The 72,089-nt window shown below is 40.5% G+C and overlaps 1 protein-coding gene across 1 annotated transcript; it reads left to right on the forward strand.

Annotated features, from left to right (window-relative positions):
- The first annotated feature begins 31,738 nt into the window (after positions 1-31,738).
- On the forward strand, positions 31,739-49,236 carry LOC101487558 (neurexophilin-1). Its single transcript, XM_004552417.5, has 2 exons — positions 31,739-32,258; positions 44,847-49,236. Exons 1-2 carry the CDS (start codon positions 32,202-32,204, stop codon positions 45,618-45,620), a joined length of 831 nt encoding a protein of 276 aa, XP_004552474.3. The 5' UTR covers positions 31,739-32,201; the 3' UTR covers positions 45,621-49,236.
- Positions 49,237-72,089: the final 22,853 nt, after the last annotated feature.

Below are 72,089 nucleotides of genomic sequence, written 5' to 3' on the forward strand. Positions count from 1 at the left end.
AAAGCAGAAGGTGTGTGCTTCAACAGCTGAACCAAAATCTCTGATGAAATGCAACAGTTTTACATACAAAAAAAAATAAAAAATCACCAGAACACCGTAAATGATCTGCAAAGGTTAAAGCTAATCTTTAAAATGACCACCTCCCCAACGCTTTTTGCAGCTGCTAATTCAGGATGCTTATAATCATAAAAATGACATATAAAATCAGGCCAAAGGTCAGCATTACATCACCACAGTAATTCACGGATTCATTGGCTATTTGGCCTTTCCCCATAAATATTGCCCTGTCACACAAAAAAAGAAAAAAGAAAGAAAGAAATGGAAACATTATTTCCACATAACACATTTTTTCTTTCACTCTTGCAGTTGTTGAATCGTAATAAATAACAGTAGTAGGTTGCAAATTATCCTGCATCCAAATTCAGTTTCCTGTTAGTTCATGCATGACCTTCTGCACATCAGTGCTGGAGAGATGAGGGAATAGTGTGTTGCGGATGTGTGTTTACAAGCATTCCTGAAGATATTGCTGAAACCCTTGTAATAATATCATTGGAGAGAGTGGGAGCAGCAGGGAGGCTGATTGGCTAAAGTGTTTGAGAGAATTGAAGTGAGCTGTTTCTATAGGGATCAATTCTTTCCCTCCTAGTCCCCAACCACACATGAAACACATGGAACTGATAAAAACCTGGTAGTCATACGGTAATGCTGAACCAAATACATGCACTACAAGCAGAGAGATGAGAGCGATCATGGGAAAAGGGAAAGAAACCCACTAGACTGTGCTCAGAATAGGGGGCTTTCCTTGATATCTCACTTTTCTTCATAAAACGAAGAAATTTGTGTGGGTCAGTGACAGCGTGAGCTTCCAGTAAGTCGGGCAGTAATCTGTCACCATTTACACACATGCCAGGCAATGAAATGTGAAATGTAACCTGTAAGAAGAACATTGAATTTAAGAGGGGGAAAAAAGTAACCGATTAGATGGTGCCATAATAAAACTAAAAGCACCATGTACTTCAAGCGTTATATAGGATTTTGCAAGCAAAACACGCAACCAATAAAAGTTCTGTAGGGGAATTGGGCATATTACTTACAAAAAAGCTGCGATGCATTTCCCCTGGTGTCTCTCGCCCTTACAACTGTGGTGGAACGTATAAATATTAAAGCCTTTCATTGGTCCATATGGCAAATAGCTCAACCAAAGTGTGCTTGCTCACTTTCGTTGAGTCTAATCAGGCTGACGTATGGTTCAGCTTACTCTGCTTAGACAAATCTTGTTTGTCAAAAAACGTGTCCAAATGCTGCGAGACAAAGAACAGACATGAAGTTTATTTTATAAGGAGTGGTTTGCACCACCCGTCTGACAAGATGGGGCATCCATCAAATCCAACTCCTACACTAATTTGCAACACTGTTCTCAGCTTTTCCAGAATCGTACAGCTGTAATACTTATCCATGACTGATGTAAACCTCCTCCGTGGTGCAGACAGAGCTACTGGCCGGAGCTGACAGATGGTAGTTAACACAGGTATCATCTCTCAAACACCGAGCTAAGATCAAACACAACCAAACTGAAGAGTGAGCACGTCTCTGCATGAACATTGTACTGTATGGCTGTCGGAGGCCACATTTAAACTCACTCCTGAAATCTTTAGAGAAACAAAGGCCTCAAGGTCATAGCCATCACATAATTTTTACTCAGCTGGAAAAACGACCAAAATTAAAAGATGTATAGGTATATCTTTCACATTAAAAAAGGGTCAGTTAATGTAATCGATGCTAAAGCAAGAAGAAGAAATCATATATTTAGTGGTACCTAACCATCCACATATTTGGTTTAATGTTCCAAAGCTTTGAGTTGTCTGATTGATAATACAGTAGAATTTTGTATAACATATATGTCATGTATACACGTACACATGACATATATGACACTGTGCTACACAAATGAAATTCCATTCACGCCCACTTTTGTGGGCGGGTGACAGAAGACTCAGAGATGGATATCTTAAAGTGGGCAAACAAAACCAAAAACCATCTGCATGGCTAGAAACCATTACTGCTAAGTAGAAAAATATGTTTTTATGTGAGCTCACTGTTACTTTACATAAGTTGTTTTCACATATTAACTTCAGTCAAAGTTGGGAGAATCATGTTGGGATATTGTCCACAGTATGTACTGTAATACACAGCAGAGATAGTTCTTTTCAGACACGCTCTCATGGAAGTACTTACTACTTGTTTTTGGCAGGGATGGTGCCTGGGTAGAGAGTGTAGGAGACAGGACATAAAATACAGACTTCCGCTATTCTTGCATAGGTACAATCAAATATCACACAGACTTTGTTCTTGTTGGCAGGTTAAAGACCATTTAATGTCTGGCCTGACTGAGTCAGACACTTGCATTCTCACATGAGCATGTGATGTCTAGGAAGGAAGTACATATGCAAAAACAGCTGCTGCATATTCTGCAATATTTTGTTATAGAGCAATTGTACTTAGTAGCATCCTAGACTGTTTGTTGTTTTTAGGGAATTCTGGGCTTTTTGCAATTTCTAAAACGATGTGTGCATTCAGTACATTATTTGCATGACAGATAGAACAAAACAAAATATGACAAAGCTCATTTACAATCCTATTTGTGAGGGCACGATTACCATGAGGACAAAAAGGTGGTACGTGCTTTAATCTACTGCCCAGCTGCAGGTTGACTGCTATTACAGAGGGTGATCTCAATCGATGGCAGCACTCTGGATTAAATTACAAATTAAGTTTAGCAGGGCTGCTTTTTCCCCTCTTTATTTCTACAGTGTCCCCCAATGAAACTCCACTGCAGGCTATTTCCAGTGCCCTCATCCCGGTTAAGTTAATAATGTGAACCCAGCCTGGATGCAGCTTGACACACAGACCTACCACTGAATCACTGGACCTGGAATTGCTCAGACACACCCAATCAATCTTGAAGTGGAAAGGGGTCATCCCCAGAGCACCCCACCCATGCACCTCATGGCCTCTCACACCAGTCAATACGGGGCATTATTTTGATAATAATTGCATTAGATTTTTCACAGAGCGCAGCAAAACAGCATCCCCTTGGACCCACTTACTGGCAAGAGCTCTAATACGCTATTGTTGATTCATGTATTTGGCTAAATTGCCTTATTGACCATGCTCATTGACTTTTTATTAATGGATTCAGTGTGTTGCACTTATGGTCAAAGGCACTGACTCCTCACAGTCAAAATGCCAAGTGATTATGAAAATGAAGGATAGTGAACCTGCACGGGCTCTGAACAAAGCTGGTTTTCAAGAAAACCCACCGACTCAGCCTGCAGGTCACATGGCACAAGCTGCTCGAATCTTGAGTAAACAAGCCATGCATCAGCATCACTAGGTAAACACAAGCATGGATTTTTGTAGTGCATCTCCATTGTTTTCTGTCAGTAGCATTTGTGGAAAATAGTATGTGCATATAGAAGCACAAATTCCTATGCAGTATTTTTACTGTTGGTAAAAACGATCCAGATTTTACTGATTTGAGACTGGAGGTTGTGTTAGTCACTGGTGGGAAAGACAAAGTGCTTACTGTCATACTGTCGGGAGTATTAGATGCACATGATTCACTACCTACTAAAAATCTATCATTAAAGCATGATATGTTGTTTTTGCAAAACTGCCTTCATGACTGGATTTTAGTAGGTTTGGCTGATTGCTATGTGGTGTGTATTTAGGTTATGCGTGGGTGAGGTCCAGAGTGAATACTGTGGAACTCTGGGGGCTACATACTGCAGCTGTTTATAGGCTCCACCGCAGGAGTCTAATGAGGGAGATGCAGTCAGGGTAATTACACAAAAGTTATGTTTCCCCATCATTAGAGTTAAAGGTAGCGAGAGAGAGAGAGGGAGCACCAGGGAGAGTGGAGGTCAGGCATGAATTGGTGGTGTTTTGAGTACACGTGTGAAAAAAGATAGCTGAAGCAGCCAATTTAACAGCCTTTCTTCACAATGCCTAAACCACAGCTGACACACAGGTTGCATGCCTTAGCCTAGTTGGACCCTTTCCTCTGCCAACGCCCACATTGCCTCCAGACAGGCCAGGAAATCACATGACAAGAGAAGGCCTTCAGCCTCTGGGACTCTCAGGGGGCTGAAACCACATCGGCCTGCCACAGAGTGGTGGTGATCGCAAACACAAAGTGATGAAAAGGCGCCATGACAGCGTGAGAGAGAGGAGGTACAGCATGAAGAGATCGGTTTGTCTAAGAAAAACTGGACTGCGGCTCTTCTGTGCGGAAAACAGAAATGCAAAATTGTGCAGAGTGGCCTCTCTGAGTGTTGTGGTAATCCTTTATAGATTACAGAGATGTCACTGAGTTACTTTGTTGAAGACATAGAAATGTTTACAGACCTTTTTTCTCTTTTTTTAACCACAGATGTCAAAACGTGGCACTTTCAGACCGCATGTCTCAACTCATCAAATATATATAAACATAAATAGCATAGAGTATATTTCTATAATTATCTGTCACATTCAAAGCACAGCCCAGTCTCATAACAAACTGTGAAAGAGTCATGAAGAAGAAAACCTTTTTATGTTCATGGAAAAAAGGTCACCTTTTTAGTGTCTGTGAGGACAAATTTGTAAGAAATGTATCTTAATAATGTGTATATTTAATGTCCGAAGCAAGATTTTTGTTTAGAGAAAGTAAAGAGGTGTCTTCACTGGTAAGATATATGCAAAAGACATGGCAGTCATTGTATTTTAACTCAAAACATGACTGTTTTTCAGCTGCAACCACACAGGATGTGATTCACTCCAACGTGGCGACCAGAGACCAAACAAACTCAGTGATATTCAATGACTTCAAGTGACTACTGAAGAAAAAATGCTGGCTACACGAAGCTGGTGTGTCTGTTACATGCTTTGATGTCTAGCTGATAAACTTTTCTCGGCTGTCATTGAAGAGACTGCCAGTGAGAACACAGGACGCCGCTGATTGACATGCGACCTGGTATTCAATAGATTAGAGGGTTACCTAGGGCCTGGAACGTCTACTATCAGTGACGTCAGGCGTTGTTAATGCCTAAACATAACCAAGCGATGGATGTTTGATTGAAAATGATTAAAAAAAGATAATAATTGAGTAAGAAAATATGTGACATATTTAAGATGAGTAGAAGTTCTCTTAATGTGGACTTTTGATTTTATATACACAGACACATCATCAAAGAACTACTAAATAAAGATTAGGTACAGGGACACAAAAATGATGTTTTGTATCAAGAATGACAAATCACTGGATTAAAGGTCATGACTGACACACAAACAAACTACCATGAGTAGCACAGCAATATGCATGACCAAAAGTCAGGCTTAGTCTGAAGAAGAAGAAGAAGCAGCTGTAATTTTCTGTCACACTGTGAGACAAGGTGGTGGCAGTTCTGGTGTTACTGGTTTGGTTGCAAGTTATATGTGACATCTGACAGACTAGGCCAAGAGACCCTTGCAGCGCCCTTGCTTAAAAAGTAAAGTAAATTGTGTATAACATGTTATATATCAAACTGTATGCAGAAGCAGAGCTGACAAATATCAACCGCTAAACTTTCACAGTATTTTAAATGTGTAAACATTGGTGAACAAAACAAGAATTCCAATGCTGGAACTTAAATTATTTTCTGAACCTTTACAAATCTTACAAACCTTTAAAATGAGTGCACAGAGCTTCTGAAATCATTCACGATTCAATCAAAATTGAAGGATTTTTAAATAAATTTTGTCAGCAGCAAAGCTGTTTGGAAATGTCGACAGCTTTGCAGTCCACAGCTAGTCCTGTTTCGGTGTGTGCAACTTGTCAAACCTGCAGCATCACCAGCTGGCTGAAAGACAAATGATGAATCATGGAGAATCTATTCTAGGCCTAACCATAGCATAGTCAGACTTGACTGATACGGTGTAATCAAACCTATTTGAACAAACAAACAGAAAAAAACAAGGGTAAATAGTGAAATTGATCAGTTTCATTGTAAACGTTCATCTCAATTTACAGAGCAACTTCTTGATTTGACCCACTGTGGTTTCTGTAGTTTAAGTAAGTTTTCCTGTGCACTGACTGTGTTTATCAGCCAAATTTTAAGAGTGCTCACTTTCAAGCTGTATAAAGTGATCTAGATAAACTGTTTACAGCCACCCTGACATCTGACTACTCCTGTTTCTAGATCTGTCAAGATTTAAGCAATGCTGCCAAATATCTGCAGTTACTTTGATAAGTGTGCTATAAGAAGTGACAGAACTTATAGGTAAATATTTAAAACCAGACCCCAGATGAAATAAATATGTTTTAATTGTGGAAAAAACATTATTTTTATGTTCTATCTAAATAAATAAAATTGTACACACATACAGTTAGTGATTAAAGCAAAATTGTTATGGACTCAGACCTGCATTTGATTAGGCAATATATTCTGAATCAGCGAAAATAAAGTATGAGTTGTGCTGTGATCATCTAACTATAAATCTTTCAACCTCCACTGTGAATTTTCAAACATTTCCTACAATCTACTCCTCATGTGAAAAGAAATGTGTATTTCATCACCACAAATGCAAACTGGAACTGCTTAAAAACCTGGACGTATTTCACGTCTGTGAGATTCGAAGCCGTATGAGACCCGAGTGAAGTGAGGGGGTGGAAGGATGACAGGATCATCTGTGAGCAGTGGGGGAAGACCCACAGTCGCCTCAGTTCAACGAAAATCTGCCGTGTTGTCAAAGAACATAAAGACAAGTCAAAGGTCAAATGTGGACACATTATGAGAGCAACCCTGAAATCTCCTGAATCAATAAGCCACTCTCCTATCACATACTTTGATGTTTATCTTAGAGACTCACCATGGAAACCAATAACACACTGCTCTGCCTAATTGCATGAGAAAACAGAGAAACTCTGCTGATGGCAGATTATTGAGAATAGGGGGAGTGTAGGTGATAGGGGAGGTGGAGGCAGACAAATTGAGCAGCAATTACAGTAATCATCATTAGAGATTTCTGTGTTTCATTTGACTATAAATGACAAGTCTGTGCTATTACACAGACTGGGACCGGGTGAAATGGACATGTTTGTCAGCCCCCGGGAAAAAAGATATTTTTAAAGAAATGATTGCATCATCACATTTTTGTTTTCATTTTAATCTATCATAGAGCATCAGAAAAGCACAATCAAGACATGATCACAGCTGATTCACAGCTGTGGTCGTCTCTGTGTGCGCTTCGTGAGTGGCGATCGTGGTTGAGGCAGGGATGACTCACAGCTTGCAGTATCTTGCAGAATGAAAGTAACTGAAGAAAAAGCTGCAGAAGGGAGCTGGGCTTTCCATCTTTTATATTTTCACGTAAATTAAGGTACACTGAATTTGCTGAGTAGAACCAGAAAACTAAAAATAACCTTGTACGCACGAAAAAGAAAAAAAAAAGTAGATGACGTAGAAGCCTTTTTTTTACTTTTGAAAAACTGTGTTAATAATGTATAATGAAGGTTCGGGAAAAGAAACGGCTTTGTCGATTGAAATCAGTTGAAAAATTGCCTGGCTTTGAACCAATAACAATTTTCATGCAATCTGTAAACTATCAGTATATAGTGACCTGCAGAAATTGTGTATGTGGTATTGCTGTAGTTAAAATTATTCAGCCCATCAGAAGTACAAAACTTGCCTCACAGTATTGGATCATAACTGTAATTGCAGTACTAGAAAGCAGGGAAAGCAAAAAAAATGTACTACAACATGCAGATTAAATTAATTTGCCTCAATAAAACTATCAGTCATAGCCCGACAGCAACATCTAAATGTTGCACTCAATTGAGTGAGTCCAGAGTTTAGGTTTTAAAACACACATAATGTTTCACACGTATAATCTAGCTGTGGTTGTACTCAATGATTTAAAGGACAAGATAACAAATTTACCCAGTACAGATGTGTCTTTTTGAGCCCTAAAACTATTTTTATTCATCGTCTTATTCATACATCTAAAAGACAGAACATTTTTTTAATGATGACGGGTACAAATAGTCCTTGTACAACGTGAAAATACATTCTAGCTTTCACAAACTCTGTGAACTGAGCAGAGTTCCTATTTACCAGAGTTACCATCTTTATCAGAAAGAATTTCCCTGTTTATTAAAATGCAAAGGTGCAGTCAAACAGGAAGAGACTGGCAGCGGCTTTGCAACTAGAAACCATTCAATGTCAATGAAACTGTAGCAATGACAGGCAAAATAACAGGTAGCGTCACAAAGATTATAGGTTCTGAGTTAAACATACCTCGGCTTTGAAGCAAGCAACTTGACTGACTACTACAGAGTTTGATATACACAGTTAGGTATGGAATTACCACCAGCGAAGTAAAATGAGGCAACTGAGTTGCTTTACATTTAGAAAGGGCTTAAGCGTAGGGCCTTTTTACACAGTAATGTCAAAAAGAACATTTTCACATGACTCTGTGAAAACTAAGTACACCCCATGCTTCAAAGACCAATCTCTAAGGTTGTTGTGAATGCCTTTTGGCCCACTCTTCCTCATAGTCTTGTTTCATTGAGGTTGCTGGGCATTTATTTAAGCAGAGTTTATGCAGGCCTCACATTTGACTCTAGAATACTTTGGTATAAAAAATGGTCAACTCAATGACGGCAGAGTGCTCGGGTCTTCTGTCTGCAAAACAAGTCCAAGTCATCATACCTCCACCTCTGCACTAGTTATGATGTAACATCACCTCTTCTGCCTCATCTGTCCAAAGCATATTATTCCAGAAGACTTGCTGCTGTCATCTTATTCCATGCAATATTAGGGGACACAGCTGAGCTGGCTGTCCAGTAACTCAAGTCACTGATGCTGACTGAGCTTCTCAACTGTGTTTGCAGTGCTGCCGCCTTTTGGAACATTTGCAATTATCTAACAAAAGTAATCCAGTAATCCAGTAACTGGATTACTGGAGAACCATCCACGAAGTCTATGCTCCAGTGTTAGGATGCTGTAGTATTCTGCTATACGGTATTTGTATATTGATTTACATGTACCTGTGTCCGTGCAATGCACCAGTCCATGGCTGTGGCCTGCTAGCCAAGCTGTTAGCCTTTTAGGCTTAGGCCAACTAATGTGTGATGTTAAAGTGGAACTTCTTTCAGATACAGTCTGTGTTTTTTTTTTTTTCTTTTTTCTGATGTTCTGGTGTTTAGAGATAATACAATTAACTTTTTTTTTACTTTAAAGCTCTGGTTTTGAAGGATATTCACTTGATTTGGCTGATTCATACAACTAACTCATCATACCAGATTTACATGAACTTTTAAATGGACTATTGCTCTGAATGATGGATATGGATTTTCACTCAACAAGTCACTTAAGAAAGCAGCCAGTATAAACTCAGGGAATGTTTATGCCGAGTAAAAGCAGGTTCAATGTTCATTTAGGTACCCGACTTTTGTTTTAAGATAGACTCCAAAAATGTTGAACTGCAATTTAAACAGACTGAGAGCACTGATGGAAGTCTACACAGGCATTAAACTTAAGGCTGCCCTCAGTGTACTCAGTGGTTCCTCACATATTAGTGACTATGAGGTTGTAATTGGACCTCAGATGTTACAGTAAACACGCACTGAGCACACACCTTAATAAGGTCTTATGCACTTACTCACACTCACACACACACACACACACACACACACACACACACACACACACACACACACACACACACACACACACACACACACACAAATGTAAGTGTACATTTTCACTGCAATGTACAGACGCACACACCTAAGAGCTAATTCTGCTGGGAATTAATACTGTATAATATTACAGTAATGCATTACATTGATATGTTAATATGATATATGATGGATGATGTTTACATTTTTACATGATGTGATCTAGGAGACTAGTGCTACACTGTCTAAATGGCTTTGGATTTCTGAATCGAGTCTCTTGAAATCAACATTTTTGGAGAAATGATTAACTGTGTAACAAATTCAAGTAAAAGAATCACTATTTTCAAGTGCTAAATTCTACTGAATCTACCTGCATACACACAGCATAGAAACAAAAGTAATAGTGTAGTATGATCACGAAATTAATGCCACCCAACACCAGAAACTGCAGAAGTGTGTACACCTAATGTGATTTTAAAAGTACAGTGGCGCCCAGCAGTCAGTGGGCTAAGCATTCGATGTATGAACATGTGTACGTGTATCTCCACCAGGTTGCCCTGATAGATTTTTCTAGTCGCCATAGATTAACACACAAAGTTGAAATATCAGCCGAGCCTCAGGAGAACACCTCCCAGCACTGCCAACTGTGCAGAGCTGCTAGCTGCAGAGCTCCAGCAGAGGAGATCTGCAGGCTGCAGTATAACATTTCACTCTCATGCAGCAGTGGTCTGGATTGCGGTCATACCCCTTAAACCCACCGGTGACAACCGTTTACATACCAGCCGAATCGACTGCATTATCAATCACACATGTTAAAACTGGATCGCCCGCTGTTGTGACAAGCAGCAGATGTATTGTATCTACAAAATGGCTGCGGGTAACAATGCAAAACTCTGGAAGTTGAAATAGAATCCAGAGTTTAACTTTAGTGAACTGCCTTTGCATTTTTGACCTGGTTTATTTATTTATTTTTTATGCAGACAAGGTCGATCCTACTGGTTGTTTTCCGACAACAGCTTATACTCACAAAGAGACACATTCAGAGCTGAGTGCTTCTCAGTGCAACTACGGACCTCAGTGAATCATTTAGCTGCTCTGCTGGAGCTGTTTAGTTTGGAGGTGTTTTCACACTTGAACTGATTAGCATGTTGTGCACTTAAGATCACTTGAGAGGTGTTTTCACCCTCAGAAAATTGCTTCCATACACAAGAAAATAACTGTAAATCACATCACGTTTGTGTGTATCTCTCCATGTCATCAAAAGCACTTTTTGTAATTTCACATCGCAATCACTGAAGAAAAAGATGATAGATGCTATTTTTTCACACGAGATTTTATTACAGTCAATTTAAAATCATGTTACAGTTATTGTATGTGCTTGGCTCTCTATGCATGAAGGTGTGCCTCCAGAGCCCAAAAGTGAAGTCAACACAGACGTGCCAAACGTTAGGGTTCCCAGAATGATTAGTTGAGGCCTAAAAAGTAAGTCAGCCCTCCTGACCTCTCATGTTAAAGCTGACAGCTGAAACAAACAAGTTTATAGCTTGAAATAAAATAAGGATTTGGTTGTTGCAGCTAATTTCTTGAGTAGACATGATGGGTTTTTTATACTATTGCAATTTTTTAAGTTAGGGAAGTTGTTGCTCAGACTGACAGCTTAGCTTACATAGGCCATGCATTAGCTGGCTGTCTGCAAGACTTAACATCTGCTAAATAAACTAATTGAATTGGATTTCTCATGTCTGTTTATCAACCTATCAACCTGCATTCAACTCCAGGCTGCAGCGTTTCTGTGTAAACTTGGTCTCCCCATGCTTGTGTGGGTCTTCTCCAGGTACTCCAGCTTTCTCTCACAGTGAAAAACATACGGAGGTTAGGTGACTATAATCTGGCCATAAGTATGAATGTGAGAGTGAATGGTTGTCTGTCCCTCTGTATCAGCTTTGCAACAGACTGCTTACCTGTCCAGAGTGTAACACGCCTTTTGTCCCATGACAGCCAGAATGCGCTCCTGCAACCCTGAACTGGATAATAAGAGGAGATATATCGAAGTTTATGTGTTTATGTTAATGTGGCTTTCAGGGTGATCAATCGTACTAACAGCTGTCACATAAATCTGTACTCCATTTTTGGTGAATGAAGTTAAAGTCTCATTTGAATGTTACTTAGAAATAATTACCTAGTATGTGTGTGTTAAGCAAGCTTGCTCATGACTTAGTCCACATAATCATCCTAATACAGTATGCCCACATCTGGTTCCAAAAAATCTAGGCTTCAAGATGGAAATCCACAATTCCACAAACAACATTGTGACTACATCCATAGTTTCAACACTGTAATCTTTTACAGTTTCATCCTCTAATGCGTACGCACACTGCAAAACTTTGCAGTACCTAAAAATATTACGCACAGCTGCTTTCATCCATGCATGTGGAAACGGCGTTAAAAAGACGCTGGCTACACCACAGCACCCTTGTTTTTTTGTATGAGTTTTGAGACCAACATACACACAGACTCATATGCAAAAAGCACCCTACAGAACTTTGCTCAAAGACACCGGAAGGACAATTCAATTAATTTTTGCCCACCTACCTTTAGTCCAGAGATTCAGACACAAAACCATCTAGTTACAAGCACTCAATTAAAATAAATCAAATTCTCTAATGCATAATGCAGCAAAGCACTCACTTGATTAGTATTACACTTCAGTAAGACCAGTGCTATGCATTAAAACTGTCCCTTTTGCATAATTAATGAGACACTTGGTTCCAAGTACCAATTACGAGGGGTACAACGGCAGAGTCCAACTGAACACTGCAGCCATCTGGTCCAGAGCTCGCCTGCCTAACCAGGAGAGAGGCATAAATAAAGCTGGAGCAGCCGGCCCACATGCAGACCCACACCAGCTGTGTCTTTGTCAATATGCAGCCATGAACAGGATGTTTCCGGCTTGGATGCAGGGACAGGAGGGAAGATGAGAAAGAAGGGGAAAACATGTTGAGACAAATAAATGGAGAGAGGATAGCAGACAAAAATTAGATAGAGTTACAGTAAGGACACAGGAAATGCAGTGGGGGGGAATTACTAACAGAAAAGAGAAGTTTTACCCACTTTGAACAATTATCAAAGAGAATGCCATAACACTGTGGTGTGCCGCCAGCATCAAACAGAGGATTTCTTTGACACTGCTGTTTAGACACAAAGAGAAAAATATGCATAAAGTGCCACACTTAAGCCAAAAATATGCATTTAAAAATGATGAGTGTTCATGAAATGCAGGTTTTCTCAACATCCAATCAGAGCAGTTCATGTGGGAACAAAAAAAAAAAAACTAAACAAAAGCACCGACATACAATCAGCCGAAGCATGTGGACAAACAAGCGATGGAAAACCAAATAGTCCTGAGGGCCACAGAAAGGCCAGACCGTATAAAAGTACCCTTGATTACAGACACGCTGATGAAGAGTGGCTCACAAAACACAAAGGTCGACGCTGTGGCAGAAGAAGAAAGAAGGTAAGAAAGAGGGGAAAATACAAATACGCGGCTCTGTTGGGATACATCAGTGTGTGTTTTGGGGGTGGGTGCTGGAATGTGTTTGACAGTAAATCACTTCCTGTGAAGGAAAAATGAAAGCATTAGAGGATCGGAGGAGAGAGGAGACAGCTGGCAGGGAGTGCTGAGTAAATCAGGACCATCTTTTTATCATGTCACTCAACGACTGTCTAAGATACCTTGTAAAGCAAGCAGAACTGCAGTGTGTACATACACTGAAACACGACAGTGGTGCTTTGTGTAAATGGAGAGAATTAGATGAGTTTAAATTGAGATAATCAACTACAATCAGTGTTCAGCAGCAATCTTCTTTGTCCATCAAACAGCAACCTAAGTCATAACACTGCAAATCCATACACAGCCTCAGCATGTTCCAATCAAAGAGGAGGCTTGGGAATTAAGCTACACAATAGTCATGAAACCCATTAATCTGTAATAAACTTAGACCACCTACAACTGAGATGCATGCTGAGGGCCACTGCAGTAAACAGACAATTACAACAATCACAAGCAGAACTGTACTATTGTGCAGCATCAGGTATTTAGATCAAAAGTAGTCTAATATATGGAGAACTAACTGGACTGGGTGATTTTTCACAAAACAAACAACTACAATAGATGTTGCTGCCAGCTAAGGGTTTTCTATCCTTTTTTTCTCCACCCTCTTTTTTTTTCTTGGATGGCTGCCTAGCTCGGTTTAAACAGAAACTGAAGCCTGTAATGAGAACTGACTGCCTTTTACTAAACAAAAGCATGAAATGAAAATAGTCTAATGTCCCTTATTCACTTTGGTTTTTTATCATTTGAAATCTAACGCTGACAGAAAAATTTTACACTGAGATGTGAAAAATCGTGCGTATGCATGTGCGCTTTCACGTGATTCTTTTCTTTTCCCACAATTCCTGTGTGTGTTAGTTTCTGTGATGGTGTTTTGAGCATGACATTTAAATGTGTGTGGAAGATGGAGAGCACCATTAGGTGCTCTGATGCACATCCTAAACCTATTGTCTAAGCCTGATCATCGTTCACTCTGATCGCCCTCTACAGCAGAACCTTGTGAGCCTTTAAAAACAGATTAATAAAAATAATTTTCTCCTCCTTCTGACAGCAGCCTGGAAGGCATTACAGCAGGCAGACCCCGGACGATCTCCAGGAGCAGGATTAGCAGCATTAACCAGACAAATTAGGGTCTCAGTGCCTTCACAAAGCCGAAAGAGAAACTCTCCCTGATGTTCATAAACAAATCTCCCCAAGTTGTTAATCTAACTGCTATTCCACTTTGAGGCCACCCGTGCTCAGCATGCCCTTGCCACCTCTGCATATCGACTAGCTGGCTGAGCGTGGCAGAGTCAAGGTTGTGTTAACCTATTGGAAGTGATGGAAAAACAAACAGGGGAGCACAAGTGTATAGAACAAAAATGGATGTGAAAATAAACAACAACAGTGCTTCAGTTTTAGCACTAATTGCACTTTCCTGGTCTTATTTGCTTTATGAGCCAAAGTTTAAAAAACTCTCCAAAACACCACAGATGTGACACTGAAAGATTTTAAGCTCAGAGCCATTTACATTTGCAGTGAAAGGCCTGCGCGAGTACCAAGAGGTTGTATTACGCCACGTATCAAAGAACATAGGTCATACCACATCTCCTGGTGTTGCTGCTGCAGATTATGTGGCTCCAAAAGAGCAGGAGGTTTGTTTTTAGCAAGGTTGAGTTTCTGTGGATCACAGTCAGCGCACCTAAGCTCTATCCATCATGCCACAGGGCAACACTGCTGCTAGAGCAGGGCAGAGGCCTCGACCCAAATAACACCAGATAACAAAGTATAGGAAGCCTTGCTTGTGATGAATAACCCTGGTGAAAACCTCCCCTCTACCAGGTGGTGGCTTGTAAATAAAACTTCACCCTTCGGCTTGTTTCGCTCCGTCCAACATACCTCCTTCATTCAGCTTATTTGTCACATTTTCACTCTTAGTGCTAACAGAGTAACTAAAGTTCAGTGAGTGGCTTACATAAGCGGAGAAACTTTGCTGATCCATTAGATGCTATGAAGCATATTTTCTTTGCATACTTTATACTTTAATGTAATCAAAATGCAAGCAAAAACAAAATGTAGATAAAAGTTGTCGTACATGTATATATACCTAAATTAAATCTTATGAAAGCAAAACTGTTGGCAGCGAAGATTTGAGATGGTGTTTGGAAACTAAAATCTACAACAAGCAGGTACATAAACTGGAGTGACATGCACATGTTATAGGTCATGACCCCGTGCTAGCAGGATTCTTACATGATGGGCTTAAAGCAACGCAAATTACAGCCCTCAATACCTGCTGTGATAAAAACATATATTTCATAAATGTTTTCCAGTTAATACTTCTCCCCATATATGCTGTTTTTCATTTCCTCCAACTCCCTCAAGCTGCTGCTTCTACACTGAAAACGGGACAATTGTCTGAAGACGAAAGTTGCGTTTTGCAAAATCTTATGACAGTTCTGACAAATTCCAATTTGAACACTGACAAGCATGCAAGTGGGATGCAGACTTTGGGAACCAATCTTGTATCTTAATCCCCTATGGTCCAGATGAAAATATAAAATTAGCATATAATCTTGAATGTCACTTTTCTCCCATTAGAAAAGAAAAGCTCTGTCTCAATTTGACAGACGTTAACAACTTCTCTACAGTGTGTCAGAAATAGGAAGTTGCTTCTTGTCTAACATTATGAAACTATCTCATTTGGCATTTTGGTGCCAGTTTAGCCTTTTATACTAATAACCATAAGCCGTGTACATTATTGCATTATTGTACATATTGCACCCCGTTATTATTTATTTAACAAAAACTAAGTGAAAATGCAGAAACATTTGCATTTTCAAAATGCAAAGGTCACCCCGTGATTTAACAGTACAAGCAACTATAGCAGTAATGACTTGAAGGTTTTCTGTATGACTTTATCAGTCTCTCAATCGTTGTGGAGGATTTTGGCCTGCTTGTCTTTACAGCATTGTTTCATTTCACTGAGGTTTTTGGGCATTTGTTTATGTACAGCTCTCATAAGGTCCACCCACAGCATTTCAAATGGGTTGAGGTCTGTAATGTGACTTGGCTGTTGCAGTGCCTTTCTGTCATTCTGTTGTAGATTTGCTGGTATACTTGGGATCATTACCTTGTTGCATGACCCAATTTTGGTCATGCAGCAGGACAGGCATCCCAAACAGATGACCTCACATTTTGACTCCAGAATACGTTGGTGTACAGAGGAGTTCTTGGTCAAATCACTGATTGCAAGGTCATGTGATTGCATAACAAGAATCGAAGTCGTGCTGCCATGTTCCTTTTTGAGAGAAGAGGTTTTCTCCTTGCAACTCTTCCAAACAAGCCACACTTGCGTAGTGCTTTTCTAATTGTACTGTCATGAACTTTAACATTTAGCATGCTGAGAGTCTGGGGTGTTCTTTGAGTATTGCACAGGCTGACCTTGAAGTGAGTTTTCTGAAACATTCCCTTCTGGGAAGGTTGGCATTTGTCTTGAATGCTTTTTTACTTGGAAAAAAAAATCATTTTTAGTGTAGAATAATAGATATCAAATTGTTCGGAAAGCTCTTATTAACGCTTCTCAGATTGACAGTGAGCAACATTTGCTCTGCTACGACCACTGCTGATTTCCTCCTTGGCATTGTGTCAACACACACATGAATGCTCCAGATCAGCGAACTACCAAAACTGCTGCATTTATAGAGGTGGTCATACTCACTGATGATCATTTAATCAAGTGGATTTGATTAATTGGCTGCTACTGATCCTTTTTATGGAAACAGTAGAGGTGCACTTGGTTTTTCACAAACTCTTTCTGCATTTTGATTTGTGTTAAATAAATAACTGTGCAATATGTCATGTTTTGCAGTTCAGCTGAGCTTATATTTACCCAATTTTAGGACCTGCCAAGACTCAGATAACTTAATTTGTCCTGATAAAATCTTATAATTTAAAAAACCACGTCCTTTATTTTTTATCATAACAGCAAACACGAGTGGATTTAAAGGATGTGAACATGGAGCTGAATGAAGAAAGCAGAAATAACATTTAGTGGACAATAAATTTCACAAATTTGTTGGAGAGTAAGGTATAAACTGCAGACTTTAAGAAAGACTCAGTGATGAATAGAGAACAAAGTAACTGTGACAAGAAGAAGGTCATAGGAGAAGATGGTATACTAGGGTCTATGTGATGCATATCCTGCCAAAGCAGAAGAATTACATTGATAAGACTGGTCTGCGGCAATAAACCACCCCCATGCCCTAAATGCAATCAAATGACTCTAAAGCCACTTTGTATTCTTTAAACACAGCCACACTGCAGTTGATTTTTGCTGTAGGATTAATCAATCACACTTGTGAGTCACCGTCAGCATCATAAGCACCTAATGAGTCTCACAGTGACAAAGTGCCTAGATAACATAACTCCCATAAGACAGCTAGTCACGTACAACTTTTTCATTCATCACCACGTGGAAATTGTTTAAAAGCCACACCAGAGGCCTATGTTTAGCATCTGTATGCACACAAACAATATGTACACAAAGTTAGAAAGTCAAGGGCCAAAACTCCACTCATCAGATTCTCTTCCATCACTGCTGCTCATGAAGAATCACTGTTTCTGAGCAATTTTATACTACGAGAGTGAAACATTTCATATCCTCTTATGTTGCTCACCAGGTAATCCACCTGTAATCTAGGCCTGAGAGCCAGCAAGAGGGCATCTCTGCGGGATCTGGATGCTGTCGTCATGCTTGACTTTATCACTCGAGCCACTTTCATGCCTGACATAGTGTGGAATGCAGTGCAGATTGCTTTTACTACCATGCATGAGACAAACCCATTTTTGTGACCACAGAAAATAAGATATATATGATGATGAGATATAACTATAAAAAGCAAATTATATAAGAGGATAATATGTGAACTTTGCTGCACTGATTCTTTGTCCTTTGTTGGAGTAGCTGTGTTTACCCTGGAATCATCTGTGTGCAGTTCAAGGGCAAAGGTTTGAAGTATAAAATAGCTGCCAGATATACACATGGTCAAGATTAGCACTCTGGGAGAAGTGTGTGTGTTAATGATAACAAGGATGTTGGGATAGAGTAAGACTTTTCTTCATTTGTTTTTTGATGTGGCTATATTGGCGAGGCACTTTGTGAAAAGAGTGAAAATATGTATATGCATAAACCCACTCGCAGAAGTGAAGAAAGGCTGATGATCCAGTGCTGACAGTAAAATCAACAGCTTGGCATTTTAAATTGTACTGGGCAGCTTTTCAGTTGAAACTTTCACAAAAACAGCTCCACTAAAAATTGTGTAACTTGTCAGTAAACTGTAGATCACAAGTGGGTGTACGTAAAGGAAGCATTTACTGCGGACAATCATCTGAGGAGACCAACTCTTCTGATGTGGAAACTAAAATTTTGCAAACAGAGGATTCCCATTTTGTCACACATGCACTTGCAAAATAAGACTAAAGTGAGCAACAGAACATACAAACAGTCTCAAGGTTAGTATCTTAGCTGTTTACCTTCTTCAAAACCAATACCACATTTTAAAAATAAAGTAAGGACTGGCATAAGGGGGACATATGTAGGTTAGTTTTGCAGCATGGATTTTGGGAAGAGTTTCTGCTTCTTGGCACTTTCAGCAAATTGTAAAACCGCTAATAACAACATTTATATTTTAATGTTCTCACTGCAGTCAGTCCAGAATCGTTTGCACCCAAGTAAAGAATCCAGTTAAATAAATGGTCGCTTAGACATAATCTTCAGCTGTTATATAAACCACTGTGACCTCACAAGCCTCTCACTTAACCACTTTTACACATATAAAAACAAAAAACAAAATAAGATTTTAAGAAACAGCTTAGCTACAATTATTTATCCCGTAGTTTTCACTGATGCTATGATGAGCAATTTGCTGTTTATTCCACTTTATAGAAGGATACAGTCTTTTCCTTTTAGTGTTACCATTGCCAAAAATTCAGCTTTATAGATTTCGGTAGTTGTTAGTCCAAACAAATATTCTTTTATCTTGTTCTTTAGAAAGCCAAATTAATCTTCACAGTGTCGTGAGCATTTTTGATTAAGCCTGGGAATGTGCAAAGTGTTCAGCCAGGCTGAGTGGTTGAAGAACGATCCAAATCAGACACAGCATGTGCATTTGTGGATGCTTTGAACACAGCTCACAGCCTATACTATGCAGTCCTGTGAAAAACTAAGTGACTAAGCATGACCGAGACTATGAAGGCAGATGTTTTGACATTTTGATGGTCTGGAGCATTCAGGTTACCAGGAGAAAGACTCTTTTCTCTAAAAAGAATATGACAGCATGGTTTAAGTTTGCAAAGTTGCAACTGAACAAACAGGAACACTTCATAGATTGGGATTAAAGTGGAGCTGATTGGCTAGAGTGCACAGTACGACATCTGGAGAAAACCAAATGCTTTAACCAAATACTCATACGCAGTATACATGATGTTTTTAACTTCTGTAAAGAGAAACCAACTCTGAAGTGCTTTAAACCAAGAAAGTGAAACATTCATCTCAAGGACTCAAAACTGGACTTGAGAAACCAATGGGTGACATTAGAGTAGCTTTGTTCAACTTTTATAATGTCAATGTTAATAATGTATACATGTTATTTACCAGAAAAAAAGGAAACCACAATAGCTCTACTTTTGATCCAAAAAGTCATTGCCAGCATGGTGAAAGAGAGCGATGAATTAAGTTAATAATTCAATTTTATGACAGTCTTCCCCCGTTGAACATTTGAAAGGTCACTGGTTGTGATTGTGCATTGAACTAAAGACTAAACTCACAGAACTCATCTCAACATCGGTTAGATGCCAGCGTCGTGTTTTGGTCCAGGGAGCTGCACAGGCAGATGGAGGACATGTCCTCCCCACCGACCACAACTCCACAGGACTCAGTGCACAGCAAGCTGGGACAAAACATAAAGATCTGACCCTTTGAAAAACTTGGCAAACTATTTCTTTTTCTCCCCAGCCTTGTTCAGTAAGGCTGTTTTGTCTGCAGAATAAATAAATACACTTCAGTACTATCGGTTTTCCATACAGCACAACTCCCCTGGTCAACAGAAACATGTCAAACCAGGCAAATAAATAGCTCCCCTGTAACCCAAATAAGGTAATTGCTCGAATCCTGTACCCCTGCCTGCTCTTTTCCTGAACATGAGAATCAGTGTAAAAACACCCAATCCCCCACCTGGGCCTGAGGACAGGAGACTCAGTCTGCCCTAAGCACTTTAACACCTCCACCTTTATCCACTCGCTTATCCCTTTCCCATTTATGGAGCAAGACAGGCTACTCCAGTCGCCCCACAAAATTCATGCCAAATACTGTGCAACATTAGTTTAAATGAATGCTTAATAGATATCCACAGGGAATTATGGTCATTCAAGGAGCAGATAATAGGACACAGTAAAACAAACAAACAAAAAAAACATACACACACACACACACTCACAAAAAAACCCCTTATAATAGCATTGCAGTAAGTAGGATTAAACATACAAAACCCGCAATTTAAAGTGAAGCAAATTACAGTATATAAAGGGCACAAATTAAAACTATGTGTGGTTTAAAATATGATGTGCTAATTGGCAGCTTGCAATGCTGCATGATTACACAAGCAATGAGGTCAAGACGTTTTTTAAACTTGAAATCTCAAGCGCAGACATAAAAACACATTATTACATGCTGCATGCCAAAAAAAAAAAAAAATCCACATTTGTACTTTTAAACAAAAAAAAAGCAAACGTCAAAGCTCAGCTGCCCAAACAGCATAAAGCCTGACTGCATTCACAAGCTTGTCACTTGTAGTTGAATGTAAATAAAATGTTAGGATGGATAATGAGCGTGGAGGTAGAGGTTGTCCAATGCACACACCTTTAACCTCAACCTTTCTTTAACACTGACCCTTGCCTGAACCCAAAGCTCACACCTTCTCCCCCCTAAGTCGCTGCACCAACCAGTAAGCAGATGATTCCCCCACCCCCACTTCTCCCTGGCGGATATTCAATAGGTTCAGTGGAGATAAACTGTGGTGCACAGTAGTTGTACACACTGGGCTCAGAGCTGTTTGACTCTCTGACCTCCTCTATATGACCCCAGAGGCCACAATAACGTAGGTCTGCTCCACTGGACTGCTGCGAAAGAGTGGAATCATTTACCTTCATACAGGGACAAGTGTGAGAGAGTGACGACTGGGGTGCTCTTCATTTCGGGGCCTGAGGAAATGAAAAGTGTTTTCAAATGTTTTCACAACCTAGGAGGAGGGGAATGTGGTGATGCTGGGTGGGGAGGATGGTCACAGTGGCGGTGGTGGTAGCGAGGGGTCACCAACACACTCTACTACAGTATAGTCTCAGCTGTACGTATGCCAGTGCCAAACTCTTAAACACAAATCTGTTTTTGATCAAATAACCCAAATCAGCTAACTTTAATTTTGTGTACTGGAGCCACTGTGTAATATAATTCAATCTTCTGTTTTGCAAGTCCAAAATCTCATTTATACTATCCTCTAATTCAGCCTCTCCCCTGGCTCTAATGAATATTTATGCATTCTAGTGTGTTTAGATTCGAATTTTACACGGTTATCACTTGGGGCATGTCCGAGTCTTGTAATTGTTTCCATCCACATACAAGTGTTTACGTTACAGAGCTTTCCCAGCAAAGTAAATGTTTTCTATGCACATAAACAGAGCCTCTAATGGCATCAAGGATGGTTCAGTAGTGTTATGGTCAGGCCAGGTATACAGTAGTGTGCCACTTTAGATAATTAGTGCAAAATTGTGAAAACTGTTGTAAAGTTTTGTCTGAATCATGGACATGCTGGTGAGCAGTGACCTACAAGCTACATGCCCTCAAGTTAAAATCTTCTAAATACACTTTTTCCTCTTTCTTCTTGTATTCCACTATATACAAAACCTGATTATAAACTGAACCATTTACTCTTATTTATTTACTCTTATTTTTTGAGTATAGTAATTTAATTTTTGCTCAATAACAATTCCTGTTTTTTTCTTCTCTCCAGAAGCCTATACATCCTGGTCTTTTTTGTTGTCTGAAGAAATTTTGTTAAGGCTTTTCATAGCCTTGCTACCTTCTAAGAATTCAGATTTCTGTGACTTTAAAGTACAACCCTGTTCACCAGTGTTAAGGATTGTCCGTAGCGATAAATGGTTGTTCTACAGAACTTTCTAATTCTGACCATTTCAGCTGCCTGTTACAAAATTTTACTGTTTTTTGTTCACTCTTACAAGTCTAACAGCATTATTTTTGACTGCAGCAAATTGGCTGTTTTCGGGGAAAAAACCACACTGCATGCTATCTGCTCACCACCGAAAAAGCATTCAGACACAGTTAAGAACTTTCAGTTCATCACAGTGACTCATTAAATAGCTAAAGTGACGTTTTCTCCAAGAGAAATAGATAGAGACCAGTAATGGAGGTTAAAAAAATGACTGTTGGACTCGCTTTATCCGATACCCAGAAATTATAATTTTGTTCTGCAACAGCCAGCTGAGAAACACAGTCGGCGTACAAAGCTTTCACTGCCCTAATGTGACCTAAAAAGGTTTATAGCATACATCACTTTCAGTTTAGTCTTGATATTTTAATATGCATTTTCAGAATAACAAGCTATTCAGCAAGGAGAGGCTCATCATGTTCCAAATAACTGTTTGAAAAGTAGGCATACAGTCAGAGGGCATCACATTTTCTGTCATTTTTCCAGCATGCCCATGCAAGATGAGCTCTTTTTTCAGCAATCAGTAGCACTGATTAGTCTGATACTCGCACCAGCCCAACATCACCCCCACTGTGGTCCCTTCAGTGGCACGCCCTTCTTTAAAAGCTTTTTTAATTATGGCAGCCATTAAAGCAGGCTGGCTCTGGGCTCTAACTGATGGTAGTGCATGCACCACTGCTCCTCTGAGCCAGCCACATGCTTACTAGCACTTACACGACCATACACACATACATGTATAGTGCACACAATGACTTGCACACATGCATACAAAATGCACTTATGGGGACAAAATGGTTTGACCAGACAACCAAACTGGCTCCAATGGCATTAAATCTGTCAAGTCATCTTTTTTTTTAAGGCTGCAAGAGTGATGGTGGCATGGCCTTATCTACTCAAGAGATGCGGAAAGGAAAGCAAGAAAAGAGCTGCTCCCTTGAGCCAGACACATGCTTACAAGCACTTATATGGTCATACACACAGACATGTATCGTACATACATCAGACTTGCAAATGCACTTATGGGCACGAAATGCTTCGACTGGACAATCAAACTGAATTATGACAAACCGATAAGGTAACTAAAAAGCAGCAAGGAGCAGTGACATAAAGCACTGATGTCGAGGTGCGTTTCTGCTACTATTCTAGCTGTTCCACATCAGAAAGTAAAATAGAGAGGGTAAAGCCAGGTGTACTGGATGTCTCATCCACTTAAAACACAGCACACTTTCAAATATTGATCTCCTATCATGAAATAAAATTGAAGAGCCTGACATCATGTTCTTGATGAGTTGTAGTGCTATTGCCAGAATATCACAGGGAACCCCAAAGTAGGCTTGAGTGCCTCAGAGCCAAGCAAATAAAAAAACATGAGCAGTTCTTGCTTGACCATGTAGAAGTGCAAGTGTAAGTGCTCCCAGGCCAGTTCAACCTATGTAAATGCGTCTGAATGTGTCTGGGTTTATAGGATCCCATGACTGTCTGGTCTACATAAGTAACTAATTCAATTGTCACTGTTCTAAGAGACATATTTGACCCTGGGGCTTCAAGGGGTCACGCTTGCTTCCTGTTTGGACCAATGGGAAGTCTCTAACAGCGGTCTGACAGGCTGCTACAACCACTCTCAGGTTACACCGCCATGGTCTGTGAGCCACGGTGCTCCCGAAGGGTAGTTTTTCGGAGGCGTCCATATGTGATGTGCAGAAGAAGGGTGGGGTTCTGAGAGGGTTGCACAGAGCTGCAACCCTACCCACTTCAAAGGGTCACTGTCATTCACGTCCCTGAGGGCATCCTGCTGTTCTCTCTCTGTCGCTGCTCTACCGATCTGCCAAATACATAAAGGCGTTTACACAGGTCCAGCACAAAGGCCTTGAAGTTGGACACCTTCCCACTATTCCCTCTTGATGGCCTTCCCTCTGTGTCCCTGATTCTCAGAGCATTTCAGCTGATGGTGGCTCCACTTTGATCAACCCTAAAAAAGCGGTGTAACTTGAGGACACCACATTAAGATCTATGTTAGCCCTTCAGATAAAGCTACATAGAACATATGGAGCAACCTGCAGGGGCTATACTCTGTGTAAAAGTGCACTCATTTTATATATAGGTTGAGACATATTGCAGGCTTGTCTGTAATAAGGGTGGATAAAAGAAAAGAAGATGGTCACAACAAAGCCTCTCTTGTTCGTGGTATTATAGTTTAGCACGTGAAAGAGCATGCTGACTGATAAGACTTTAAGAGGTTAGACTGACGATTTTCATGCAGACAACATTCAGAATTTAACACTTTAGGTCAACTGTGTGACTTCAGATGGAACTATAACCTTGACAGAAAATGATATTGATTCAATGGAAAATAGAATCCTGATTTTACCACTTAAAAGTCTGATTTATTGCTGTTTCAGTGTGTCAGTGACAGCACCATAGGATGTAACATAGAACAGACGTACAAGTTAATTGGCCATAACTCTTAATCCTGCTCAAATGCTCTTTTAATCTCACGGTTTCCAGGTGATGGATGTGTTAAGCAAGACAAACCACTTAAAGACACCTTCATTTGGAACACTGGGGGATGACCTTGTGACACAGCTTCCATTTTTCTCTGTTGGTTAACCGATTCTGATTGCCATCACTCGTGCTGATTAAGTAAACCTCAGTGTTAATAGAAGCAGTTCTGACAAAGGTTCAAATGTATTCAAGCTGGGCCCTGGAGGCACTCAGGCATAATACATTGCTCTAGTAATGATCCAGGAAATGTTTGTGAGTGGACCAACTGGCTTGTTTAAGGTCAAGGGTTATATAAAAGTTGGATTGGTTTAAAATTTGTAATATGATGGACACAGGAGAGTTTCAGTGAATGTCATGCCTCTCAGTGGGTAATCCTAAGCCGGCCCTCTGGGCTCCCTGAGATGTTTATTTTTAGTATTCAAGGGAGGTTTATCATTATAACTAAAGGGAAAGTGCCAGAACTGAAAACCAGCGGTGTTAAAGTTTAGCCACTCTCACCTCCCATGTTGTGAAAACCCAAGCAAACCGATACACAACCCTGAGCCACTAACATCTTTAGACATGCTTGCCCCCAAACACATGCTGCGAACGGGTCAGGTGGCGCTCTGTCACCAGTGATCAGGAGCATATGAGCAGATCACAACGTATCCTGACTAAAACCATGAAAATGGTTCATGGATTTTTCCAGAGATCAGGTGTCATCCAGTCCAAGCATAACACTGTACTACCTGCTTTCATTTAAACTACATCCCTGACAGTTTGGTTTTATGTTGGAACACTTTAAGAGTTGCCACAAAATATTTGTAAGTTGTCATGTAGTTATGGTGCTGCTGTTTGGTGTATAACAGCTTGGTTTTAATCTTGATGACAAGGCATTTTTGACAATTTCCAGAGGATTTCAAGAGAGTTTTATGGAATAGAAAGTTTAAGGAGTTTCCACAGCCTTCAGAGAAAAAATATAGCTCTTAACACTCTCTTGGCGGTCATAGAAAAAGACACTTATAATTCACCCTAACAATCTGAAAACATTGTAGGAAATAAAGAGTAATGACAAGAAAATTTCTGTAACGCATTAATAAACTCTGACAAAACAGTGAAGTAAACCATACAAAATGACACAATCTAAAAATCGCTATGGACCTATGAAACTTAGACTGTAAGTGAGGCAAAAAATAAAAAGCTCTACCAGCTGGTGGTGACAGACCACGCCATGCTGTCTGCTTTGTATCCATTTTAAGAAATGTCAGTCTCGCCTTGTTAGGATCAGCTCTGTGATGCTTTAGCAGATGTTACATCAGTAATTTTTTCTTTTGTCTTTTTTGGTATTTAATCCTCTCAGTCAGTTCTCCTTCTTACATGCCTTGTATTTAAAAAATAATATTAGTGTATCTGACTGATGATGTTCCTTTCTTTGAGTCTTAAGAATATTTTAATGGCTTCGCTCAGAGTTTCCCCTGTTGCTTTACCTTTCTACCAACAGCAACATCATTTGTACTGAATTCAAGCATTGATGTGTAGCGTAAAAATGGCCTCATAATCTTTTAAACAGTCAAACTTCAGCACTCTGCATACAGCTGCACAATTTTTCAAGTAAACTGTTATTTAACCACAAAACTGCAGCAAACGTTACACACTGCTTTTATACTGAGTGTATCATTTCAGTATCAAAAGGCATAAATTAGTCTCTATGTGGTTTTGTCACACGAAGATTTAAAATAATGAAACAGAAAATGTAATCAGGGATTTCCCTGCCTCAGCCTGGTACTGACAGAGATTTCTTCCTGTTAAAAGGGAGTTTTTCTTTCCCACTGTTGCACAGTTCTTGCTCATAGGGGGCTGATTGTTGGACTTCTCCAATACTTTAGGTTTGATGTTAAAATATTTATTTACACAGCGCCAACAGAAAACCACAACAATCATATGACCTTCTATGAGCAAGCGCTTTGGCGACAATAGGAAGGAAAAACTCCCTTTTAACAGGAAGAAACCTTCAGCAGAACCAGGCTCAGGGAGGGGCGGGGCCATCTGCCGTGACTGACTCGGGTGAGTTACAAGGTCTTCACCTTATAATATAAAGCGCCATGATCTGACTGTTGTTGTGAAGGTTCCTAGTTTTCATTCATGGTAGAAGCCTTTACATAATATGATCATAATCACTAATAGATTTTGGGGTTTTGTTTTTTTATTTAAAACATCTTTTTATAAACTGAAGTTCTCAACAAGTGGAAACGTTGGCATGTTTGTAAGACTAAATGAAGTGCACAGTGGGAAAAAAATAATTCTCTGGGGATCATGTGTTGTACCAAAGTTCATTAACATACTGTATCAGTGTGGACTGAAATGTTGCACCGAAACACCGGGCAACAAACCACACCGCAGTGTGGCTAAAAGATTTGAAACATTTGTACTGAACCAGCCTCTGTGTCTGGGCCTCCTTGTCATCATCTGGAAACAATCAAGTAATCCTCTTCAATAAGGAGAAAAAAATGAAAGAAAATTATAAATCTGACAAGTCCCAAATGTGTCTCACTTCCCTTCAGCAACTCAATTAACCCTCTGTGGTGCATTTAAAGTTTACGTCGGATCTCAAGACAATCCTGGAAGGAAAAAGGTCATCTTGTGAAAATATTTTGGTGAAAATGAGAAAGAGAATTCAGAAGCATATTTAATACTGTACGATCAAATGGGGGATAAAAGATTGGTATATGGGGAAATATCCAATAAATTTAAGAATGGAAAGGAGGAAATGAAACATAAAGAACAAGGGATTTATGTGGGATTAATGGGTCCTGAGAGTGTAGACCTCCCCAGAGGTAAGAATTTAATTCCTTTTCATCAATCCAGACCTCCACATCTAAAACTCTCTTTATCTGGCAATTTCATATTTTTCTACTTCCAGCATCTGTCATCACTCTTACTCTGACCTGTTCTCTTATTGTGACCTAGCTTCTTCTCAGTAAAGGCAATGATTAGCATGAGATGGAATGACTTACTGCACTGTCACAGAGCAGATCAGGAGGCTCAATCAGCCGGATGTTAGCTTGAAGTCCCTCATATATTTATGTATCCAAAAATTTAAGATTAACACTGGAGAAGAGAGTGGTGATGTTGATGGGAGGGGCTGAGAGTAAGAAGATAAACAGAAAAATAAATCTTTGTGTTGACCTGCCATTTCCTTATAGGACATTTTGCTCCTCTTAATGATACCACTGTGTTATCTTCTTTCAACGAACGGAACATCCAGTTGAGTCAGACTGATACAAGATAGAGACTCAAATATACGTCAGACTTGAAGCCTGATGTTATCTGTTTCCTCTAAACCGCCAACAGCAGCCAGAAAAAGACTCCCAGCAAAAGTGTTTCACGCAATAGAGCAAATTGTCACAGTGAACAAACACTGACACAGCACCGTGTTCATGATGCCTCCACTGGTGGATTGATGGATACTGATATCAATGCAAGTGGAGTCCGGACAGAGCCTTAAAGTGTAACCTTTGGTAACAGCACCCCATAGTGGCAGCTGGTGTTGCTCATTCCTAAATCACAGCTGGGCCATTGTAATATGTGCATTTTATCAAGCACATCTGTATTAAATCAGAGAGAGGACAATTAACAAATATAAATATGTTAATGCAACCTGTGTAGTTTGGGTTTTATTTAAGCAGTTTCTGCCATACTAACATAAAGACCTAAATGTGAATGACATGAAAATTCAAGTCCCCAAACGTTATGATAGTGCTTTTTTTAAAAATCCATGTTTATTTTTTTATTTTTTTATTATTTATTTTGATGCCCACAATTCAAAAAGGTGTTTTCACAGTCATTTTGTGAACCTTCACAGAGAGCTCAGTTCTTTTTTCGGGACCCTAGTCTCTATAACATCTCTGCTAGAAATGTGAAATGTGTTAGAAATGTGGTCAGAAGACTCGGATAGTAATTCATGCATCCTTTGCTTTCTTAAAAATCTCTTATTCATCATTGGCACCTGGGAAAAACAGACACAGAGATGAGCAAAAACAACAAAGAGATCCAAAGAAGATGAGGACAGGGGTAGGAAGCCATATATGTTAGCACAGCCATGTCTCTCCATATTCATGATTTGCGTTTTGCCCAAATTACATTATTTTTGTTATTCATAAAACTTGCATTTAAAGTTTAATCATGGATGACAGCTCAGCTGTCAGCCTTGTTCAGAAATAGATATAAGTGACCTTCGAGGATAAATGTGAACAACCTACACAAAAACTGATCAAACTAAAAGTCTTAGTTTGATCTGTAATAGGAAGACACATTACGATCACCATGTCTCCATGTGTGAATGAACAGGACAGAGTGCTGGGCTGCTCTGACAGCTGATATCTGCTTCTGTCTTCTTGTTTAAAAAACAACAACAAAACAGACTTAGATCAGGTTTTGTGTAGGTGTTTCATATTTATCAGAACACATGGAATGTGAATATTTGCAATGCCTTTAAATTTTCTTTACATGTGTGGTTACATTCTCTTCTTTTCACCGGCATCAGTAGCAGTAGTATAACCTCAACTGTGTGGGAACCTCATGAACTAAGAAAATATGACTCCACTCATTAAAGAAAAAAACACAAAAGGAAAATGGGAAAAAAGGAAAAATGTTTAAATATGCATTCAGGTGAACTGACCCTTTAATGACCTCTCCTGCTTAATGAAGCTTTGTCTCCATTCTGAAGGTCCAGAACTGATGAAAGACACTAGAGGGCAGCCAATACTCATCTATAAACCTTTCAGCCTCGGTCTGGACTGTCTGTCGCCTGCAGCTCCACATTCAAGCTGAATTATACTGTGAAATAGGATTACGTGTCAAGCAATGCAATGATTGAGCACAATTGTTGGAGTTTGCCAGGAGAGAGGAATAAAAAGGAAAATACACAAACACAAATTCCTATTTGTCATGCTGATGTGAGTCATGTGTGAAACAACATTAAGATAAGTCGATCCTGGATGTCAAATGATGGGTATCTTAGCATCCACAATGCTTCTTCTTTTTTTTCATATGAGTAAAAAATAGCAGCAGCTCTCCCCAGAGAGTATACAGGTTGAGTTATGGCTCCATAATTATGTGCAGGAGTGAAAGTGTGCGTATAAATGAACGTGCTGCGTTTTAAAAAGGAGTTTTATTATGGTTGCTGTTTCTTCAGATTGTGGGCTGGGGAGCAGATCTCCCTTTATAGGTTATGTTTCCTCTCCCAAAGACCCCGCTCGTACCTAGGGTAACTGAAGAGGCTTGCTTGAATTATACAGAGGCACGTTTAGTGTTTGAAATAATCCAATAAAAAAGGGAGACAGATCAAGAAACCTCCTCAGTTGATGAGCTCATTCCCACCTTCCATCAGCATTTCCTGCATCATAATGAGCAGCAAATCTGTATATGTGCACACAGGCAGATGGCTGGACTAGAGCGGCTGTCTTAAAGAATTTATTTTTGCCCTAACTCTTTGAAGTTTCAGTCACACTAGATTGACAGGGCTTCCTCTCCTCCAGTGACCCCCCAGGTGTTACCTAGCTCCTTTAGGGGTCAGGTCCCACAGAATGCATCCAGTTGAGCCAATTAACCCCATGAAATGAGATCAATAAACCCACGACACCATATGCATTATTAGCAGGTAGTAAAATAACATTAACAAAGGGTTTAAATGGCTAAATCTGAGATAAAACAACACAGATATAAAAAGTTCTGACCTAGTGACAAAAAGATATAGAGCAGGTCTTCCTCTGGTGCTGCAGTGTGTGTAAAGATACAGGGAGGACAGCTCACGTAAAGCTCATCTATAAGTGCAATTAAGCAGAAATCGAGCCGCTGGGAGCCAGGGGACCTGTGTAGTGATATCACGCATTTCAGTCCATTAACCTGCTTCTAATGAACTGAGTGTTATTGGGGAAAACTCTTTATTAATCACACCGGACTGAGGTGACGGTCACTGGTTCATCGTGTACGTCAATACCCTTCAGCAGGGCTCCAGTTCGGTGTCCTTTGGGGAGGACAAACAATCTGACGATACCGTGTATGATGTGACAACGTGTGTGAGGATCAAATGCATTCTAGGAGATCCACAGCTCAGCATTAACCTCCTCAGTTACCATATGACAAGAGTTGTTTTTGTTGTGACAAGTGCAGTGTGAAAAAAGATCCAGTCTTTCCCAATCAATGATTTTCACCCACCCACAGTGATGATTATATTTAATGACAGGGTTGCTGGTGAGAAGTACCCACAGAGTTGTGGTGGATTAGTAATGCTGTAGGCTAAAAAACTCATGTCAGAAATACTCACAAGGGAATGGAAAACACTCAAGCCCTCACACAAGTGGGACAGATGCTTATTGTTGTGTAACTACTGGATATTTAGGTTTATTGTAACTTATTTAATTATATGTTGGATCAACTGAGTAAAGAGAAGGTAACTGAAAGAGGGAGATGCTAGAGAGGTGGGAAGAAAGTGAGATAAGGGAGGGGGTAAGAGAGGGAAACAGAGATTGGAGACTGGAGAAAGAGGGGGACAGGCACAAACACATGGGTAGGGGAAGGGAGTGAGGTAGAGGCAGAGTGTGTGTGAGAGAGAGAGAGAGAGAGAGAGAGAGAGAGAGAGAGAGAACTGTTAAAACGTCTGTTTGCTCTTGCCAGTCTCAGCATCGCTCAGTTTCTGCAGGAGGCTGCAGCTCCATCCCTCCAGGATCTCCACTGGCACCAGTGACCAGATATGATCTACCCACCACCCTGTGTACCCGTTTAACTCTGAGCCGGAATCGCTTCATTTTTGCATGGATGATAACAGCCTTCCGCATGTTCATGGATTTCTCACACCATATGTAATCTGACTCAAACACTGGATTGGTGAGAAAAAAAGAAAAGACAGTAGAGTATCACTCCAAGTGGTTTCCTACGTTTTTTAGGTCTGTGGAAACAGCACTTTAGTCAGGCATGGGCATGGGACCGTGCGCCAGCCGAATGGGACCGGGTGCAGTAGGAAGAGCATCTTCCTGAAGGAGGAAAAGCCCGTCTTCGGGAGTTTGTTCTTCTTACCATTAACAATTTATATTCTTTTTTTTTCTTTTTCTTTTTTTCCTGCCGGGGCAGGGGACTGTGGGTTTTACGCGCCGGAATGATGCGTCCCAACCGAGGCTTCATCCTGCTCCTCCTCAACGGAACCGCTTGTTTGGTAAGAAAAGAGTGGGAGTGTGCAAAAAGATAAAAGAAAAAAGTCACGCCGGGGTCTTTATGCGTCTTTCTCCGAATTACCTCAAAATACCTTCTGCGTCAGAATATACCGTAGAGTAGGCTACAAACTTCCAAACTCCGTGATATACGCTAATTAAAGGGGAAATGTTTGCGCAGACGTGCGTGGATAGCAACTGACAGCTTAGATTAATTTGATGGAAATGATAAATTACGAGACGTGCAGGTCATTTGTGCTTCTTACAAAGATGCAGAGATAATCCTCGACTGCTGCACGACAGCACTGTGTTGACCGCAAACCAAATTCTGCTGATGTCTGGTTTGTTTTTGTTTTTTGTATCACTAGTAATTGTTAAGACAATAACATTCACTCTGACCCCGCTCGTCTCGGGTACGCCGGGCGCAGTGTCACTATTCTCGGGGGACACTCGTGCTGGCAGCGTGCGGAGCGCACCGTGCCATCGGTGTTTGTCACATATCTGTTTTACTCTGTGCGTCTTTGGAGCCGCTTCAGTCCTCAGCTCTGTAACACTGTCAACAAACACTACATGGCCATTAAAAAGTTACAGTGTTACAAATTTATGATTTACTCTATCAATTGAACTCCAAAATATCAAACGCAAAACTGTGAATCAACTGAGGAAAAGTTTATTTAACCTTCCGTGAAAACCAGGCGTTAAAAAAATGCATTATACACAAGATATAAGCCACATTTCAGCACTCTTTAAATTATGGCTTTGATTTGATATAAGCTGTAGCACCTTTACACTACAGGGCCATGCCCCAGGGTTCTTGTGTGTGAAATGGTACAGCAGAATCAGCAAGACAAAAAGCTTGAATACTTTTTCATGTGAAAGATCCACAGAAAGATAAAAGCGCTGGTTTGTTTTTGTAGTCTTTGCTGTGAGAGCTCTTACCTTATTGAACGATGTGATTAAAGACTGAATTTATACAGTAGGTGAGGAGAAATTTATGAGATCTAATTCAGCAAATTAATGCTAAATTGATTCATACACAACACTCCTGCCAATGGATATGTAAACACTGAAGTTTCTGTAGCTTAAATAATACTTCCAGCATTGCATAACCTTACAATTTAATTTGGATCACCCACTCCTCTTTCATGTGCGCTTCTAGATTTATTAAAAAGCAGCCTTTAATGAGAAGTCAGCTCTTAAATCGCATGAGAAAACTTGAAAACATCCTTCTGTTCGGAAACCCCTAGGCTAAGTGGAGCTCAGTCATCTCAGGGCCCAGGGAATGAGCCAGATCCAAAAAAAAAACATAAAAACATGAGTGACTGAAATACTGAAGTGAGGTTGAGTGGCTGTTCAACCCGTCTGTGACGGCATTCCTTCAAGGATGACCTTGTGGTTTTCATATTAAGGTATTATTCAGATACTCAGAATAAAGTGATAGCTCTTTTGAGGATCTGAGGTCTAACAGACATTGGTTTTAAGTGACTTAACAGACTCAGTGATATTCTTGGCTGAGACGGAGCTCTTTCAACGGATTCTTCTGTTCTCTGTGAAATATGAGACCACACGCTGTCTTAAAATATGGGGGACGAGTGCCTTTTCAGCTGTTGTATAACTAGATACAAGAGTGGGGATAATAGGCTTAACACTCACTTGTTGTTTTGGTTCTGGAAGCGTTTTGTGAGCTGCAGGGCCGCAGCCTATTGTAACCCAGAAGGTCTGTGGCTAAATGATAATGACATTAATTAGAGCATTTTTTTCTCCCTCTCGCCAGACCATGTATCTATGAAAAACGTACACGGCCTCCCTCAGCAGGGAATCTTGGGTAATTCATTAGCCCTGTGACATTGATAAATTATGGAGCAATTAATAAATTAAGTAACTTTTTATTAAGTAATGGAGCAGTGATTAATAATTAAATGAGCCTGCTATGCATTAAAAATTTGATTTGGATGATTTCTGTTGTAATAGCGCTGCAATTTTCAGAGAGGGTTCAGTCTCAAGGGATCTTTTGCAAATGGCTACTAATACAGACGACTATTAACACAAGGTGCCACTCTGGTTGTTGTTTATGTGATGAATGATGTGTTTCAAATGTTAATTATCCCCTGAATTTGAATGAAGGGTTATGAATAATAAAAGCCATCTCAGTTGTATAATTGACTGCTTGAGAAATTATGTTTATTTTTGGCAGCAGTTGGAGTTATTTTTCATCAGTGAAGCTCAGCAATCTGACTGCATTTGTTTCACTAAACTAAATCGCTAGAGTGAATTTTCTCAAGATAGTCTATTGAATACTTGTGAGTGAGTCAGCTCTAATGTGAAAATGTTTAGTTTTGGAAGGGCAAATAGACAGGTAAGAATGTAAGAATGAAAGAAAGGAGCTGGAATGAACCAAGATATTGGTGCTAAAAAAGGAGTCAGCTAAACATCTGCCTCAGAGGTTTATACCCCTAATTGACAGTCATCACAGATTCTGTGTGATTTTCACAGAATTACACATGTTAATCCACTTGTAATTACAAACGCAGCCGTGTGGATGAACCAGGGTTGATGGGATGAAATCTCAGACCAGCCAGTGAAACCTGGGAGGAGTGAGGTCAACGAGATGTGCAGCTCTCTCTTTCAACAATCTTAAGAACTATCAATAAAGGCATGAAGTGTCCTCGAAAAGGGCATTGAACTCTGCAGAATTTCTTCTCTGCAATTGTTTGAAGAACCTTGTGCTTTTAAATGCATTACTCGCATTCAACATGGCACATGTGTGTTATTTTAGACTTGAAAATGCAAACCTAACTATAATTTTACTGACAAGGAGAATTTCGTCTCTACAGTTCAGTAAATGGAGATATTCAAAATGAGCTTTTTGTTAAGTAATTTTGTGCTGTAACCTTCATGTATTAAAAATCTCTGGGGGAACGTAGGCTTGACTATTTGTGAATCACAGATGCTCTTTCTCACCAGATTTTTCTGGAAAGGGTAGCCCCAGGTAGCCTTTCTGTGGCCGTGAGAGACAGAACCGCTTTATGCTCACACTGATTGCTTTCTGCACAGATGAAGACACTGGCCATCATGCTTGATAACTGAATTTCACTTCTGTAGCTGAGCACCGAATGTCACTTTTTACAAATTGAATTTCTGTGGAGACATTCACACATATTTCAAGGTCTACATGCCACACCGTTCCCTCTGCGTGTAAGTAATTTAAAAAAAAAAAAAAAGAAAAGAAAAGAAAATGTGACACTTTGAAGAATTCACACTGGGAAATTGGGAAGTAGTGCTGTTCTGTTTTCTCTTTCTTAACTTTTACTCACACCCTCCATTTGACTTTGCCATCAGCAAGGAAACACTCACTCAAGACGGTGCATCAATTAATAACAAATTGTGCTGTTACATTTAAAGCTGGAGAGCCAAAATCACTTCTGTGACAAAGACAAGATTTTACATCACAGAAGCATAACAGCACAAAAACTGAGACAACAAAAGACATTAAATCCAGGCAGCATTTGCTGTGTCTGAAACAGCAGAAGACAGCATGGTGTGACAAACGCACTCTGTGCAAACCTGAAGATTTGTGCGTGTAGTTAAAGAGCAGAGGCTGCCTGACGCTAATTCTAACCACATCAGACTCCTCTCTCCATTCTGGCCTGTCACAAACTCTTAGATTCATGTTTCTTAGATACCTGTCCTCCTAGCAGGGTCACTGACCTTGTCCACCCAGATACATACCACCTCATCTTGCGAAACAAATAGAAGAAAACTCAGTCCGATGCTGCATACATTGCATGTAGTCACAAACGTGCACAGCCGCACCAGACCGAGCTCAGTTTTTTTCAGCCTTCCCGCTCTCGTCCTCTTTGCCATCGGTGTTGCAATCGGCACGTCAGAGCTTATAAACTTTCACTCTGCGCCTCACATCCCACGCAGATGCTGGAAACACAAAAACTCATTCATAATTGTCAAATTTCTATCATAAGGGAAGGTCGGCTCTGTATCCATGCAAGCCGAGCAGTCTACTGTGCTGAGTGTATGTGCCGTATAGTTATGAATGTCATAACTGGGTGACGTGAAGAGGAAAATGATCATCTCATTGTATCTTTATCATCAGCAGGAGAAAATGCGCATCATGTTTTATCCATCAACGTAGAGGAAAATGACAATTCAGGTCATACCCTTCAAGCAAGCAGTAATTAAATAACCAGAAAAGTTTACTCAAATATCTAAACTTCAGTATCAATAGGAGTCTTTTTTATTCAGGAAACTAAAAATCTAATGGACTTGTAGATAATAGTGTTTTTAGGCTTAACCACTTCCACATAATTCTTAATTCTGGGGTAATGATAGGAAGATAAGTTAAACAATATCCCCTTGTTACTGATGAAAACAACATTTCGAGTTTATTGTTATTACAGCATCAATCAGCTTCAGCGTTTATTTACATGAGCTTCTGGATCTAGCACTATTTGTATTTTTTCCAGATCAGTTTGTAAAAAATATGCAGAGTACTTTATCTTTGCTAAGATTAGTGTCTTTTTATTAATAATGCATTTAGAAAAGTAATTGGTTTTCTCAGATAATTTAGGCATCCTTGAATATGGCTTAAATTTGATGTCTTTGCTTTTTGATTCTTATTCTCTTCTCGTCACTTTACCTGTGTGGCTCTGGCACTATTTTCCTCTTTGTTTCATTCGAACAAATTAAACAGCTAGGAGCAGTCGCAGAACATATAAACAACATATGACGCAGCAGCGGATGAGCAGTGCTGGACAATCTTTGTAGCCTATTGCCTGCAGGGTAAAACGGCTTGAGTTATGAACATGCACAGCATGTAGGACCCCAGAGGTGCACCTCCTCCACCACCCCCGACCACCCAGTGAGCCCCTCCCACAGGCTCCAGGCAGCCCCATAGCAGAGACCCAGACAGACAGAGAGAAAGCACACACCCTGACACACTGACAGCCCTTCATATTGAAGCGCCAAGCTGTCCTCAGACAGAATACGTTGTCTCCTCAAAACCAGCACAATTTACTGTGGCATTGCTTTCTAGGAGACTGCAGGGAAGACAGAGCAGACCCTGAAAGAATATCTGTAGGTTTGTCTACTGGTTCAGATAGTGAAGTGTGGATTACAGTGCACAGCTTAAAGAAAAATGACTCGTTGCCTCGGGTATAATGAGTGGGTGTAACTCCCCGGGGAGCCAGATAAAGATGCGCATGACTTTAGCACAAAGGAATAACTAAGGATGGGAAAATCCATAACCGACATTTTAATTTCACAGAGCTTCTGCCTGAGCTAACAATAGTCAAAGTTGTTTGAATGTTTTCTGAAAATACAAACCGTTATAGGAAGTATCAATATAAAGTAAAGCTTTCATTGTTTTAAAATCTGTAGGCATCTCAACAATAGTGGAAAAGGCAATATGGGACCAGGGGATTTGGGTTTATTTGAAAGGGGAACACTAGGCTGTCAGTGTAGTTTAACACTGAAGAAAACCAAAGCTTTCATGCTGACCTCATCATGGTGTTGCTTGAGCTGCCAGACCAGACTGAAACCAGTGTGCAGAAGCCCATTAATATTCTCATTTCTCTCAAAATCTGTAAACAGTCTGTTCTGCATGACTGACCATCTAGTATGCAGTTTACCAGCGTGCCGACCAGTGACGGTACAGTGATTTTCGGGGTCAGAGTGGTGCACATCTCCAGACAAGGCCTGCTGAGAGTCTATACATGGGGTTTCCAATTATAGGAAATGCACAGCCACGGGAATGCAGGAATAAATGGATAATGGGAATGTTTATGCAAAGCACATTGATTTCTGATTTTTTATTACATTGCTACATGAAACACCAATTTGAGGAGTTACACAGATCACACAAGCCATCTCAAAAGTGACACCTAAATGTCTATTAACTGCTTAAGCTAAGGTAACTTAATTAATCTATCCATTTTTTCAATAAAAGAAACCAAAATTGATTTTTAGAGAGTTTTATCATGGTCAAATTATTTATAGTTTACATTTACCATTTTATAGTTGCAGGACACTACATTAATGTTAACAACTGTCATTTGAGCAAGATATTATGTAAGAATGGTTTTTAAAAAAATGATGGTTAAATGTTCAAATATGCAAATCATATTGAAGTAATGCACATACTTTTCCAAAACAGACATTTAAACATTGAACAAAGCCAGGTTCCCAATTCTTCTTGGCACATTAGAGTCAAAGGGTTTCATAGAGGTGCCTTTGGCAATTTCCTTTCATCACTTCATAAATGTAAAAATGCTCTCAGTTATCACCATGGTTGTAGGAGTAAAATATACCATGAAGCAGGCTCTTAATGATAAAAAAAATGAACAAAACAAGAAAATTATCCTCATAGATAGATAGAATAAAGCTCTATCTACAGGGCTACTTTACCTATAGCATCTCTCCTTTAGAAACTGAATCGTGTTTCTGTTCCTCTGGTGACATTTCCAGATTGTGTCCAGTCCAGCTGAGATGGACTGCAGAGTGTCAAATGTCTTACAAGCAAGCACTTGCGATCACGTTTCCCCTTCCTGCTTACATTTGGTTTAATCAGTTTAAACACTGAAAAGTCTAAATTCAGCTAGAAGACTGCTGAGACGGCTGGAACTTCAGACATCTAAGTGCCTGACCTGTTTGTCATATGTAAATGAGGTTTACATACTCACTTTAGCAGCTTTATGTGTATGCCACTCGTAATGCCAGACAGAACCTCAAAGCAGTCGGCTAGGCATGCGCATTTACCATGCTAATGTGAACACATCTAGCCCACGTATAAATTAAATGACAGTGACCCAACATATTCTCAGTTCAACCACAGCTGTCCGCTAATGAGAGAATCCCAAGATTCAGTACCTTTTTAGAGCTACTATAAGTGTAAAAGGAGCCCATTCACACAGTTACACACTTTCTCAGCTGGGAGTTGCACAGCTAAACCATTGTCTGATTTGGCCACTCAGCACCTCTCCACTGAAGCAATTTAACAGCCTCCCTCGGGAGCATATTAATGGTGGTTGTGCAGGAATGACAAAATTATTTTCATTTATATGGGTTCAAAAATTAACAGAAACTCTGTCGCACTGTATCAGACAACAGCCCTTAATAAAAAAGGGCATTTAACTGAGGGTTTTATGCCTCCATGAGACAATCCTGCAGTCCTCCCAGCCTTTACCAGACAGGTATGACTACTGTAGCAGTGGCTTTAATCAGCTGAGTCTCCCAGCCCTTGCTTTGGTCCCCACTCTGTGGGGAATAACTGGGGAGAAACCATCCCCTGCTGCCACTTTCCATCCTCCCTCGCACTGCCAACTTGTCGATATCTTATAATGTAAAAATTTGATAGCCAATTCAGAGTCTAGCTTCAGTCTGAGCATACAAATTGAGCCCAAGTCCTCTGGGACCGCACAAGTGAACATGTCCAAAATGGGCTGGAAAAAAGAAGGGTGGAGGATGCAGAAAGACAGAGTATGTTAGAAAAAAATAGTTTCGAATAAAAACTATTCAGTGTATTGAGTTTGTTCACGTACCTCAGATCTTAGTTCCAGTGACCCCAGAGAAGCTGGAGTAAATTATTATTCATTAAGAGTCAAATGGCTTGTTTCTTGTGAAATTACCTTTCTCTCGCTCACCTCTTCTTGGATCTACACTAGCTAGAAGAATAATTAGTTATAAGGGCACAGCCATTTTCAGACTTTAATCATGTAACAGAGAAATCTCCTGCAGTGAGCATATTACATCTGGAGATGGGGAAAGGAGGCGCGGGTGGGGCGTGGGTAAGGTGGTAGTGTGGATGAAGCATTGACTAACACTTAAGAAATCTGAGCTGCCTCGGTCTTTAATTAAAAATTGATGTCATATTAGAGATGAATATTTCAACTCAACAGCCAGAGGAAAGTGGAGTGCTTATTGAACTTGTCAGCTCTGCAGGAGAAGCACATGCTTAAGCCCCATCGGGTGGCCCCCACTGAAGGATTCAATCAATAAGTTTACTCTTTTCCAGCTCATGCATTCATATAACACGCAAAGATACATATGTAAGCTGTATGTCAAAAAACTGACACACTACATTCAGCTCAGGTGTCCCAACAAAAGCTTCACATAAACCCTATGATAAACACTACCATGGCAATGCCATTTTAGCTAATAAGGCAATCCATTGCAATATTATCGTTCATTTTGACTGTTTGTTTCCCACTGATTGCATTTTTATTACATTTTGGTCCCTCCATTATAAAACATCTAATTCTTGAGCTGCAGAATGCGCCACTGTGTTCATGAGATCTGATGCTCAGCAGCAAGTGTACAGTCAATGGGATTTGAAGTGGTTTTAATGGGAACAAGTACATGCTGTGACCGAAAACAAAGCCTGAAGATCAGTGAGAGAAAAACGCACTGAAAACGCAACAAATTCTCATCTCAAAACGTAACATACGACGCCATATGACAAATTGTCGGTATGTTACGCAGTCGGAAACATGAGGAATGAAGCTACACATGTACATTCATTTTAGTTTCTCATCATTAATCGCTTTGGAAAACACTATCTAATATGATTAGGGATAAGATTATGATTAGGATTAAGGTTAGGCCTGGAATACACGGCTGGAACTTGTGTTACCGCCGGGAGTGTCATTCTATTGGATTCCATTCGCAATACGGTGCGTATCATGTCGACATGGAAGATTACCTTTCACGTTCCCATGGGATGTCTCGGGACGTGACAAATCGTCGGTATGTTACATGGGAATGAGAACGGTCTCGAAAACCAAGACAGTCTGCTGAAAGACAATAAGACGGGCGTAGTTAATGTAGTTTTGTTGCTACAACTCCTTTTTACAACAGTAGTTGATTTAATTATTTGATTATTTGTTTTGAAAAAAATATCAGCAAAGCTACAAAACAGAAGAAAATGCCAAATCCTCATTGAGAAGGAAAAAAATCTGAAGTTGATTACCTAATCTGTTCGCAATAGAGATGTGAAATCCACGTATCTCTTCATCTGTGAAGTATATTTTGCAGGATATCTCCAACAGTCACAAGTTACGTCAGACTACTGTGTAGACTACTTCTTAGAAACAGTGGTCTATCACCAGTCCCTTACTTCTGTGAGTTATGGTGGAGATTTTACTTAAGTCACCCCATGATCTCTGCGCTATATTATGGCAACAGAGTGTTTCTGTCACCAGGGGAAAGGGGTTAAAATGGTGTACCTGTCACAGTAACAGGCTGATTATTGCCTGTGGAGCAGCCAGGCTTCTGAGGATCGCTCCCCTACCATACGTCCTGCTGCTAGAGAGGCTTGGGGCCTGTGCTCACTGAGGCTGAATGACTCACAATTACCACAGCGACAGAGCCCGCAGCCACCTCCCATCCTCTCCAGCCGTTTCACTGACTCACTTAGTGCACATGACAAATGACAAAATCACCCCGAACCTCCACCCCCTCACTAAGACCCGACTGCCCATCGCCCACACTTTGCATACAGTATTAAAGCTGGGATACATCTTGCCAAGCTTCATGAAACAAAACAAACTTACTCTGAGAGAAACTTCTGATTTTTCAAAGCAACATTACACTATGTTACAATATATGGCTGGTTTATGTTGTATATTTTAGGATGACCTAGTGAACAATAAGACTTTGGTATAGTGGCTACAGCCCTGGAACAAGTGCACGTTTTCTAACTCTTTAAAACACTTCTTAAAATTTTATGAAACTGATCATTAAAAAAGGCAAGGTTCTCACAGTACATCATCATCTGTTAGATTAGATTATAAATCTGAAAGCAAGTGGCTTATTTAAATACCCAAAGCAGATGGCATTTAGTGCTGGATTGTTAACAAAACAATGTTTTTGTTTCCCAAATATAAAAACATTCCCCTAAATTGAAGGAAAACGAAACTAATTTCAGTTATTCTACAATATCTTAAATCACAAGCTTCCTGTACTTTCATAGTTAAATGCAAAGGGGATAAGAATTGTAGCACTGCAATGTCATGTGCTACCATATAATGTGTGACTTCATTTACCTTTAAGATACATCATTCAACAGTGAAACCACAAACAGTAGTATCCATTTACCGCCAAAAACACAACTCCAGTTAAAGGCATTGTGTTTGGACTGGTGCTCAGAGTGTGTTCTGTTACTCTAGTAATCATTGTCGCTCTAACTCAGGTTTTCTTCAGGGCCAAATTAAGCTTATTCTTCCATTTGCCTTTGACAATGATGCTGTACACTGGATCTGACACTTCCAGCAGTGCCAGACATTTAAATCTTCTGTTTAACAATAGCACAGCGTTTACTTCATCTCTACTCCTGCAGCCCAGCCTCTCTGACTCCCTAATGAAGACTGTGCAAAAGAGGGAAGGAGGAGGGATACTTTGCTTAATGTGTAAGCTACAACAAAGCATGTTGCAATATGTTTCTGCTCAGATACGAGCACTGGCACCATCTGAGAATTGCTGGCAAAGTGATGAGGATCTTAAAACAAATGGACAGTTTCATAGAAACTGTAGGACACCGCAGGGGCTCTTGAGTGCTATCTGGGGAGGCAGGCAGATTGCTACCCTCTGTGCCCAGCAGCCATGGGCTCACTGAAGAAGAGAAATCAAACACAAACTAGTCCTTCAATAGGAGCCATGGGTAATGGTATGTCATCAAAGTCATCCTGTCTAGCCTCAACTTTCTGGTCTAAAAAGAAAAAATGAGAGAAAAAGAAAAAAAAACATAGATATGTTTGAAAAGATTTAAATCAATAAGTCTAAGCGCTTTTGAATTTTGGTTCATTATTAATGAGTTTGGGATTCTCAAAGAAGCTATCTGTTTCAAGAGGAAGGAGTCTTTGTCAGGACTGTTATCGGCCCCCGTGGGGAGACTGAAGGATCTAAGCGGCAGTGTAGCGTAGCAGCAGACAGGTAACTAGAGCAGAGGGCATCTGGCCTGTAACAGCCCCATGGGAATAAAACCAGATTAAGGGAAAAATGGTGTCCTCTCATCTGAGTCCACACACCAGACCACAACCACATCAGTGGGAATCCTTTCAAGACAGTTGAAATGCGATACACGTTGTTATGAAAGGAAATACATGTTTTTAGAGAGACAGAAGAATCAATATCACTGACTAACTGCAGAGCAAGTGAACAAATCTGAGTGAGCTTGAAAAACCTGCATAAAATGGAATAAAAATGAGTCAGACTTAATAATCCTGACTAAGCCTGTATAAGGAAGCCCTGGCAGTCAAGACAGTAGATGGATCAGAGCACAGACAGAGATCCATGCATTATGCATCATTGTAAAATCTCTCTGGGTAGAACGCACTCACACACACGCATGCACACACATACACAAACTTACCCCAGCGCTCGCATTTGCATCACTTATTGTTTGCATTTACCACAACTCAAAATTCACAGACGATGTGAGTGTGTGTTCCTTACTGTCAGATCCAAAGGACACAACAATTCTGGATACCTCCATGGCACATTAGACAGAAGCTACCTGTTAATAGATCATTACCATTGAATAATTACCCATTACTTTGCAAGCACATTCACACACTCATCACAAAGCTACTGCTGAGCACAGCAGCACTATGTTATCTCCCTCCTTCCTCTTCCCCTCCCTTCAGTTGATGTTAACATCTGACAGCTTTGTGTGTCTGCCGATACAGATTTTTTTCTTTAATTAAAACACTGGAAGTCTTAATTGGACATTACACTTTATTCTCAGGCCCTCCCGTTTGCCCACCTCCCCACCCTCAAACACTTTGATCCTCCAACCAAATGTTTCGAGGCCATAACAGCTTCCCCATGCACTCATACCAGAGTGCTTAAAAAGCAAAAAGCTCACTTTAAAAAAAGAAACATAGCTTAGTCTCTACTTTCCACTGACATTTTTCCTTTAGGATTTTAATACAAGGCAGAAAAAAATCTTTCCAGGTGGATTATCTTGCAATTCAGTTCTGGCGAAAATGAATGAATTAATTCTCAACTTGGAAAAAATACTTTATAACAGTTAGTATGAAGGCAAATACTTGTGCAAAAACTCCACTGATTGTTGTAAGAAACAACTTCAGGACACATTTCCTGATTGCAGCTCTTCATTGTTTCAAATCCTTTGCAGAAAAATATCCACTTTCACATATATTGATTAAACTCTACAAGAACACAGGAGTCACAAATGCCACGTGAATTCATTTATGATGTGGATTTTGTGTTTGAATCTGTTCTTTGATCCCTCTGGCCTCCCAAGTAGCTGATGGAGCCTAGTGAACTTAGGGAATTACACTGCCTCTGTGAGAACGTGACATAAGGGAGTATTTCTTTCTCAGCGAAGGTAAACAAAAGATTTTAATAATAGCACTACGTGTAAAGTTATATAAATATATATAAATAAAACATTGATAGAATGTCAGTTAAAATCTCTCGAGGTATGAACAGTAAATTAAGTATTGATCAAACTGTTAATTTGGTTTCTGTCTACATTTTTTTCTACCTTGCTAATAATTGCTTCTACCTTTTTTTTTTCTCTGTTTACCTTCTCTGATCCCCTCCTCCACAATACTCTCCAGGTGGCACTGAGTCAAGAAGATGACTCCTCAAACTCCAAGAGCTCCTCAGATGACTCCTCCCAGACAGTGGGCCTCCTGGGCGGGCAGGCTTCGCTCTCACCCCTGAGCCGCTGGATGCTACACAGTAAAAGCAGAGCTGCTAACGCCACCTCTCTGGAGCTGCCCTACCACTCTCCAGTCCCTTTCTCAAAGCAGGAGTTTTCAAAACAGGAGTTCTGGGAGATGTTGGGCAGTGATCTGCTCAAACCCGACGCCTCGAACCCCAGGGTCAAACGCCGACCAATTGTTAAAACCGGCAAGTTCAAGAAGATGTTTGGCTGGGGAGACTTCTATTCCAATATCAAGACAGTAAGGCTTAACCTGCTAATCACCGGCAAGATTGTGGATCACGGTAACGGCACATTCAGCGTCTACTTTCGACACAACTCCACAGGCCAGGGCAACATCTCAGTCAGCCTGGTACCACCTGTCAAGGCAGTAGAGTTTGACCTGGAGCGCCAGAGTGTGGTCTACCCCAAGGACTCCAAGATCTTCAACTGCCGCGTAGACTATGAGAAGGTGGATCGCCAAAAACGCACCTCGTTGTGCAACTATGACCCATCCAAGACCTGTTTCCAGGAGCAGATCCAGAGCCACGTGTCCTGGATTTGCTCCAAGCCTTTCAAGGTCATCTGTATCTATATTTCCTTCTACAGTACGGACTACCGCCTGGTGCAGAAGGTCTGCCCGGACTACAACTACCATAACGAGATGCCCTACCTGCCTTCGGGCTAGAGGACCTGTAGGCGGGGAGGAGAGGCAGGAGGAGAGAGGAAAAGGGGGATGAGTGGGAGTGACTGCAACTCGTGAGGAGGAAACCAAGGCTGTGAATGTCATAGCGGCAGCGAGACACTTTAAAAAAAACCTCTCTGTAGCCTGACTGTTGTAAGATGTATAAACATATATGCAAAACATAAAGTACAGTATGCAGATAATGAGGCATTCGGAATGCTTAACTGCAGTATTCATTAACTGGACTGGTAGGGAAAAATCAAATACCGCCAACTTGCACATTCTTACCTCAGACCAGTTTCTATATGCCAACTTCTCGCCAGCTATTTCTCTCTTCCATTAAGTCATTTGTTAATGTTGTCTTAATGTCCTTTTAAACACCCTTTACAAAATTCTTCTTTTTCAAAGTCACAACGCAGTATTGTATCTTTGATATGATCCACTGGAGAGCTGAAGCAAAATCCAACTTTATAAATATGGTTAAGTTCCACACTGACTGAAACATACCACAGGGAACATAAATCATTTTTTTCTCATAAAGAGAAGATGAATGTAAAGTGTAACCAACCATAGGACCATTCAGGTTACACTCTCAGTCTTTTTAAAGGGCATATATTTAATGTGAGGGAACGTCCACCCCCAGAACAATGTTTAAAGTCCCATCTGCATTCTCTGATGCAGCCACCCTACCGTATCACTGATGTGTAGTCTTTACCTGCAAAATCTAATCATAATATATCCTTCAGTTACATTACCCCAGTTCAATAAAAGAGAAATAGGAGGTGGAGAGAGGAAAAATAATAAAATTTACAAAAAAAAAAGAAAAAAAAAAAGAAATTGCTCATTAAAGATTCAGGACTGGGGCTTAAGACAAGTTCAGTGTGAGGAAAATAACTAGATTCTGCATAGTGATAAAATTGGCCCTTCACTCTTAAGAGAGAAGGTAGGGGAGTGAAAGACGGGGAGATTCGGTGTGCTCTTTTAATTAAAGTGGAGAAGGAGAAGTAGAGTATGCAGCGCCTTCTATTGTCCCCTCTGTATGAAAAAGATTACATTTTGTTGCCGTCAGGATTCCTGATTTCACGCCTTGATAACTTTGACTGTGTGAGGGAGATTGCTCTCTCACGACAAATACTGTGTTCACTAAAGTCAGCCCGTTATCTTGAATAAATGAAAATATTATCATAATAATTACATGTAATTTAATCTCCTTTAGAACTAATTATGGTTTCAATGAGAGGGCAAAATGTATTCCTGAAAATCAAGTCAGCGGGTAGGAGGATAAGAGGACGTTCAAAGGGATTGCTGTGTTTTTGTATGGCGGCAGCAGCCAAAGCTCAGCCCAGAATTAACTGCTCTCATTAAGATAAATGGCCACTGGCTGGCCCATCTCATGTTACTCTCACAAACAATATCAGTGGAGAGCAGCCACAATGGAGCTATGAATTAAATAGGGTGACATGTTGTGTGCTGAGAGGTTACCACTGTCCTGTTTATGAGGACACAATGCCTTCTTGGTTCATTAACGATGAACAGTCACAAGACAGGTGTGAAGAGTCATTAAACAGTGATATAAGATAACCAGTTTGATGCTAATGTACTGTGACATCAGTGATGTAGCCAGATCTGTGCACACACACGTGTGACTGCAACTGCACAGCAATCTCGCAAGTGGACCCAAGCAGCAGTAAAGTCACCATGAAGCCGTCCTCCTGTGGGGGGTAGCATAAGGCCAGACATAAATGCATCGCTCTGGCTGCGCTTTATGAGCTTGGAGAGCAAGAGTAGGAGGTTAAAAAAAAAAATTCGTCAGCTAAAGATAGTAACAACGAGCTGTACATCTGCACGTCAGAGCTGGATTTTTAGTTTAGAGTGGGGTGATTCTTCTCTATATGCAACACACAACCTGTGGCCCGGAGCAAATGTCAGCTGTGCACAAGCATGTCTGCAGGTGACAGATAGCTACACCACCCGCAGCCATTATAAATGGTGTTCATCTGTCTGAGTCAAACCTCTGTCTCCTTCTGCATGTTATTGTTTTATCTAAGCACATATTTCATAAATGCTTGGATGCCCTGCTTGTTGACAGCACACTTATCTGTCTGCTGTGCCTCTTATTCCATACGTTTCACAATCAACAATCACTGAAGGGATTTCCCTAAAGAGGCTCAATCAATCAGAGTTCCAACTATGTGAAAGCAAGCAGAGGCAGATTTTGATTCAGCCACATCACAGTTACAGTCTGAGCATCTTCTTCTTCTTTTTTTTGGAAAGCATTCACAGAATCCCAGTGGAACATTCAAAACAGGTTTGACAACAACTCAAACTATAGACCTGATACTTGTCTGAAAGTATACTTGTTGTCTTAAAGTCCTTTTCCTTGACTGGAGGAAGTTTCACCAGTTTAAAGTACATCCAGCAGCATGAAAGAACCACTGCCTTCTGCTCTGTTCATCCATTTCCTCACCCACCAGCTCTCTCTGCCCCTCTCCTCTCCAGACACCCGCATGTTACTCAGCCATGTGCCCCGCCGTCTTCATGCTGTTGTCTACTCCCCACGTGTGACCTGGCTGACTGGCTTCAGCCTCTGTACCCTCCCTTATCCTGAAGTTGAACCCTGCTGCGGGTAGTTCCTCACTACTGCCCTGCCTGCCCTCCAGCACACTGTGCTGAGCTGAGCTGGCTAATCTCTGCGAGCTTAGTGTCGAGCCAAGTGAACATCGGCAGCGAGAACTCCTGTCTCCCCTCTATCTGTTTCTCTCTATAGTTATATCCCATCAAACAAATGCGTGCGCACACACAGTCTTAAGATGTGCTGGTTTAAGTATTTTCTTCTCTGCTGTTCAAAGCAGAGTTCTTACATAAACCCCTGGAATGTGAGGACGTGAAATCTCTTCGAGAGCACGCCATTGTAGTGCCCATCACAGATACGGCCCAGTAACCTTGATATTCCTCTCCTCGTGTCCCGCAGGGCATCTGGAGAGAAGTTGGATACTCATATATGAAGGAATCAAACTGGTCAACATGAGCCCTCAACACTGTACCATTATAGAAAATATCAAGGACACATGTTGGGCTACCCACTAAGAAGAAGCTCCTCACTCTGCTCCTTACCGATCCTCTGACATCTACAGCAATACCCTCACAGAGACTCCACCCTCTCCGCCTCTCCGGGGCGAGATAAAGAAAGGCTGCTTGGCAAAGCTGAAGAGAAAGTCATGTCGCTATGGGATGGTGTTGTTGGTGGCAGCAGCCTTATTGTTGACCCACCTGGTGCCAACAGATGTGGATTTTTTGGCCTTAGAGACTGCAAGACAACACTGATCCACACGACAAACATTAGTAACAAATTCAGACTGTCAAAAAAATAAATATACATATAAATAAATGGATAAATAACTAAATAAATATATATATATACATATATATATATATAAAGAATAAGAGTCCTCAGATCTGAATAAAGTTGTATTTAAATGTGGGTCATGAAGTGAAGGTTGTCTGTTTTACCTTTTTGTTGCTCATGGTTTTGTCATGTGGATGATATACTGTATGGATGAAATGATGGAATTTAATGTGGTTTTCAACATTTTAAAAATCAATAAAGTACACAGAAGTACTTGAGCCAATTCAGTTGTAGAGAAACAGGCTCCGGCATTAATATCTGGTTGTACTCTGTGTGTAGGAAGAGTGTGTCAACAATGCTGAAGTCTCTATTTTCTTGTATTTGCATACCCATACTGTGTGCCAAAGGCAAAGAAAAGATGTGACAAAGAATTTTGCCAAGGGCTCTTGCAGATTTATATGCAGAGAGAGAAAGAGGAAGAGGAAAAGAGAGTAAGGAGGAAAATGGGGTTGAGAGAGACCAAGGAAATATTTCAACTGGAGTGATGCATGAACATAACTTCATCCCCTAATTAGCCTCCTCTTTCGTTTTCCCCCTTCTCGTCTCTTTCGCTCTCAATTTCTTTGTTGTGCGTCTTCGCACTGCTCTTTCATTTTAAAATACAACTGACGTTACATTCATTCTACTTCTTAATTAAATCCCAGAGAACTGTTAATGAGGAGACAGGCTCAAATATTCGGCTCACAACATCCCTTTAAACACAATCGATTAAGGCATGGCTAGCGGCAAAGCCAGGCCCTCCACCCCATTCCCTCCTCACCTCTATGTTCCCATGAAAGAGCTGTGTGCCTCAGGATAACCTTGCCAGAAAGAATGAAAGGGAAGCAAATAAGTAAATGTGGATAGAAAAGAATAGCAACCTTATTTTAGAAGAAAGCAGCAATTGAGGTTAATTTTAAAACTTTGAGCAGAATACCGGGCCAAACAAGCACATGGACACATATGCGGCAGGATGTGCACGGACATATACGGGATGGAAAATTCAGGCAACAGTCACTGATAATACATATCAAAATTTTAGAACAAGTACAGATATTTTAGTTGTCTAAAGAGAAAAAAACATCAAGAGTATTGCTTCTCAAAGAGGAAAGGGCATTTGAGCATGAGTAATGAGAAACTGGACGATAGTCAATTGAGAAAATAACTAGTCGCGGCACAGGGAGGTGGGAGAAGGCGTGCAAAGCTTAAAATGATAAATAGACATCCAGAAAATAACCTTGAGTTATGAAAACGTGTGTCTGGGGGGAAAGAAAAAACCCAGACAAAATATGAAACAAGAGACCAGGAATGAAGACAACGGGGAACGGCACACTTTGTTTTGAATAACAAGACTATCAGGTCTGCAATTTTATCCTGTGGAGTAACAATTATGAGTCATTTTACTTCATGACCGGTTACATCACAAAGTGTAGTATAAGTGTAATAATATCCACTCTGCTAGTGGATATTGCAATTTACGACATCATCCCTTACTAACAGTGTTGACAGAGCCGAAGCTCAGGCAGGACGCGCTCATTTCTTCACACTTTGAAATTATCAACAGGGATTAGATTAGTACACACGCATGCTGATACACAAAACCAGAGTACTACTGATGGTTCTGATTTTATCAGTCGTCTGTTACTAATGTGTTCTCTCCTTGGCAACACTCACATCAGTCTGTAAATGGTAGAATGAGACTAATTTTCTCAGAATATCGCATTGGTTGAATTTTAATATTTTTTAAAATAATTTTAATGTCTTTATTTCCCCCAGGATCTCTTTTAATATCAAATGGTCTTGATGGTTTTTTCACCCCAAGAAAAAACTAATCTGATGAAAAAAACATGCAAGGGTTGTAAATATGTTTCATTTTAAAAAAGACCATGTCTTAAATTCTGTATGAACACTCTCGCCCACCATTTGAGTGCCTGTAATCTTGTCTTACATCATGTTGGAGACCACAACTGCAGATCTTATAGAAACTGATTAGAGCTTTTGTTACCTGGATACCAACTCCATCCAGATGCAATTTATCATCATGTATTACCTCGCTGCACTTGCTGAATTTAAATGCACTTGATGTTCTTTGATATTCTGGACTGCATGCTGGGGTGGTCATGGTCATGCTTTTACTACGGGCAGAAATGTAAAATGCAAATGTACACACGCACTCCTTTTATGCTAAGGAACACACACACACGCATTCACATAAAGCAGTTTCATGCCCCAGCATCCTAATAGTCTCTGTGCACTGCTATGCCAATCATGTAACCCCAGGTAGAGTGGACAAGCGGGTAGACCAAGTCTGAGCATCATGGGAGACAGGGTACATCAGACAAGGACAAATACAAGATCAGCCACTCAACACCCCAAGCTCCTTTCATGAGGGAGAACTACAGCTCCCCATCTGCAATTCAGTGTAAATCTACACAGGACTGGACATACAATGCAGGGCAAACACGCTCAACAGAGGCCAAAGAAGAGGCTGGAAAATTATAGTGTAGTGAAGGGGTTGAGGAAACAGCAGGGGGGTAGTTGAGAATGTGAAAGCTTGTTGCGAAAAAAGCACAGATGGCCTAAGGCTACAACATGGTGGGAGGAGGAAAGAATAACTGAATAAACTAATTAGAAGGGCAAAATTTCACACACACCTCCATCGAGTCAGCACTCCTTATTTTCCCTTGAAAAATATGTTTTATCTATAAATCATTATTATGCAAAGAAAATAAGGCTTTAAGCTGGAAATGCAATAATCAAAGCTCAGGTTTTTACACTTGATTGCATTGTGTAACACAATAACACAGAAGTTTGGGTTGCGGTGGGCGACAGCAGATAGCTTCACACGTCGATGTCAACACGGAAATGCAAGCTGTGCATCTGTGTCATGCAATGTGGCGGTATTAGCTGAAGGCCACGAGGAAGACATTAGGGCCATGATCTCTGTATTAGCCTGAGAAGAGGACACTTCCACTTAACTGAAGGAAGCGTTAGAGAGGAGGGATGATTTAAATTCAGTGACAATGCTTTAAATACCAGCCAGGGATCACAGCTGTGCCCTTTGGCAAAGTAATTATTCACTCCCTTAGAAGACGATCAGGTGTGGATGTGCGGTCGTGCATGCGCACGTGCTTTTGACGGGGAGTGCGCCAGCATCTGTCTGTGTGCGTGTGTGTGTTCGAGTGAACTGTGAGGCAGCGAAGGAGGTGTGAAATGCTACAGTTTCTCCTCTTTTCATGTAACTGAGAAGTGTTTATGCCAAAGTCTTCAGAGGAGAGAAAAGGGGTGTTCAACTACCGGCTCGATATCAGGTGAAAACCGTGAGAAGGAAAAAGGAGGGAGACATAAAACAAGAGTTATTAAAGGTTAGCTTTCCACCTCTCCATCACTGTCTCTTGCCAGCCTGCTGTCCTCCCGTCCATTATTTTTCTTCCTTCATAACCTTCAACCACAGGCATCCAGATCTCAGAGGGAGGAGCTTTCCTGCTGAAGCAAGACAGAGGCCCAGCCCAGGGGCTGAAGTGATGAGACTCATTCAGAAACTGTCCTTCAAAAACTGTAGTTTGATGGATTTTTTTTTTCCGTTTTGTTGTGTTACTGCTTCTAGATTTCCTAACACATCTTCAGTCCTTTCCTCCTTGCAATGCTTCATCTCCCTAGAGCTCCATCCACTGCTCCTAAGTTATCAAGTAGCCTCAACACACACACACAGCCACACTCAGATATCTGCGGGTGTGTTTCTGCTGACAGTCTAGCCCTTTGTACTGCAGGGCTGTTGTTTGATAAGTCAAACACATAGTTAGGGGCCATGAAGCTTCTCGTTATCTACCCACCCCCCCTCCCCCCGCGCACACACGTATACACATGCAGACACACATACAAAGTAATTTCCCTTCTCAGGCTTGTCATGGTAACAGTGTAAAAAAAAACAGTAAAAATACAGTACAATGTATAAATGTGAAGGAATTTTCCGTATTAGTTATTAATTAACTTCTGCAACGCTTTGTGTGAGCAAGGAGGGAAAAGTACCAGCGAGGGCAGCCATCACACTGACAGGGTTCATTTGGATTTTACTCTGGAGCTCGAGAAACCGCCTTCGTATTTCTGTGGTAAATTAAAGCTCATAGTTTATTTTATTATAAGAATGTTTTCCAAAAGAAGTCAAAGAAGAGGTACTGGTCCGTGTGTGGGCTTCCGGTAAACTTTGATGTTTTGGACATTGAAGAGAATGGCAACCTCAACATCGAAGTTTACCGGAAGCCCACACACGGACCAGTACCTCCTCTTTGACTCCCATCACCCTCTGGAACACAAACTTGGAGTAATTAGGACCCTACACCACCGGGCAGAACATGTTCCCTCTAAGCCTGAAGGAAAAAAGAAGGAACACACACATGTAAAGGAAGCTCTTAAAACATGCGGTTATCCTAACTGGGTGTTTATAAAGTCAGCAAAGAGGCACAGAAAAGAAGATCAGACACCAGCGAGGTAGGATAAGAAAGACAGATGCAACAACATTGTCATCCCCTATGTAGCCGGTTTATCAGAAAAACTCAGGAGAGTTTTCTCCAAGCACGACATCCCGGTGCATTTTAGACCCAGCAACACACTCAGACAAAAACTGGTTCACCCGAAAGACAAAACTCCAAAACACAAACTTAACAATGTGGTGTATGCTGTACAGTGTAGCGAGGAATGCCCAGACCTCTACATTGGAGAGACCAAACAGCCACTTCACAAGCGCATGGCACAACATAGAAGAGCCACCTCCACAGGACAAGACTCAGCAGTCCATCTGCATCTTAAGGATAAAGGTCACTCTTTCGAGGATGCCAATGTTCACATTTTGGACAGAGAGGACAGATGGTTTGAAAGAGGAGTGAAAGAAGCCATCTATGTCCACTGTGAGCGACCATCTTTGAACAGAGGCGGTGGTTTACGACACCAACTGTCTGCCATCTATAATCCAGTTTTGAGATCCCTTCCCAGACGCCTTAATGCCCACTCACATCCTGGGCCATCTGATATCAGGAAATCGCATGATAAGGTGGGGCCAGGTTTCACAATGAACTCACCCGAAACTCTGGCTGATTGGGACCCACACCCATCTTCACACCTTGGCTCAGGTGATTAGAGGATCATCAGGGGGTCCTTTTGTCCCTCTTTGAGGGGATACTCCCACTGGGTTTAAATCTGGGACTCTCCACCATTTGACCTTAGAACTGAAGAAGCTTCTCGGATGAGAGGTGAAACGTCTTCAAGCAACTTAAAGAAGTCCAGACGCTTTTCTTTGCAAGCTCCTTTGACTACTTAGAAAGAAATGTTAATTTATTTGTTAACTGGTGTCTCCTCTAAGCACAAAAGTCAGGAATATTATGCAAAATCATTTGAAAAATAATCATTATTTAGGTTTAATATGACTTATTTTTTACTGAATACCAAAATTATTTTTTGCTATGATATGATATTTTGTAATCCAGTAGACAGGTCAGTATTCACAAATCCAAAATGTAGCTTTCTGCTTCTCTCTGGGTTTTACACAGCTGTAACTGCTAGCTAGCAAATGAGCTAAAGTCAGTGAAAACCTCATGGTTCTACCTATGTATAGACAGGAATTTTAAGACTCTAACAGCACTTATGTTTTAGTTACCTCTACTTTGGACTTTAAAAGGGTTTCAGGCAAAGTTACTAACTCCAGTATCACTGCGCAAAGTGACATCAGAGTGACATGTTTTATATGTCATTCACGGGCTAACATGTGGCAATTGTGGATGTGTTTTCAATGTCAAACGTCAACTTATTATAGACATTATAGACACAGTTTGCAAAATATGCACATCAATAAAGACTGCCGAACGGACAGTCCAGTTCATACATACACACAAACTTTTCGTACTTTTTGTTGCAACTTCTCTCAGTCCTGCTACCAGTCACAACCGCATTCACTTCCTCTTACAAAACTCTTTACAATAAAACAGGAAACTTGTAAAAATGAACAGTATAAAATGCAAATGCTCATTTAAGCTTATTAAACACTTCTCCTTTTTTCAATTTTTTTTTCAAAATACTTATTAGTTTTCATTTTAACATGGATTTTTATTATTTCAACACAGTTTAATAAATGGCAGTTTTAATCTGGTCACAAACAAATAAGTTAATTCACTGAAATTAATAAACCAGTTAAAGAAAACAGGAACATGTAAAATAACGAGAAAAACCAACCCAAAACAAAACCCACATTTACTGAATAAATCAATAACTTAACACGTGATGTCTGCTCTGCATGACGTCCAAATAGTTTGGACATCATATAGATGTTTAGAATTGGTCGTGGACCAGCGGACCCAATGTAGACATGATCTGCACGTCTATCCAACGTCCACTCCTGGCTGATGCTAACAATTGCTAACTTTAGCCTCTGATTTGGGTTGCTAAAGTCCACTAGCTAGCTTACCAGCATAGACTAATCTGCTGGTTAACAGACCACACTGGTGAGATTATTGAAAGTTTAGTTTCACCTCTGCATATTTATCATTATGTCCATGTTTTTGCAAGTACAAATTTTTGAGTCAATGTTTGCAGACATTTTCCATGTAACTGTGTCTTCGCTCTAGCATTTGTTGAAAATGTAATTTATGTAATGCTGAGCAGGTTATTTCAAGTATGTGGCATATTTTTGTGAAACTGTTGAGCTAATGTGATTAAATCATAACTATCCATCCATCCATCCATCCATCCATCCATTCGCTTCCGCTTATCCTTTTCAGGGTCGCGGGCACTGGAGCCTATCCCAGCTGTCATAGGGCGAGAGGCAGGGTACACCCTGGACAGGTCGCCAGTCTGTCGCAGGGCCAACACACAGGGACAGACAACCATTCGCACTCACATTCACTTGCACATTCACACCTAGTGGCAATTTGGATTATCCAATTAACCTATCCCCACAAGCTGCATGTCTTTGGACTGTGGGAGGAAGCCGGAGTACCCAGAGGGAACCCACGCAAACACGGGGAGAACATGCAAACTCCACACAGAAAGATCCCGGCCTGATGATGGAATTGAGCTCAGGACCTTCTTGCTGTGCGGCAACAGTGCTAACCACCGTGCCACCGTGCTGCCTCATAACTATATCTTTATTAAAGTATAATATAAGCTTTTTTCAACATTCACGACATTAGAGATTATTTGAAAAGTGTATCACTAGCTATCACCAAAATAAGCACTCTACGCCCTGCACTGGAAAAATATCCCTTACTTCACCTGTGATCACACAATTTGGTTTTCTAGACTGCAATGAGTGAAAAAGGATAAAAATACAAGCTGGTGATGATCCAGTGCAGCTGGTCTCAGGAGATGAAGCCTGATCACCTTCTCTTCAAAAACAAGGTGAGTTTGATGTTGTTATTGATTGAAGTTTTTCAAGGTAGGTGTGGTACTTTAATAAGAAAACTGCTTATATTGCAACTGAATGCTGTTATGTGTATCTAACTTGATGTATTATAGGAAAATGAATAATGATAATCCACAGCTGATCTGATCAAAAGCAAAACTGTTCTTTCTTGCTAGCTTTGAATGCTAACGTGTTCAAATCCATTAAACTTGTATTTTTTATTTTTAGCTTCAAAGTAAACAACAGCAACAAAAAAACATATTAAAATTTCATTTTGTTCTTCTTTTTTCTTCGGAATAAATCCTGACCGGGTTCAACAGTTGAGATGGAGGAGCAAAAAAAGTTTTTCTTTAAACTTGATGCACTGAACATTCAGACTGCAGGCTGCATTCAGGACTTCATCGCACTGGTACATGAAGAGAGGTACCAAGAACACGTGTGCACACATGTACAAACACACAGTGTCTCACTTTGTGCTTGCTCTTCCCCTATCCCCAGGTGTCACTTAGTCTTGTGTTATCACTGTCTTATTCGTTGTGATTTAGAGTTTGTTACACAAGTCGAGGTTTTTGCTTGGGAAATAACCGTGACCTTGTTTTAGGAGACTTCTCAAACATTTTATGGTCGTGAAATATGTCAAACCTTTCTCCCCTCCCTACAGTTTAACAGCTGAGAGCATCTTGAGCACAGCGGAGAAAAGATGTGCACTGAGAATTTTGAACTAGTACATTTAAGCGTGGTCACCGCTGAGGATTTTTGGACACGGGTGCGATTCATATAGCACCACTTAACAGTCAATAAATCTTGTCTCGAGGCACTTTATATGGTAAGGTAGAGACACTACAGTGTTAATGTAGAACAACTGTTCGCTCGGATCCATTGATGAAGTGAGTTTGGTAATCAAAAGTGAGTGTTTGGCCATAACTGACTACATGTGAATACAATATCATGGAATGAACAGACAATCTGGCTGAGGCAAAACAACCACACCTCTAGCTTAAACGTACTCTGGATATTGTTAAATGTGCAAATATTGTTACATTTCTTTGTTAGGTATCCTGTTTGAAGAAAACACTCTGGAGCCACTTGAATGCATGTATATGAACACATTTACATAAGGACAAACTGACTTCAAGGAAAACAAAAATGCTCAGATTTTAAAGTTTTTGAGTTATGTTGCTCATGTATTAGCTGTGTAGTCATTTCATGATGAGATGGATGCTGTCATTATATTTTAGTGTAGTTTCTGAGTCGAAGAGGATAGAATAAAAGGATATTTAACATAACTAAGCACAGATTATTTTAAATTTAAGAATTTTTGAGTAAAGGGTGTATTAGGTTTTAATTGCATTGAAATGTATGAGTAAGAATATAAAGAAGTATATTCAATGAGTTACATTACCGTGTGAGAAGTGCCTGTAAATGGTAATATAAACAGAATTTTCCATTTTACCATTTATGAAAAAGTCTGTGAATTTACGTAAAAAACAATGTCCTGGCAGAAAATTAACAGGTGATTTTCTGTTTTTCTACAGATTTGTTTTTAAATAATGATAATTCAATATCAGCTCAGTTCATCACAAACCCAATGACGTGCATATTCAGCTGCAGACAACACACAGCACTTAATCAGTCTTCATTTGCCTCCTTTTCTGTTTAATATATGACCATGTGTCCTCTTGTTTAGAAAAGAGGAACTCTGTTTAAACAGTTTTGCCTATCACCTCTTCCTAACAACAGCATGTCCTCCTGCAAAAAGCAGGAGCCATTTTAACTGGCATATACAGGCATGTTAAAACAATGAGGCTCCTCACCAGAAACAAGATGTACTAACAGTAGTTTCACCTCAAGAGTTTTCCTTACAGAAATAGCAAAAAATCCTATAACAGCATTTTTTCCCCTACAAAACCAAAAAGTCTGGTCCTAAAGCCTCTGGAAAGTATCTGGAAAAAAAACTTTTTTTGCTGCAAAGACCTCATTTTATTACACTGAATGAAGTGAAATTGGTGACTGGGCTTTGCCATTTACTACTCAGTAAAAAGAGAAAGCTGCAAGAGCAGGATCATTGCAGGAAGGTAATTGGAAGACTAGACTTTAACGTGACCTCTCAATGACAATGGACGGTCATGCAGTAAGTCGCAGTCTGACATTTTAACAAATTATAAGGGTATCAAAGCACACAGTTGATTAATTATTTCATATATAGTGCTAGAACATCTGAAATGCTGGTCAAAAAGAGCAACAATTAGACAGCACGTTTACAGCTTCTCTGGTGGGTATCATCTAAAAGTGGTGGGAGAATAATTTATATTCTTTACTTAAGTAAAAGCGGCTAAATTAAAATGAGAAAGAAAGAAATAAGACTTTCATGTTCCAAGCCTTACTTAAACCTCCATTAATCAAACCTTGTCCACTTAGGGCCATTGCAATATGTTGCAAACAAATTATTACCTTAACCTCACGGTGCAGAAACTAGCAAACACTGGCTGAATCCAGTTACAAACAAGCAGAGTCCTATTTTTGCCCTCTGGATGAAATAAACAAGGCATTCATTATTATTTTATTTTTATTTGTGCTCTGCTGCTTCCTGGGTAAAATTTTTGACTAACTTCCTCGTTCTTTTTAATGCTGCTAAGGGGGTGAGATTGTGCAGTTTACAGTTAAGCAGCTTTGAATGGTTATCTGATTACCTTTAGATGTTGCCACAGACTGTATATAAAGGATGGACTTAGGCTAAAAAAACTGCATTCTATTAGATGGCCAGCAGGGGGAGACTGCTCTTGATTCGTAAATATTTATCTGTTGTGTTTAAAGTCTTGTTTGCTAGTCTTATTAAATACATACATTTTGTAAATTATGATTTCCTTTACTGTAATCAATATATCATACCATTCAGGACCGCTAACATGGGTCACTTCAGACTGTAGAAATAGATATGACTGTGGACTTCTTCTTAAACTACAGTTCTTTGGAGCAGTTTTGGAGCTCCTGTGATTATAAATCATACAGATTTCACCTGTGACAGTTAATCAGAACAGTAAACAGCTTGGTTCAGTTCAGCAGTTTTGATTTCCTTCTTTAATTAACAATGCAGCTTTAAAAGAAGAAAATAGCTAAAAGTTTAATTTTGCCTCTAAAACATAGTGAAAGAGTGGAAAAAATACAACTGTTGTATTCTAGTAATTATTAGGTGACCTTCACCAAACTGTGCTCCAGAAGAGTCAGTCGTATACAAATGATTCATCGCACAAATTTCTAATGTGCACAAACACGCTGTAATCAATATGCATGGTCTATCTTCCACTTAAAAGTATTTACAGCTGAAGTAGCATTGCCATCGTCTCTGTTCTCAAAGGGTGCTCTCTATAATGTGCTGACATGCTCATTTCAGTGATAGATATCTCTATTCAGCAAATATTTTTTGCTCATTACCTGTAGAACAATGTCTCCTGTACCTTCTCAGACCCCTACTTAAAACAAAATTATGTTTTGACACCAAGTCAGTGCACAAGTCCTAAAATCTTCTGAGTAGCTCACGATTTTATGATGCACCTTTTATCATCCTGTCGTGTGTGCAAAGTATGACCTCATCAAGAGATTGCTGTGCAATTGTTGACGTTAGCTAGAAAACACTGCCATCGGGGAACAACAGTGCACCAGGGAGATGATGTCTTTTGCCTTATATTCCTGTAATATGATGACCTTCACCTTAAAGACTGTAGTATACAACTGAAACTTTTTAAAAACAATTAAATTATTGAGGCTGTATGGGCAAAGGGATTCTAATTCATCGCTGGATGCCTCCTGCATTATGGTGTCTTTTGAGACACATACACACAATATTTTCTACTGTGAGATTTTATAGATAGAAAGGTGGATACATGGATAGATGGATGTGCACACTAGCACATGATAGAGATGTAAGGGTAAGACAATTCCTTTCACGCAGTGGGATTTTTTTTTTTTTTTTGCTGGATCAAACAAGTCAGACGATTGGAATTATGAGCAGGGTCAGTGCTCCAGATGAAACAGCAAGCCTCTTCTCTCCCACTAAATTCACTTTCCACCTATCCTCACCCTGCCTCTGTCCTTGACTCCTCTTGACCCTTCAAATTTGTGGGGAATTGAGTTATTTGGTGGTTCAGCTATCACCCTGCAGCCATACCTTTAAAAGTCGACCTTCGCCTCCTGCAAACATGATAACCTGAGCACCGGCTTATTGATGAAGGCTCTTTAACATGGTTCTTTTGTCTCTGCCTGGGGCGTAAGGAAATAAATCAACCTTACCAGTGTCTTTTTAATCCTCTTCCTATATCTCTAGAACACAGAGAGAGCTGACAGTTACCTGGGTTCAGGGGCAAAGGGCTTCCATGGTCACTGTGTATACACATTGTGACATGTCACTGCAGAAAACTGACACATAATCTGATGTACAGCTCGCAGAAATGTCCGATTGGGGCTGAAGGTGTGCTGCTCTCTCGCGAGTCCCTCTATCATTATTTGTATTCCACAGAAGGAAATAATCAGGTCACTTTTGAGGCAGATGACTACAATTGCGAGCACACATACACAAATCCAAATGTCTATCCATCTAAACACACAGGCATCCGAGTCCTAAGACTGTTAACATTTGCCAGGGACTGATAAGGCAGCAGTGGACTGTGGGTGGAGATTTACGGAGGAAGGGGAGGGTGATTGTGGGAGGGAAGTGTTTGGGTGATGTGGGGGAGGGCAGCACAGGACGAGGGTGGGAAAGTGGATGTTTTATGAGGCCCTTAACATTTACTTCCCCAGCGTTTCAATCCGCCGTGTCTATTAAGGAAGGCTGCTCCTCCTACGTGTTCCCCATCCATCAAAGACCGAGAGACACGAGGCCCCACACTGACGGACAGCTCGATATGATGGAGCGAGAGAAAGTCGACATAAGGCAATGGAGGGAGAGAAAGTGAAAATACTGAGAAATGAGGGAGGAAGAAAATGAGAAAAAGGGGTCAGAAAAGTGGAATGTAACTGAAAACAGCAGAGAGAATGGAGACGGAGAAAATGGTCGAAGATGAGTTCCATGCAAACAGCTGAAGCAGCATTTTGTCCCGGAATATGCTTTGTTCAAGGTGGGCCGCTGTCTCTACACAAGAGCGGGCATATTGTGACTCTGCATAATAAACAAAATGCATGCTACCTGCCGAACAATATTTTGCAAGAAGCAGTGAAGTCAAACGAGTGTAAATATAAAGGAACCCCGAGAAAATAGATGAGGTCTCTATTCCCAGAGTGTTAGAGGTGTGTGCGGGTCAGGGGGTTGTCCAGCTCTGTTCAGACTTTAGTAATACGTATAGCTCCTGCAGGTCACTGCTATTAATTGCAAACTTACCCAGCTACGCTTCCATTAATCTAAATTTAGGGTCTAGACTAAGTTCCTGCTTGATGTTGTCACTGCAGACCACTGTGCCAACCAACCAATCACATGATAGATTTTCTGCCCTCTAGCTAACCGAAGACAAGGTCCACTATCTGCAAACTAATCATACCCCCAGTCTGACACATTCAACCTGCTGGCAGCCAAGGTCAGCCAACCACTGACCAGTGCAAACTTCAGACGAAAATTGCTACAAATCACAGAGGGAGACGGTGTGCAGCTGAGCAATCCGACCATATGAAATGCGTAAAATCAGACTTGTTAATGAATGCATGCCATTAATGATGATTCCAGTGATGAACAGCTGGTTTACAGTGCTGTTCATCTGTCTTTGGCCTTTTTATCTTAATTAACAGCACACATATGTGCAGCAATGTTCCCACTTTGAGGCAGCCCTGACCGGTACTCACTGACAACATACGCAGGTCAGAGAGAGAAATGTGGAGATTTTGTTTTACAACAGATATACAAGGAGTCAGGGGAGAATGAGAGGGTAAATGAGACAGAGATGAAGAGAGGAGAAAAAGAGAGGAGTTGCTGAAACAGAGAGATAAAGGTAGAGAGGGAAGAAAAGAATGGGATGGAGAGTGGAGTGGGGTTACACCATCGCGTAACCTTGTGTTCCCCCAGCCATACTACCCCTGGGCTGCTGTACCCCCCTCTAGCAATTAATCATCTGATACTGAGCTTACTCAACCGACAACCAGCTCGCCCACATCCTAATTAAGCGAAGGGAGGAGGAGAGGAGAGAAGAGGGGACGAGTGAAAATGGATGGCCGCTGTTAAAAGAGAAAAAGAGAAGAACAGGTAAAGTGCAGTACAGGAGAATCAAGGAGTAATTTTGAAAGAAATAAAAGGGAAGAAATCCCAAACTCATGGCCAGTTCCTCTGGAATGGTGATGAACTTAATGAAAAGCCCGTGCCAGCCTGTGCTGAAAACCATCTATCTACCAGACTGCCTGAGCAGGAACCATGCTGGTGCCAAGGTTATTCTACGAAGCTCAAAGCCTGTGCTTGTGTATGTGTGTGCTGAAAAAGCAAAGAGAGGGAGTGTGCATGCATACAACTAAAATATATTAGATCAGTGTGTTCAGAGCAAATGCTGCAAGACGTTTAACTTTATGGATGTGCACGTGTATGTGTTACAGCTTGCGCTGTTTCTTGGAGTGTGTGTGCGTCTGTGGCTGTGTGTGCATGACTTATTTTCATGCCGCAGAAGCCTTTTCATCTTTGATCCAGGATACAGGGAGACTTGATGTCCTCACTCTTCTTCTTCCTGGCTGAGAAACACTTGCGTTGTCCCGGCCACCTGCCAGCCTATTAGCTGAGCGGGTAGAAGCAGCTGCCCAGTAGCAGGTGGAAGTCCATCCCAACATCCCTTCCACATGCTAATGCTAATGGATATGATCTCAGGGACCACAGGACTAGACTGCCAAGGGAGGTAGGTCAACTGTGGATAGAAATCAGGCTTAAGTGAAATCTTATGGAGACACTGTGGAACAATAGGCATGTTAGGAATCCAGCATGTGCTTTATCTTGTGTAGTTCAACTACATAGTGCCAAGTCCATTGGGAATAGCAAACTTGCAGCTATTATGTCTTATGTCCCTTGCAGCAAGCAAAATGTTTTCTAAGTTTATTTTTGGTTTATTGTTTAAAAATGAAAGGAGACTTATGCATTTAATTAAATGAAAGGACCAAATCAACACACACTTTCTTCCTACTGAGACTGAAAATTCAGAAATATAAACTGCACATATCTTTGATGAAAACTGCAACTGTTACCCCGAGCACAATCCATATAAGTAATTATAACTTATATATTGTTCTTCTAGGTTTGTAGAATTGAAGATAAACAATGAAACTGATCAAAAACATTCATAAAATTATAGAAAAATAAAAAGAAATAAAGTATTTTATTTCTAACTTTAAACATCTTACCTTATCTGTGTTTATGGTGGTCACCAGGAATGGATACAAGGAACCAAAGACCTTAAACCATGGAAGGGTGTCCTCTGGATCGCCTTTGAAAATTACACCTATGTCCAGAGTAACGCAGCTGATTGTTGTATGTAAACATTACAAAAAATTATGCCTTTTAAAATGAAAACATAGTAATGCATACATGGATAAATGTGTCACCAACTTTGAAAAACAAATCTTCCGTGAACTGGGCATAAGGGACTTGTCATGGCAAGTTTTTGGATTATTATTTGTTCCTCAGTCTCACTATCTGCATCGTAACCTTGTCCCCACTATTGATTCCCTCTTTGCTTTCCATCACTCTGCACGGAGAATAATTACTGTAGCTGAGTCCACAGGTGGGGGCAGTGATGCAGTAGCTTTTGAGCTCCAACCCAAAATAGGCCTGCTCCTCTCCTCCTCATAAAATGTCTCAGCCACAGTAATATATGGCATTATTTACGAGGACAGGGCTTGACAGATTTAATATTTTAATTCGATTTTTACGACCTGAACATAGGGTCGCGCAGAACTCTTTATGAGCCACCGACATTAATGGACAAAGCGGCAGAGACCACCGGGTGGAGACAGGAGGGCAGAAAGTGACAGACGCAACCATTCCTCATGTATCTCTGTCTAAATGTCATGCATATCTCTTCCTGCTCTGCCCATACCGGTACTCCACTACATTTCTCTATCATCCGTCCTCGGCATCCCAAACCCTCCCCTAACTGCAACAAGAGGACATGGCCATGGAGCAGATATTGCAAGTCTAATAAGGAAGAGATTGATGGTTGAAACGATTCTGGGCTGATACTGCGAGAGGGGGGGGGGGGGGATTCATGCTCGAAACAACTCGTAGCTATTGGTTTAGAGACTGATGAATCACGAGGTACAGCTCAGAACTTTTCAGGCTTTTCATGGCTTCAGCAATACCCTGCCGATACTCTAAAAGTTCAGGGTTCAGACTATAACAGTTGGTATTAGAGCAAGACATAGGAGAGTTGATTGATGAATGCAATGATTCAAGCGCTTCTGTGTAGATTGGTGGTCATTTTAAAAGCACAAGTCAAATACTTTTTCACAATGAAAAAAAAAATTCCCACACCCATCTAGTACTATGAAAAGTTTGATTACTTTTAATGGAAATCAATAGGGTTTCAGCACTCGCTCACAGAGAGAATTTTTTAATCAAGAGAAATTCATTATTTTACCGTGCCATGCACACACACATGCATGCACACACACACACAGAATCAAGAATAAGAATAAAAACCAAGATGCCCTATGCCAAATGGTTTTTTGCTTTTTTTGGGGTTCACTTTTACCACCAATTAAAGCATCTATTAGTTGATACAAAATTAACTGCACCAGCGGTTGATTTAGTAAAACTTATAAAACTGAAACTTTAAGAAAAAAAATCAAGCAGGTCTTCAAAGCAGCATGTCCAGTGGGATTCAGAGTGGTTCCCATGGGAACTGGCAAATGAGCATCTACCCAGCCTCACCCCTCAAGCACAGCGCCTGGAGAACACAGTGATTATTGATCTGTCTGAGGGGGAACAGCTCAACCAATCAATGGCTCTTTGAGTCCCCAAGGATTCTGGAATAGCCAAGGAGTAGTATATGTGTGCGGAGAGGAAGGTGGGGTGCTAAAGTGGCAGTGTGAAAGTGATTTCTGTTCAACACAAATCGCCAGTTTAATTGACGTGTTAGAAATTGGTTTAAATGGGTTAACAGCCTATCCCAGGCTGGCATTAAGTAAGGGTGCCTTTTTTAGGTGTGAGAGCCCTCCCGAGGGTGGAGGGAAATAGTTGGTCAGGGGCTGACCACAATGTGATCACAGAAATCACAATACTTCATAGTCTCTTGCGGTTTAGTTCATACATTTCACCCACACTCACGGTTCTCATGTAGGAACAGGTGTTCTTACATGAGGGTCTGTGTAATACTTCACACTTGTTCACTGTGTCACTTCCCATCAACTAGATGGCTCCAATTTCTAATTTAATTAAATAAACAAATGGTATGAATTTTTATTTTGCAATAAATTGAAAATTGAAAAAACTGCAAAGTAACATAGAGGCCCATAGCAATGTTACTCCTCAGTGAGCTATTTTTAGCTTTTCTTTTGTTTGTTTTGTATTTTTCCACCAAAAAACAGAAAACACAATAATTTTTACTTTTCAAAAGTCACAGGGAGGTGGTAATCCATATTAAACTGGTTGCAGGTAGGGATGGGTATCGAAAACCGGTTCTTGTTGAGAACCGGTTCCCACTGTTTCAATTCCTTGGAATTGTTTGCCATTTTTGCAAACGATTCCCTTATCGATTCCAGTCGCCCCGAATGACGTCATCACGTTGCGAGCGTCATTAACCTGGCAGGAAACACGGCGCCTAAGCAGCTCAAACGCTCAAAACTTTGGTTATACTTTACGAGAACGTATGACAACAGGGCAACTTGCAATACTTGCAAAGTAGATATTTCATTTAAGGGAGGAAACACTACGAATATGCAAAAGCATTTGCTCACAAAACACACGATGACCTTAAATGAACGTTTTTAATTCCGCTCCGGACTCGTGAATCTCAACCCAGCAGCAGCGGTAACGTTTGCACGTCCTCTCCCGTTAATGCGGCAGGTAAATAATCAACTAACAGTGCATATTATGTTAACGCGATCTGCCTTATTACAAAACCTGCCATTACTGTGCATTTAGGTGACCATGATGAGACAGACAGAGTCTGGCTGGCTCAGATGCTGGCAGTTCTCGCTGCAGTCTACCGGTAGATTCTCCTTTCAGGCCAGGATAGACAAATGTCACAGAGCAGTGACAAGTTTGTGGTAAAAGGCTTGCACCCATTTGCCACAGCAGATTCCCCCGATTTTCGGTAAGTGAATGTGTTTAATTGTAGGCAGGGACATTTCTGGATATTCTTGTGTAATTGCTACAGAAGAATATTTATTTTATTATTTTACATTTAAAAAAATTTTTCCTGGGCACGCTGTGACACCCCATTGAAGAGCCGTAGGCTGTGGATCTCTTAAGATCTCACTGTTGGGTTTGTAAGGCCATGCTACTCCTACATTTCTATCTTGTTCAAAGAGAAGATATAAAACAAAGTTCTAAGCTAATCAACCTTAGTGTTCTCCTTTTTTAAAAAAGAATCGATAAGAGAATCGATACAGAATCAAATCGTTAAACAGAATCGAAACTGGAATTGGAATTGTGAAAATCTTATCAATACCCATCCCTAGTTGCAGGTAAGACTGCAGATTTTGTGTAATTCAGTTAGTAGGTTTGCCCTCTCTCATATCTCTTATAAAGTTCAGTTTTTCCATTTAACTAGCATTCACCAAATGTTGTTTATGCATCAACACAACTGCAAGAACTTTGCTGCTGTTGTATTTGTAGTTGTATTTGTACTCATCTCCATTCTTCTTGTTTTTACAGTTTCTGCTTACTGCAAACCTCACATGAAAAAAAATGAAAACATACCTATCACTGCATTTACAATTCGCAGCAAACCTTTCCAAAGATCAAAATATTATCAATTCAAAAAAATATATATCAATTCGTAGATTATTCTGCAGACACTAGTTTTTCTTTCATTATACTTGCCCAAGTTTTTTGTTTTTCCATTTTCCTTATGGCAGTTTTCCCAGATCGTGATGGATTATTACAATAAGTGAGATAGAGCTGATGGCCAAAACTTCACAACAACAATTATACATTAGTTATCCCAAGAAATGGGTTAAAGAACAAAGCAATTATGAGGGGCAACACTACAACAAAAATCAGATTACATCGCTTCACCTGTTAATGTTCAGTCTGTTGAGAGTATATGTGGACTTAGTGATGTTCAGCTGTGGGCCTTCTTTTACATTCTACAGAAGTCTCAAACTGATCAAACTGGAAAGTCAAAGATGGTTTCACCCCCTGGAGTGAACTAAATAATTAACAGCGCTATAATTGCACCTATAAGCAAGCAAATGACCCCAAGCCCCTGGAGAGATAAGGATGGCTGAGGAGGAGTAGAAATGTGTACCCGTGTGTGTGTGTGTGTGTGTGTGTGTGTGTGTGTGTGTGTGTGTGTGTGTGTGTGTGTGTGTGTGTGTGTGTGTGTGTGTGTGTGTGGGATGGAGATCAGATTATAGCAACAAACAACGAGGAGAAAGTGGCCTGATGAGCACAGTCTGGCCAGCTCATTTACTTTGACATTTGAGCAGAGCCATCGCCGCAGGAAGCGACTGTAAGGAGGCAGATACAGGGGCAACTGACTCACAGGTCTGACTGACACTCTGAGCTCCAACCATCTGAGCCCAGGTGAATAACAGGAGAGAGGTCAATCAATAAGGTAATGGTTTGATAGCATGCAAGTGACTGTATTTCCAACTATTGAGCTCCCTGCATTTCTAATAAGAGGGAAGATTTATAATGGCAGCCAACTAATGACTGAGAACTTGAGTCGTGTGCTGACGCATTAATCGCTTTCACACATGCACTACAGCCTGGGACTTTTTTCAGCATTACCCGACAAAGATTTGAAGAGAGTGCAGATGTCTTATGCCGTCAATTCGAACATTAAAGAGTCTTTAACCTGCCAGATTCCTAGTACAAAGTCTCTGTGAAGGCCTGATATAGCCCAGTGAATTAATATGAAGTGAGAAGACATTCTGACTCCTGCTTCTTAAACGCTCAATCAAGGCAGGACGCTCAATAATTGCCCCTTCTAAAGAAGACTTTCTTCTCTTGTATGCTATATATGAAAAAGGGCGATTTCAGCTGATTTCGCCCGCAATTTTGACTTTATATGTAAAAATTAATCAGTGGAGGTAACGTCAGATTGAAACAATAAGGATACTGGAGGCACTCTTTCTGTTTTAATTCACAAACAAAGACAGAAATAAATGCTTTCTCTGATTGTCACGCATTAAATCTCATTTATGAGTACAATTCAGTTGTTTAAAAGTTACAGAATGAAACGTCAAGTAATATTTTGCCAAGCTGGATGTTCTCGTGTGCGACGACTGGTGATTGGCGATAGATTTACTCATCGTTTAAAATTAACTGCTTAAAAAAAATCCTGCCATATCGTCCAATTAGTTATCTGCTTCCTACATTTCTAATTAAGCTCCCAGTAATGTCAGACTGCTCTATTCCACCAAATATTGCAAGACACGAGGCAGAAGATCTAAAAATGCAATCATTTTCATCAGCCTAATATTGCAGAAATAGGAGTAAGATGATCTTTCTCATTGGTTACAGTGACAGCACTCTAATTTAATCAAATTAAATCTCAAGAAGCGTGTCACACCATACACCCCCTACATATATATACTCCTTCAGACACACACACACACAGATTTCAATCTCCCACATGCCTGCACGCACTTAGTTTCTTTTGCTTTCCAGTGGCACCAGCATTCAGAGATCCAATCAATCACATCTTTGCTCACAACACAAGCATAGCAGTACACACAAATATACACACAGGGCAAAAGGTGCCTACGTGGACTAGCTCTCAGTTCACTACCTGAACAATGATAACCATTTTTTCACCCATCAACCTTGCGGTTTGAGTGTGCCACGCAGCAGAACCGATCACTCTCTTTCCCTCCATTAAAGCAACTGCCAACCCTGAAGCGTGCGCCTTTTTTTTTTTTTTTTTTTAAATGGAGGTAAAAAGGAAATTAATCTCTCCCTGGGCTGCCGTGGCAGGATATTAATCTAGCAGCTTCACTCATCTCCTCATCTCTTCTCTCATTGCCTGATAATCCCCTCCTCATCAACAGCATATGCAAACCACAGGTGGATGAACAGTGTAATTGATTAGGTTGTGTAACTCCCCTCAGACCTCTTCTCTCCATGTCTTTTTTTTTCCTTTTTGTCAATCATTCAGTCCATTGTTGAAGGTGTATAATTTGCCCATCAGTCCTTAATAAGTTATAACACGTTATTGATGTGACTTTTTTATGTTGTTGTCAAAGGGGAAATCAGTTTTGAACTGACTGCAGCCAAGTTTGAACCTTCAGTTTAGGATCAGTTGCTCAAAAAGCTAAGAGTAATTATTGCTGTAATTAGAGTAAATGACATTCAGAATTAATTACTATGTTGAAGCCCCTTTCATTACCCCAGTCTACTTGCTTAATGATCAACACAGACATCTAAAACAGCTACATGACAAAAATAAACATGTTCCACGAGAATGAGGCTCACTCCCTCTGGGCCAGTCAGCGACAAATGCGTCACCTTGTTTTGATCTGTAATTATAGCTTCCCTCCTGGGCTGATCAATATCATTTTGAAAATGCTTCCACGCTGTAGTGGAAAATGTAGCAGGAAGTTAGATATCACAGAAGCTAAAACAAATTAATAAATAAATAAAAATAAATGTTGTGATGGGAGATACATCGTCCTGTAACTTTCAAAGAAATCCACTTGGGTCAGTTTGACATATCACATGTAACAAATAAATGACTCTTATTAAAGTAGGCAAAGTAATCCATCACAAATAATGCTCCTATAATGTTTCCAAGTGCTTCCTAGGTAAATTAATAGCAGTTTTTGTTTTTTCAAGTGGCTCTCAGCTGAGAGGCCTCCAGTGAGAGCTCATAAAGCAACACGATTCTTATCGGAGCATTAACCCTTGCTGCTCTCAGAGTGTACACCCGCTCGGTGTAGCAGGGTGAGGCCGCTGCTGTGTGGACCCTCGCGGAGACAAATGGGCTGAACAAGCTAAGTTCATTATCTGTTACTGACACATTTGGCCAGGGGTCAGGCTTTACCTAACCCCGTGGGAGCTTTGCCGATTGGCCACTGTGCGACCTGGCTCTGCTACAGCCCCGAATCCGATTGGAGGTTAATGACAAAAGCAGCACAAGAGGGGAGAAAGTGGCTCTTCGTCTCACCGGGAGAAAATAGGCACCCTCTCGCTCTCCCTGGAGAGCCAACACTTGGCCCACACGACTGAGCCGTGACTCAGAAGAAAAAGAGCATGCTGCAAAATAAATATCATTAACCCACAATTAAAATCTTGTTCTCTGTCCTGACATCCTTTATTGTTCTCATATCTCTGTCCAATTACAACAAGCTGGAGTAATTATGGCTGCATTAAAAAGTAATGAAGTTATATGAGCAGGGATGTTTCTACAGGGCAATCTGACAGAAGGTAGGGAGAGAGAGAAAGGAAAGCTGCTGGAGGACCTGCTCATCTTTGCCCATGAGGTGAAATGTCAACTAGATGACTCTGCAACACCAGAGAACTTCCACAGTTCAGCTGATTTTCCCTCATGGCAAACTGCAATCAATCACTCTGCGACCTGGGTAGCCATTATTTTTTAGCTTTTTAACAGGTCAACACGATCTTGTAGCCATGGAGACAAGGGCTTGCCCAGAGGGCACAGGATATAAATTGCTGTCTGGCATTTGTAATGTCTGTTAACAGATCTGAGTCAGTAACACATCATGCACTGGTCAAATAAATGCAGTGGAATAAAAAATACATCTATATCTCTTTTGTTAAGGATTGTGAATATTGTAATATTTATTTTACCATTATCTCTCCATATTGCTTTTGTTTCTGTGTGTGTGTGTGTGTGTGTGTGTGTGTGTGTGTGTGCGTGTGTGTGTTTATGCATGATGTTGTGTAAACACACTTGTTTTTGTGTGAGAACAGGCGATGAATTGCCTGGCTGAGGCTGTTAAGTGCAGGTCAGAGATGAGAGCAAGGCAATTTGAGGTTGGAAATGAGTGATGTCCTTTCTCATTTGAGTGCCACAGAGGCCTCGGCCTCTCAGATGCCACCTCCTCTTATGTGTCAACGTGGGCATTGTGTTTTAGCTTCCCTCTGTTGTGTTGCTGTCTCTCAGTACATTGAAGACAAAGACAGCGAAAGGACAGAGATAAAACAATGGCTGGCCACAGTGGTTTGAAAATGAAACATTAGCCTCGGCCCGTGAAGAGGAGGTAATCTCACTACAGAGGAAAAGACAGCAGATGAAAAAGAGAAGGGAATCGGGGGCAGAAAAAAAAACAAAGCGAATCTGGGTTGTGGGAAAGATCTTGTATCTAAAGTGCTCCACACATGAGCGGGAATTTGACACTGACACATCACCAGCCTCGACCTGCACCGGGAGATTTGTTCTGAGGGAAACTTTCAAATTCAAATGGATGGAAAAAGCATGGACAGTGAACAGAGTTCGGACTGGGCAACAAAGGAAGGACATCACTTTATAAATGTTCTGTGACTAAAGGTGTAATTCACCTAGAATAAAGGGGAATTTGTTTAATTTTGTTTATGTAATTATATCTACAAACA

The sequence above is a fragment of the Maylandia zebra genome, linkage group LG4 (genome assembly GCF_041146795.1).
Source record: "Maylandia zebra isolate NMK-2024a linkage group LG4, Mzebra_GT3a, whole genome shotgun sequence".
NCBI lineage: Eukaryota > Metazoa > Chordata > Actinopteri > Cichliformes > Cichlidae > Maylandia > Maylandia zebra.

What these genes read in the sequence shown, in the direction of transcription:
- LOC101487558 (XM_004552417.5), top strand. Translation starts at nt 32,202, where the DNA reads ATGATGCGTCCCAACCGAGGCTTCATCCTGCTCCTCCTCAACGGAACC. An exon ending in TCAACGGAACCGCTTGTTTG is followed by an intron (nt 32,259 to 44,846) that starts GTAAGAAAAGAG and finishes AATACTCTCCAG; the next exon opens with GTGGCACTGAGTCAAGAAGA.